Source organism: Vicia villosa, linkage group LG7, assembly GCF_029867415.1.
Source record: "Vicia villosa cultivar HV-30 ecotype Madison, WI linkage group LG7, Vvil1.0, whole genome shotgun sequence".
Lineage (NCBI taxonomy): Eukaryota > Viridiplantae > Streptophyta > Magnoliopsida > Fabales > Fabaceae > Vicia > Vicia villosa.
Genome location: NC_081186.1, coordinates 65846342 through 65918430, shown reverse-complemented (window position 1 = coordinate 65918430; position 72089 = coordinate 65846342). Strand labels below are relative to the sequence as shown.

The 72089-nt window shown below is 37.0% G+C and overlaps 1 protein-coding gene across 1 annotated transcript; it reads right to left on the bottom strand.

The window, feature by feature from the left end:
* Positions 1-47910: 47910 nt before the first annotated feature.
* LOC131619232 (nucleolar protein 58-like) lies at positions 47911-48486 on the bottom strand. The gene has a single exon (XM_058890353.1). It carries the CDS (start codon positions 48484-48486, stop codon positions 47911-47913), a length of 576 nt encoding a protein of 191 aa, XP_058746336.1.
* Positions 48487-72089: the final 23603 nt, after the last annotated feature.

The following is a 72089-nucleotide window of genomic DNA, read 5'->3' as shown; positions in this document are numbered from 1 at the left end:
TCATAAGCATAACATGATTTAACTAACCCTTTCAAGGATCTTAGGGATTTAGGGCGCATAATTTCAGGTGCCCTTATCAAGGACTAAATCCTCATCAAGGGGCAAGAGGATTTATTTTCCTCTGGCCATATGTCTTCCAATTCAGGGACACGATACCTATCAAGGGGCAAGAGGATTTATTTTCCTCTAGCCATGTACCTTCAAATTCAGAAGTATCTCGAATCAGAGGCGATGACCCACTCGATATGGTGAGCTTGGTTCTCAAAGAAAGACGTTCAAAGACAAAATTTAGAAATCTTCAGACAAAGACGCGACCAAACCATTTTCTAATGTTGCTAACTAAATTCCTAAAGATCCCTGAAAATATTGCATTTGCATTCATAACATCGCATAACAGGTTTCTTACAATAGGTCTCTCATCCTCCCTCGATGTTTATTTCAACATCATGGATCTTGAACAATCTGTCAAAAATCTCCAAGCTCAGAACGCTGAATTTCAAACCTTAATCCTAAACTTGTCCAAGGGGCATGAAGAATTGAAGGCACTTTTGATCGAGAAGGAGAAGAATCAACATAAGCATTAAAGTGGTCAAAATAATCCGAGATTCAATCCTAAGCGATCATTTTCTCTGTTACCCATGCCGCTGTCTCAAGTTCTCCAACAACTGCTCGATCAGAACTTGATAACTCTATTACCTCCATATTCGTTTTCTGCTAAACATGTTCCTAGGTACAAGTATCATGCGAGATGTGCCTATCATTCGAATAGTCCTAGTCACGATACAGAGGATTGTGGACCGTTGAAGCATAAGATCCAAGATTTAATCGACGACAAGATCATTGACTTCAACTCACCTAAGGAACCTCATATGGCTAATGTTGTGAACAATCGGAAAGGTCGCAATAAACACAACAAATCTGTGGGGTCAATCCTGATCTCTACACTAGTTCCACAACAAAGACACAAGTCAGATACACCTAAGCGTCAATTCACAAGGATCAATATGTCACTGGCTCAAGCATTACAACACCTACTGAAGTCGGAGTTGATCACTTTAAAGGATCCCCCCAAGAATCCTAGTACTTCTTCTCGTAGCTATAATCCTAATGTGAGGTGTGCATACCACTCTGATAGTCCTGGTCATGATACAAATAGCTGCTGGTCATTGAAGAACAAGATTCAAGACATGATCGATGCTGGAGAAATTGAATTCAACCATCCAAGAACTCCTGTAGTGATCACTACTCACATGCCTAATCACTATAAGACTGATTAATGTCTAAGTGGATGAACTGTTAAATCATTAGCTTTACTTTCATTTGCAATTTCTATTTTGTTTGTTTAAACATTCTACTTATGATAGACATTATATGTTTTAATAATCATCATCACTGCATTGCATATGTTTGTCTTGAATAAATTATTTCGCTATCACTCATTTTAAATTGCGCCTTTACTCTGCATATGTTTTGTGATATTCAACTCCTGCTAAAGCTGTATACCTTTTGATGGAGGATGACGAAAACGATACCGCAACCTCATACAGTATGCTTTTGAGCGGACTATGCTGACGATGTACAGACATTGTTTCAATTCCTAAACAGTGAAGATATAAGGATGTTAATCCCTCGTCGACCCCTTTGAGCCTAAGAAGTAGAAGTTTCTTTCTTATACTAATTAAAACCCTTGATCATAACCTGGGGCAGGGTAGTTCTTAGTTAATTTGGCTGTGCATTCTATTTTAAGAGAATCATTCAGTACACCTTTTAACAAAAGTTTCAATCACAAGCGTTCATCCGCACACATCAAAGAAGTGTTGGAGATGTCAATCAAAAGCCAATGATGGTTCATCAATCATTAAGTAAGGCAGTCAATATCTTCAAAAAAAATGATGAAAAACATACATACAAAGAAAAGCCTGCTAAGTCAAAAAATAAAAAAGAAGACTTAGGCAAAAATCAAGGCATCCCGCTGACTGTAAGCTCAAAATAGACAGTTCAGGCAAAAGTTAGGGATATCAAAAAGATGAAAATAGAGACGTCAATAAATTCCTTAACAACACAATACTGTGACTACCCAAAGGAAGAAGTGACTGCCATCTCAAAAAGTTCTCTTTGTTTGTGAACCATCATCATTATCAAAGGTGTAACTCCAAAAGTCTCTTGGAACCTGAATGCATAAGTTGAATTAACCGAGCTTAGGACTGAAGATCATCACGAAGAGGGGTGGGTACAATCAAATTTTGAGCCTTTATCCTTTGTTTCTTAAACCGTGAACCAAGCCACGTTACAACCCTTGAAAGTACTAATTGAAGCATGGTTAGTTCGAAAGCATACTGTCACAACAAAGGTATCCCGACTCCTTAAGGTTTACCACAAATGCTGAGTTGGTATTTCAAACATCATGTTTTTACAAATATCACGCTTTTACATCTTCTGTTTTAATGTTTTTCAAAAACTCAAGACAAACGTATGCGTTGCATCCCATGAATTCATTATTAAACAAATTCTGCTACATAATTTCAAACGTTAGCAACAGAAAGAATTTGCAAAGGGTACAACTAATGACTGAAAGTTATCCCGACAAACAAGATTACTCCGAGAAGCAATGTCTCCTACGTATACAAGGGGCATGACATGGTTTGCCCAATCAATCTGGGGAAATCAAGTCAAGATTCGAAGAATCTCTCGAATGCCAAACAATCAAAGTCACATCCCAAGTGGGGTTCAAACTATGTCCCGATCAATCAGGGGCAACCAAGTCAAGATTCTGAGAATCTCTCAAAGATGCCAAAAACAATCAGGGACATGCATCCAAGTAAATCTGAATCTATTTCCAATCAACATGGGGCATTGTCCTGGGCCTATGATTACGAGGGGCATGACGCCCATAGTGCACATCTCATAAAGTCCTCGCGAGGTGAATCTTTCCAAAGTCCCTACTAGCAGGGGAAAATCTATGCAAGTCCAATTTGACATCTTGATCAATACTCAATGGTGTGTCCTAATCAAATCCAGGAATGGTAGTTACTATAATACTGGGGGCAAGGTTCAGGGCATCCATGCCTTCCCACAATTCCGACTTCACAAGATCATATCCCCACAGAGCAATTCTCAAGAAGATATCTTCAAACATACTCGTCCCGATAAAAACATGACTCCCCAACAGAGTTTACATCTTCAACAATACCGGCTCTCCAACACTTTGCTCTTCTCCAACATGGTGCATTAATATCTCTAATCCCCAATCAGGGTACATCAAGTTACTGATCTTCCCCAAGCAGAAATCATAAATCCCCAGCTGAGCATCTCTAAGATAAGATTAAACATCAAAATTACAATGACATGGAGATCCACCTTCTCAATCATAGATGTGTCAAATGGCATAAATCATAGTCATACGTCATAAATCATAAACATATTCATACAATTGCATACATGTTCATACATAATACATAATGTATCGCGACAAATGCGTACATAACATGCAAGGTTCTCATTTATTTTGAGAATCCCGTCACATAAACGCATTACATGCATCATGACATGGCATAAAAAAAAACTAACTTTGCCTTTTTCAGGTTACTGTTGCATTCAAATAAACAACTTCAAAACCTTTGGATCTAAGTCGATACCTTAAACGGTTCCTTAATGATCTACCTTCGGATCTAAGTAGATACCTTGGACGGTTCCTTAATGATCTACCTTCGGATCTAAGTCGATACCTTGGACGGTTCCTTAATGATCTACCTTCGGATCTAAGTCGATACCTCAGACGGTTCCTTAAGTGATCCACCTTCAGATTTAATTCGATACCTTTGACGGTTCCTTAATGATCTACCTTTAGATCTAAGTCGATACCTTTGACGGTTCCTTAATGATCTACCTTTCATATCTAAGTCGATACCTTTGACGGTTCCTTAATGATCTACCTTTGGATCTAAGTCGATACCTTTGACGGTTTCTTAATCATCTACCTTTGGATCTAAGTCGATACCTTGGACGGTTCCTTAATGATATACCTTCGGATCTAAGTAGATACCTTGGACGGTTCCTTAATGATCTACCTTTCAGATCTAAGTCGATACCTTGGACGGTTCCTTAATGATCTACCTTCGGATCTAAGTCGATACCTTTAAAGGTTCCTTAATGATCTACCTTTGGATCTAAGTCGATACCTTTGACAGTTCCTTAATGATCTACCTTCGTATCTAAGTGGATACCTTTAACGGTTCCTTAATGATCTACCTTTGGATCTAAGTCGATACCTTTGACGGTTCCTTAATGATCTACCTTTGGATCTAAGTCGATACCTTGGACAGTTCCTTAATGATCTACCTTCGGATCTAAGTCGATACCTTGGACGGTTCCTTAATGATCTACCCTTCATATCTAAGTCGATACCTTGGACGGTTCCTTAATGATCTACCTTCGGATCTAAGTCGATACCTCAGACGGTTCCTTAAGTGATCCACCTTCAGATTTAAGTCGATACCTCAGACGGTTCCATAACAATCAACTTCCAAGATCTAATTCATCTACCACGAACGGTGGTGACACGATCATCTTTCCAAGATCTAATTCAGGTATTACGAACGATACTGACACGATCAACTCTCAGAGATCTAATTCCATCATCACGAACGGTGTGGACACGATCAATTGCTTCTAAAGTCTAATTCGGTTACTACGAACGGTGCTGACACGACAAGAGATCTAATTCTATCATCACGAACGGTATAGACACGATCATCTTTCCGAGATCTAATTCAGGTATTACGAACGGTACTGACACGATCAACCCTCGAAGATCTAAGTCGTCTACTACGAACATTAATGACACGATCAATACTCAAACAACTACTTCTGAAACGCTCCAAACATAATCTAATGCATGATTTACTGGATGACATCTTTAAGCCCATCCCCATCATACACTTGGATGGAATCTTCAAGCCCATCTCCGACAAAGGTCCCTTCATCGTCTGCTAGGGAAAATTCCTAGGTATTCTAGTGTTCAATCCTCTTCCACCTTCAAATTCCGACTGGTATACAAACCATTCTACATCCTCAGGTTTAAGAAAATTGAACAGGGGCATATGTCATACCCCAAAATTTGCCCACCACCTTTTATACTCAAGCTCATTTGAATATCGGAAGCTCGAGACTCGACTGACTGTACACTCTCCTAAACAACATCCCTTAAACTAGGCTTTTAGCTTCTCTTCAAGAAAAATCGGGTTCTGGCAATTCAAGTGGACCTCATAACCTCTTATATGCCTTAAAGGACCCTCATGCCAAGTTTCAATCCCTGGTTCATAAGATTGATCAATCAACTGTTCAAACAATCAACAGTCGACTAGGTTAATCTATAAGTCAACTGTGGTCAAAGTAAAGTCAAAACTCCTGATTTTTTGTCAAGATCCTAATATTGAAGTATAATTCACCATTTGATCAAGAATTGATCATGGTTCATCAAAGAAAGATCAAAAATCAACAAAGCAAAAAGTTTCTAAATTAGGGTTTTGTATAGGAAAAGTCAACTGAACTTTGACCAGCCATAACTTTCACATGGAATATCCAAAATTTTCCATCCAAAGCTCATCTTGAAGGAAATTGGATTCTCTACAATCTTGTTTCTCACATGCCAAGTCTAAAAATGCTCCATTTGAGAGATATGGACCAAAACATTATAGGTCCTTTTCAAAAGTCAACAAAAAGTCACTCTTTTCAAAAGGACACGCAAGGAGCATGGAAAATAATTTTGATATGGGACCAAAGACACTGGTTAGAGTACTCTCTAAGGTTTATAAAAAGTCATAGAACACATCATACCATAAAAATTGAAGGAGTTATGAGGCTCAGAAGTCGGTCAAATTTCAAGAAAATCATAAAACCCTAATAGCATAATTTTGTGTTTTTGAGTTATTAGGCCTAAGATTTGTGATCCAAACGTGTATGTGACATGTTAAAAGCCCTCTAGGCCCATTGGTGCATAAGCATGATTTTTATTCTATTTATCTTTGATTTTATCTTATTTAAATCAAGTTAAATCCAAATAAATCCAAATGAATGAAATAAAAATCAAATCTTGGTAGATGGCGTATGGATTTGTTCCTTCCAATCAGAAAAAATATCAAATATCATCCTTAGGCTTGATTGAACATAATTGGAGCAAATATGGAAAGATTTGATGAAAATCTCAATCAAAGATTCAAAGGGCCAAATCTTGGGTTTCTTGACAAACAAATGCCCTAATTTTCATGCTCTATATATACACTACATGATCAGACGAAAAAGGGAGGAGGAGAGGCCATAGCATTAGGGTTTACGATTCAAAAATTTCCTTCAAAGCTGCACCATTGAGTTTCATCTTGCAGCCTTTATCAAACGAGTTCAAGTACTCTATCATGTTCCTGAGGTAATACTGAGTAAGTACAGACCCATAATCACAGGTACAACACGTTGAATCACTCTATACATGGACTCACTTGTTTCATTCTTTCTATTAATCGGATTTCACCCCTGAGCTTGTTTTGATCGAAGCTAATGTCATTGATGAGTTACTGAGATTTTGTAGAACAGGTATGAAGCATCTTTTGGAGTGTATCGTGGCCAAACAGCGTGATGCCATTGCTAGGGCTCAAGAACTGAAGGGCTTCGAACTCCATGGATCTCGCACTTTCCGAGCCTAAGAACACCACCATCGTGTTCGCCATGATCGATTTAGTCGATCTGGGTTTTTGCGTTCTTTGAATAACGTGTTTTTGCAGGTTTCAGTCTTTAGGCTAGTCGGAGAAGGTGATCGGAGAACGGTCTCCGGCGGTGGCTCCGATCGAGGGCTTCTTTCCAGGCTGGCTCGACAACCTATCGTGATGCTATTGGTCAGTCAAAAGGCTCTCCATCTCTCCTCGCGCGTGTAGCTTCCCTATTGGCCGTCAGCGTTTCCAACTTCTCTCTCTCTCTTCGCTATTGGACGGTCAACACATGTGTGGGCCAGGCTTACAGGTTCTTTTGAACTTCCAATTTTTGTTTAACATATTTTTCTTTTTTTTGTGCGTAATGAAGACAACGACAAAGCATTGGCGAAGTGGTTCAAGAGAGACCTGTTACCCCAACGACCCTGGTTCGTACCCCAAGGATGTGTATTAAATTTTTGCAAGAATTTCCCAGACGATCCAATGCGTGCCATGCGTATGCAATCGCGATGCTCCTCTCAATTTCAACCATCGGATCACTGCACTATAAAATCCAACGCACCAGAGACTGCTGGCCTACCATGGGCATTCTTCTAGCAATCATATGGAATTAAAAGCTGAGTCTTATCCTTTTATTCTTTTTAATTTTGAATTACTTAAATACTTTTATTCTTTTTCTTATTTTTCCCTTTTTTATAATGATTATTGCTTATAGTTTTTTTTTAATAAATTATTTGTATAACAAATTATAATTACTTATTTTTTCGAGAATTCGAATTTTCACGACTTTATTCTTATTTTTTTTTTTATTATTTAAAATCCAACATTTGTTTTCAAATAAACCTTTTATCAATTAAATAATTAGGATTACATCCAATAATTATTTAATTGATATATATTGATTCGAACTCTCGATTTTTCTCCGTAACTTTGATATTACTTCAATTAGTTTATTATTCTATTAATCATGGTTAACTTGTGCCTTGATGAAGGTTTGTGAGGTTTGTCTTTAGTTCATTCGTACACTAAAATCTTTCCCTGCGCAGTTTTTCAGGGTTAATCAATCAAAGTTTCTTCGACTACGCGCCTCATCCGACCAAAAGCTAAGTTCTAATCCTTCTTTTATTTAAATATTATTTTATCTTTTATTTCCTGCCTTTAATTTAATTTAATTATTTTGCCTTTTAATTTTAATTAATTTACTTTGTCTTTCTGATCCATGAACCAGCCATACACTCACCCCTTTGTTGTTTATTTTTCCTTTTCCAACTTTTCAGGGTTAGCCAACCGTCAAAGCTCAATGTTCGGTAACCCTGAAATTCATCTGTTATTTTTTCTTATAATTATTACTTATGTCAAACCCTCTGGCTTCATTCCCCCTTTCCTCCGCTGGATTCTTTTTCCCCTTCTTCGTATTGCTTTAATTATATTTGTTTATTAATTGATGTGGTTAGTAATTTTAGGGAGTGCAACTCTAAACTGAATTAGAATCATTTAATTATAAGATAATATATTTTGAATTGAATCACGTGATTGTTGCACACACGCTCACTTTTGGGGTAACCTCTCTATTGCCTGTTGCCTTGTTGCGTGTTGCCTTGCGAAAAATGGAATCAGAGTCGCCACTAATATATTTATCCCATAAGGGAAAGGAATATCAGAAAACCTAACTCATAACGAGAACAAGGTCTTTCGACCAGAGAATAGGGCACGGGAGTCGGTTACGTAGCGGGAATGTGCTAGCACCCCTCACGCCCATCGTACTCGATGGTATCCACCTATGTTTCTTTCTATCTAAAGGGTGTCTAATGTCTAAAACCTAAATGCGAATGCATGCAAAAGAAATACGGGGAAAAGAATGAATTATTTACAAGTGTGCTCGCTTAGGCCCCGCGACCCAATGCCTACGTATCCCTTAAAAGGAATCAGAGCTACCGTAGTTCGGTTCCATGGTTTCCATTTGTTTTGTGTTTTTTAGTTGAACAGCGGTTAAGGTCACAATCCACGATGCTCGACCTTTGGAGACTTATACGCCTAATTTTGGAAAGGACTTAACTTGTTCTTAGGGAGAATGAACTTGGGTTTGTGTTTTTTATGTAACTACATGATGAACAAAACCCAATACAAGGTTTCGCACCACTTCGCCACTTTGTTTTAGTTTGAGCCTTTATTAGGTGTTTTAAGTGTTTTTGGTTGAGTGTTTTTTAAGGGAATTTACTTTGCGATTTGAATCACATAAAAATATATAATGATCGAGAAGCAAATTAGGGAATGAATCCCACTCACTTCTATCCCATTATATTATTTTCAAGAAACAGATTAGGGAATGAATCCCACTCATTTCTATCCCATTAATTAATGTTCGAGAAACATATTAGGGAATGAATCCCACTCATTTCTCTCCCATTAAGTAGTGACCGAGAAACAGATTAGGGAATGAATCCCACTCATTTCTATGCCACTAAGTGATTGAGAAACAGATTAGGGAATTAATCCCACTCATTTCTCTATCACTTTCTTAATGTGATTCGCCTCTTTATTTATTAATGTTTTAAATTTGAAAAGAAAAAGAATGAACAAGGGGGACTAATCCTATTCTCTAATCTAAGTTATTCTAATTCCTACTTAAGATCTAAAGGGAATTAACTAAGAGGAAGGTTGTTTAAGTTGACTAAAGTAACCTTTAACAACTAGGGGTATTTTTGGTATTTCACAAAATATAAAAATATTCACAAAAAGAAAGAATTAAATCTAAACTAAACAAGAAAATATTCACAAGTATATTGCATTTTTATTCATGTTGAAATTATTTTTGAATTAAAAAACTAAAAAAAACTATGAATTTTATTATTATGTACAAATCAAAATTTAAGAAAAAAATCAACAATTAAAAATCTAAAATAAAATCTATATACTACTAAAAACTTTGATTGGCACAGAAAACAATTTTTAGTATTTTTTTATTCAAACAAAACGAATTAACAAACAAAAGAAGAATAGAAAAAAAAACTATTTTTATATTTTTATTTATTGGTCAACAGGGGGAGTATTAGTAAAACAGAAGTGGACTGAATCTATACTGAAAGCGCGTTTGGGCCTAAACCCTGGGGGTGCAAAGAGCGGTGGCGCTAAGCCCAAATGGTGTAAGAAGGCGTGTGCCTCAGCAAATAAGAGGTGTAGTCTGGGAAACATTCTAGGCCCAGCCATTAATCTCATTCAGGACCCACTATCTTCTTGCTCATGCTTATTTCATTTAGAAATCAGCATGTATATTATCATTTGTTTACCTTTATTAAAAAGTGACATGCTTAATAACTAACATGATATCAATAAGGCATAGAGAGGTTAAGTCAGAAGAAGACAAAAAAAACTCTTGGCCAATCACGTGCTAACAAGTCCTTAACCAATGATGAAAAAGACAAACTGATCAAATTAATGGGAGCATCAGCAGTAGAAATGTGCCACGTGAGCTATCGGTGAAGGAAACAAAAAAAACAATAAAGGCGCCGGAGCAGAGATCCGGTCGTCTTCTTCGGCCATCCTAGCGGCGGAGTTACATGCTTGAGTCCAGAAACGAATAAAACCTACACTGTCCGGCTCGGACTTTCGTGCTGAGCACGAATCCGGTATTAGTGTTTACCAATCCTACCTCTAACATCATAACCGACGATGAATATGAAACCCTAACTATATAGAATTTCACTAAAATTGACATCCTTGATCTTAATTGATTCCTCACATCCTTCTGGTTAATAATATAGCATTAAAACGCATAGGAACAGGATACAAACTCATACATCTGAATCACATCGGAAGAACATAACGAAAGTGAAAATGCAACGTGCATATTGAACACAATACGTATGAGTACTCAAAGAGCTTGAATCACTTACCTCGTGAAGAAATTTGAACTCAGTTCTTCAGAAAAACTTCTTACAACACAGCTTTCTCCTTGAATCTTTGAGTCCTGATGCCAATGATAAAGCAGAGAGAACTTGGAGAGATGAACTCGAATCTATGGGAAATTCAGGCTTGAATCTTGATAGGTGACGATGCTAATGAAGTGATGGAGATATTGGCAAAGGTTTTGTGATGTTGAGCGACGAAGGTAAAGGTTGTTGTGGTTGTTGAAACGGTTTTGGTGGTTAGATGAAATGAAGGTGAAAGTGTAAGTTATGGAGATGGTTGATGATGATTGTTGATGGAGGAAGATGGAGGATCTGTTATGGAGCTTTCAATGGAGTTTGTTACAAGTGTGTAACAAACTTTATCTCGAAAGAGAAGAAAACGAAGAGAGAGAGAGAGAGGAGAATGAGAGAGTGAGGAAATCTGGAAAAAATGGAGTGTCCGTGTGAGTTTGAGAATGAGTTTAGTTTTTATAGAGAATGTAGAGTGTGTTGGTGCATGGAATGTTATGGTGTGGTGTGTTGTATTCCATCCTTTTTTCCCTAAACTTAATGTGCTAGTAGTTGTTTTGGTAGTGAACTCTTCTTCTATTTTCATGTGTAGAGAAAATTGCATGGCTGTATGGGGAAATGATGGTGAGGTTGTACCTGATTATTTCTTTTTTGTAAATTTAATACACAAGTTTATGTATATAGAGCAAAGTCTTCTATTGCTTTATGTGTGCATGGATTTTGTAGTAACCTTCTTTTTTCCATGCATGTGTGCCTTGTGTTACTGTATGGAGTAATATGATGGTGTCGACGTTGCTTTCGTGCGTGCTGCAGTGACTCCCAGCAGATGCTATGCCAAGCTAACGGTTTCGAGGCGTATACTTTGTACTCACATCCTCTCGCCACAAGTCATTGTTTGTCATGGTTTTGGCACCAACGTGAAGAGGAGACAGGGGTGATTAAAATTAATGTTGAAAGATGTTTGAGATAGTGGCTGAGTGTAAGAGAAAAATGATCTCAAATTTGCTTGATGTTGAGTTGCATTACGCGCGCTCACATGGCCAAATTCTGGCCCGGTACTCTTGCCAAAGCACAATTACCTGGGGCATGAATTTGAGAACATATATCTTGGCAATCACATAACCAAAATTCTTGATCTTGATCTCTTTGGATAGAGGACATGGCAAGGAACAGTTGAACACCAATATTGATTCCAATGGACATTTGTAGACCTCTAAAACTAGATTTGAATTCAGCATGCCACGTGTTTGATGAAAGATTCACGCGTGACCTGGATTTGTGCCCAGCCAGATGCATAACCTTGACTAGTATGAACATATGACTTTGAAGCTTTGTAAATCATCCATTACACATCCAATTAACATGATTATTGCCTCATTATGTTGATTGCATGGAGGAGAGTAGATACATACCATGATTGTATTTTATGGACCTTTATATTTCTGTAAAACTAATCTCAAAGTCAGCACACCACATGCTTGATGAAATGTGTCACGCTGCCCAGAAGTTTGCCTTGCAACTTGACTTGTGTTTCAATGAAAATGTTAGACTTCAGACCTCAATAACTTTTGATCCAAGAATCTTTTGAAAATAATTCAAACTACAAACTTGTAGTATGCCATGAGATGAACATTTTCTATGTTGAGCTTGTCTTGAAATTCTTCCATATGCCACGAGTCAATTGATGTTGAAGTGGACTTCTCACCATGCTTTAAAAAGCCAAAATATTTTCTAAGTGTGAAGACTTTCTTATTTGTTTTGGAAATTTTGTCAAACTCTCGATTTTATTTATTTCTTTGATTTTCTTTGACCGATTTTCCATAAAAAGTCCATATTTGATAGTTGACTTTGACCTTGACCAAAAAGTCAACATTTCCTGATTTTCCTGATTCCAGATGAATTTCTCGATTAATTTGTTTCCGATCCGATTCTCAATCAACTTTCAACCAAAGATGCTCCAGTGAATATTTCTTCAAGGCAACTATACTTCATTTCCAAAAGTCACCTCCTGAATAAATTTTAACCAATAAGTCAACAGGGTTGACTTTGATCAAAACCCTAATTTGGGCAATCATGATGGACCTGAAGCTTGTATCTTTTAATCATAGCTTTGCCTTGGAGAGGATGAAACCCGGTTTTTAGGAAGACTTTAATGGGAATGAGGCTCTACAATCGGACTTCAAATCTGATTCTTCTTAACCAAGAATTTCCTCAACCTCAGCCTCTTTTTGTCAATTTTCTTAAGCAGTAACTGTGATATGGATGAATGTATTATTTGAATGACCTACATGAGGTATGCACATGAATGTGATATGAAAGCCAATTGGGCAATAAATAAGTGGGAAAATTTTGGGGTGCAACAGCTGCCCCTATTCAATCTTCTTGGACCTGAATGTACAAACATCTTGTGTTTTGGACATGAGAGGTGTAAGTGGATTGAATACCCAAAAGTACCATCAAAATTTGCATTCTGTGGTAAATCAAATAGTGTTGAATGTTATCAAAGGATACCAACTGAAGGTGGATCTTAAATAGATTGCTAACCTTAGTTAGACTTTGAACAAAAGAGACGTAGCCGTGGGACGACTCTTAAAGGAAGAAACCAGCCGTAGGGGAATCTACCAAAATGCTAACCTTAGTTAGACTTTGAACAAAAGAGACGTAGCCGTGGGACGACTCTTAAAGGATGAAACCGTCCGTAGGGGAATCCGATCCTGATTGCTAACCTTAGTTAGACTTTGAACAAAAGAGACGTAGCCGTGGGACGACTCTTAAAGGATGAAACCGGCCGTAGGGGAATCTTATCCTGATTGCTAACCTTAGTTAGACTTTGAACAAAAGAGACGTAGCCGTGGGACGACTCTACAAGGATGAAACCAGCCGTAGGGGAATCCGATCCTAATTGCTAACCTTGGTTAGACTTGAAAAAGAGACACAGCGTGGGGTGACTCCAAAAGGAAGAAACCAGCCGTAGGGGAATCGACCAAACTGCTAACCTTAGTTAGACTTCAAAAAGAGACACAGCCGTGGGGTGACTCTAGATCTGAAAAGGTATGCCAATAAACATTGGCCTTTATTGAAGAAGACTAGTAACGACTAGACTTTATTGGGGATGTTTATGAACACTGAATTTGAAGGCGATGCCAATAACCATTGGGCTTGATTGAAAGAAAGGCCAGTGACAACTAGAATCAATCAGGGGATGCCAGTAAATACTGGACTTTCAAGAAGATATTAATGCTTGCGAAGCATAAGAATTACATGGATCCCTCACGCCAAAAGGCGGGGTGTACTCTTCAAGGGTGGCAATCATTCGAGTTGCCACACACCAAGTATGGATTTCAAATGATTGAAAAATGAGATGGGTTGAATGCCCATCCTCATTCGCACTCTATTATGCACGCAACATGCGGGAAAATAACCAAAACAAAACTAGTAACGACTAGACTCGACACGCGGATGACAGTAACCACTGAACATTCACGGAGATGTTGATGCTTGCGAAGCATAAAAGTTACATGGGTCCCTCTGGCCAAAAGGCGGGGTGTACTTTTCAAGGGTGGAAATCATTCGAGTTGCCACACACCAAGTATGATTACCCAAATGATTGAAAAACGAGATGGGTTGAATGCCCACCCTCATTCGCACTCTAATCTGCACGCAGCATACGGGAAAATAACCAAGGCAAACTTGCAAGAAGCAAGAGATATCCCTTATGAAAAAGGGGGACTCACAAAAAGTGAACGCAAAGAGAGGACCGGTGACGACCAGACTCTATTAGATGATGCCAGTAAACAATGGACTTTGAAGGAGGTATTGTTATTCACGGAACACAAGAATTACATGGTTCCCTCAGGCCGAGAGGCGGGTGTAATTCTACAAGAGCGACAATCATTCTAATTGCCACACACAAAGTACGGATTATCCAAACGATTGAGCTCAGCAAACGGGAAATAACCATAAATACAATGATCTTGACGAAGGAAGACTTTGTATTCAATCCACACTGGAGGGAGAAAGTGAGAATTCTTTTGGGGATATGTTACTTTGTGCTCTTTGGAGCACACAGAAACTTGGTTTATGTATTGATGCATGTTTGAATTTTTCCATGGCGTAATGCTCCATATTCATGGAAATGCTACGCGTTTTTGTAGATGCAATGTGAATGCAATGATTACTATATGCAGAGATAACGAGGGCCCTTTAGAGAATATTCCGTTGACTTGTTGATCGAGCTTCGTCTCTGACCTCGGGAGAGGTAAACACCAGGGAGAATCCCCTTAGTGTTAAGAACTCTGTGGGGGTGCCAATAGACATTGGACTTTGACTTGCAAGATATACTTATGATTGTTGACTTGAAGAATAATTTCTGACTTCTCACCATGTGCCATTGCTTGGAGAATTTTCAGCTTTGAGGAGATTCCCTCAATTCACCATGGTAGGGATGAGAACCCTAATGAGGAACCTTGGTTGGGAGGAATGGAACAACTCCGAGGAGAAATAAACTCCTATTTGGGGAGAGAAAGAATTATCAGGAGAAATAAACTCCTATGATCGGGGAGAGACTTTTTCTAGGAGAAATAAACTCCTATGCTCGGGGGGGGGGACTTTTTCAGGAGAAATAAACTCCTATGGAATTAACTCTCAGGAGAACTAAACTCCTATGCTTAGGGGGAGAGTAACTTGCTGGGGAAAGTCATTGTGATACTTCTACACTCTATGATGGCCAATCGCACCTTATAGGTGAATGACGATTTCTTCAATACAAACCAAAAGAGTATGCCCCAGGCTGCCTGACTCGTGAAGATATCTGATTTAACGAATACATTTGCCTCGAAAAGATCCTTACACCATCATTACTTGAGAAAATTCTGCCCCAGCATATTCTATTATTTGAAATATCCTTTCTCTTGATCAACAGATCCTTGAAGAGATTTTTCGAATCTCGACGTAATTGCCTCAGATTGACTGAATTTTGAGAGATATGTCTCGACATCACTACTTCAGATTAATTGAAATCAAGAGATAGATTCCTCAACTTGATTAACCCTGATTGGTCGAATTTGAGATGTCAAACCTTGATTTGCTTGCCCCAGATAGGCTGAACTCACGAGAGAGATTCCTCGTCGTGACTGCCCCTGATTATGTACATCTTATCAGAATCCTCGAGTTTTACTTTCCTTAAGATCCCACAAATCGTGGAAGTAACTTTACCACACTCAATAAAGTATTCAAAACCTTCAAGGTAATCAATCAAAGAGAGTATCCACTGCTCATGCTCAATAGAGTATTCATACTTCTCCCCTCAGGGTAACCAATCAAAGAAGGTATAAACTGATTATGCTTAATGGAGTCTTCAGGCAACATGCCCCTTGATATATTAGTCTCTGGAATGATTTCTTTTTACTCTAAGGGGTTCTCAAGTCCTTTTACTTTGACATGATCAAGCTCTTTACGAATTCTCATTATGGAAACTTTCTTGATGTTTAAGCAAATGTTTTGTATGCAAAAGAATGTTAATTCTAAGAATGATAATTCTAATGCAAAGCTTATGCTAGTCTTGAAGTTTAAAACTTTTATGCAATGAGGTGGCCACCTCTTGTGAATGAAATGTAAAACGGGCATACGATACCAACATAGATATGTGTTACGCTTCATTGGGAGTCAGCTAAACACTATCTCATTAGAGTGTGTCTTCGAAATAAACCCTACTTCAATTAGGACTTTTAAGGGTTGTAACTTGGCTGAGTTCATGGTTTTCAGAAACAAAGGATTTTTAGGCTCAAAATTATTTGGTACCCACCCCTTTCATGATGTTCTCCATCCCTAAGTTCAATTAACTCAACATGAGTGTTCATCCCTCACAAGGAATTTTGAAATGATTGAGGAATCAATGAGGTTTTTTCGGACATGGCAGTCGCTCACCTTTTATTCTTCTGATTCGTTATCACACGACTTTGTTCTTGCTTTATTTCACCATCATTTTTTCTTTTTATTGCTATATTCCTTTCTTTCATCACTTTTTTTCATTTTTTTTCATCATATATTTTTTTGCTCTTTTTTTTTTGAACAAGTCGTGTGACCTCGCATTGTCTTTGATTCGTTGGAAGTGATTGCAACTGCCTCATTCCATGAAGGATTATCATTGTGGTATCATCATCTTTTGACCTCTTGGTAGGTGAAGGATAACCATTACGGTTTTGACTTTCCTCAACCTTTTGAAGGATAACCATTGTTGTATCCTCAGATGCATATCATTTGTGAGTTTTGAACACTTGATCAAGTTAAATGAACACTACCCTGCCCCAAGGTTAAAAATGAGGGTTTTTTTAGAAAAGAAACTCCTACTTCAAGGCTCAAAGGGGTTGACGAGGGTCTATCTCCCTTATATCTCTAGTGTTTGGGGATTTAAAACAATGCCTGTACATCATCAGCAGGGTTTTATTCAAAAACACACGATTAAGGATTTTGCATTTTTTTATCATCATTCTCCCTCCGCTCGTTGCCTAAGCAAGATATTAGTAAAGTTGGTATCATAATGCCAAAACATTTTTATGAGTGAAAACGAATGGATTACCTCAAGACAAACATAAACAATGCATTATGATTTTCATTTAGAAATTAATAAATTTTTACATGCTAGCGATGCTTAAACAAACAATGAAATGTTACAAAATGAGAATGCAATAAAGAACTTAAATGAATGCCTTTGTTGAGGAGATTTGACTCCGTATGGACTTATTGCTCTTGAATGCTTTCTGCAGTATTGATACCCCATTGAGACTTCAATTTGTGCATAAAACCTCTTGGAGTGGGTGTGGTTGTTCTAAAATCAACGAGGACTTGAACTTTGCCTCTGAATGATATACAATCTTCAATTGAATTGCCAGGTGCCCCAGCATGGTAGCCACTTAGCATTATCATATGTTCCTTCCACACACTTTAGATTACTTCCCAGAAGAATATTCCAACAAAGGCGTACAAGAGTGGTACATTTTTGCCTTACTTTTAGGGATTCGAGCAATGCAAATGATGCAATACTCAAGATAAGAATACGTCTTGCTTATCCCTCAGTCGGGAGCCTCAAGCAATTCCACATATGTATCAGAGATGATTACCACTTTGACTTGCATGTCCAAACTATCCAGAGAGAGAATAAATGATCTTTTGCCACTCTTGACATCAAGCACTAGGAACAATCCGACAATGTCTAAATCAATGGAGTCATAATCCTTTATGGCTTTCAACCTTGTTTTCAAGAAGTGGAATCTTTTTGTCAATTTCACTAATCGTGAACCTGAAGGCTTCAAATTCTGAATTATTCTCATGATGCAAAGTCTCCTTAACAGGAATTGGAATCTTAACAGTATTTCTGACATTCTGATTCACAAGACCTTCTCTCTTGAGGTGAGATTGACATTTGCATTTGGCCTCTGAGGAACTTGTCTCAATTCTTCTTATAAAAGAGAAAAGGTTTAAATAGCCTCCATTCACTGATTCATGTCAGCCCCCATTTCCGTTCTTATCTTAGTCAAAACCCCACGGAGTTGTTCCATTGTTAACTTTCAAGCACATAGCGGTGAGAAGTTAATTTGTTGTTGAAGTCAGAATTTGAATGGAAAGGGCCCTCATAAGCTTCTGAGAGAACTATGAAATGCATGATAGTATGAATGTATGTTTCATTTCTAAGGGATCCTAAAGTCTTTTCGTTAACTTTTGTTTCTATTTTATTCTTTTTTTTTTTTGCATATAGTATCTTTTTTTTTTTTTTTCCATTTTTTATTTTTTTCTACTTTTCTTCATTTCCTCTTTTTATTTTTTTGGAAATAGACTTTAGAATCCCCCACAAATGTAGTGGATAAAGTAATGATGTTATGTAATGCAAAAGCATGGGATCAAGGTCCATATAATCCGAGTAACCATTATACAATCCTCTGAATAACTGATATAAAGCCTCGGTAGGTCAAATGTCATGAGATCAAAGGTCCGACACCTTTTTGAATACCAGGAGAACCAATAGTCACCAACAGAATAGAATAGTCACCAACGGTACCTGTCATGTATATCCCTCCCCACTCACAGGTAAATCTAGGTCAAGGTAGGTCAAAAGGTCTCCAGCGTTAACAGTTCTCCTGAAACACCATCATTGTTGCAAATACATGCCAACAATGGTATCTCATTCGAACCTCAACTAGTCGTGGGTCTCATGATCGCAATCAACAGAACCTGACATTCTGTTGGCGTCATGACTATCCACTCTATCCTAGGTATCCTATGTGTCAACTCTGGCCTGGGTATTGGGCCTTTTACCTCATAGAACATCCCACCCAACCTGCAAAACAAGACAGAAAAATATGTGGCCCCCACGGGGGCCCATAATATGGTCCAGATGCATGCGGAAAGTAAACATGATATGCAAGCAGGAAACAAAACATGATATGCAAGCATATATACAGGATGTACACATATAAATAAACAAACAAACACCCAATAAACAAAACAAACAAAGGCTAGGATCGACTCGCTAAGAATGGACCAGCACAGGTCTATCAACATCCCCAGCAGAGTCGCCAGCTGTCGCTACCGCGAAAAATGGAATCAGAGTCGCCACTAATATATTTACCCCATAAGGGAAAGGAATATCAGAAAACCTAACTCAGAACAAGAACAAGGTCTTTCGACCAGAGAATAGGGCACGGGAGTCGGTTACGCAAGGGGAAGGTGCTAGCACCCCTCATGCCCATCGTACTCGATGGTATCCACCTATGTTTGTTTCTATCTAAAGGGTGTCTAATGTCTAAAACCTAAATACGAATGCATGCAAAAGAAATACGGGGAAAAGAATGAATCATTTACAAGTGTGCTCGCTTAGGCCCCGCGACCCAATGCCTACATATCCCTTAAAAGGAATCAGAGCGACCGTAGTTCGGTTCCATAGTTTCCATTTGTTTTGTGTTTTTTAGTTGAACAGCGGTTAAGGTCACAATCCACGATGCTCGACCTTTGGATACTTATACGCCTAATTTTGGAAAGGACTTAACTTGTTCTTAGGGAGAATGAACTTGGGTTTGTGTTTTTTATGTAACTACATGATGAACAAAACCCAATACAAGGTTTCGCACCACTTCGCCACTTTGTTTTAGTTTGAGCCTTTATTAGGTGTTTTAAGTGTTTTTGGTTGAGTGTTTTTTAAGGGAATTTACTTTGCGATTTGAATCACATAAAAATATATAATGATCGAGAAGCAGATTAGGGAATGAATCCCACTCACTTCTATCCCATTATATAATGTTCAAGAAACAGATTAGGGAATGAATCCCACTCATTTCTATCCCATTAATTAATGTTCGAGAAATAGATTAGGGAATGGATCCCACTCATTTCTCTCCCATTAAGTAGTGACCGAGAAACAGATTAGGGAATGAATCCCACTCATTTCTATGCCACTAAGTGATTGAGAAACAGATTAGGGAATTAATCCCACTCATTTTTCTATCACTTTCTTAATGTGATTCGCCTCTTTATTTATTAATGTTTTAAATTTGAAAAGAAAAAGAATGAACAAGGGGTACTAATCCTATTCTCTAATCTAAGTTATTCTAATTCCTACTTAAGATCTAAAGGGAATTAACTAAGAGGAAGGTTGTTTAAGTTGACTAAAGTCAACTTTAACAACTAGGGGTATTTTTGGTATTTCACAAAATATGAAAATATTCACAAAAAGAAAGAATTAAATCTAAACTAAACAAGAAAATATTCACAAGTATATTGCATTTTTATTCATGTTGAAATTATTTTTGAATTAAAAAACTAAAAAAACTATGAATTTTATTATTATGTACCAATCAAAATTTAAGAAAAAAATCAACAATTAAAAATCTAAAATAAAATCTATATACTACTAAAAACTTTGATTGGCCCAGAAAACAATTTTTAGTATTTTTTTATTCAAACAAAACGAATTAACAAACAAAAGAAGAATAAAAAAAAAACTATTTTTATATTTTTATTTATTGGTCAATAGGGGGGAGTATTAGAAAAACAGAAGTGGACTGAATCTTTACTGAAAGCGCGTTTGGGCCTAAACCCTGGGGGTGCAAAGAGCGGTGGCGCTAAGCCCAAATGGTGTAAGAAGGCGTGTGCCTCAGCAAATAAGAGGTGTAGTCTGGGAAACATTCTAGGCCCAGCCATTAATCTCATTCAGGACCCACTATCTTCTTGCTCATGTTTATTTCATTTAGAAATCAGCATGTATATTATCATTTGTTTACCTTTATTAAAAAGTGACATGCTTAATAACTAACATGATATCAATAAGGCATAGAGAGCTTAAGTCAGAAGAAGACAAAAAAAACTCTTGGCCAATCGCGTGCTAACAAGTCCTAAACCAATGATGAAAAAGACAAACTGATCAAATTAATGGGAGCATCATCCAGTAGAAATGTGCCACGTGAGCTATCGGTGAAGGAAGCAAATAAAACAACAAAGGCGCCGGAGCAGAGCTCCGGTCGTCTTCTCCGGCCATCCTAGCGGCGGAGTTACATGCTTGAGTCCAGAAACGAATAAAACCTACACTGTCCGGCTCGGATTTTCGTGCTGAGCACAAATCCGGCATTAGTTTTTACCAATCCTACCTCTAACATCATAATCGATGATGAATATGAAACCCTAACTATATAGAATTTCACTAAAATCGACATCCTTGATCTTAATTGATTCCTCACATCCTTCTGGTTAATAATATAGCATTAAAACACATAGGAATAGGATACAACCTCATACATCTGAATCACATCGGAAGAACATAACGAAAGTGAAAATGCAACGTGCATACTGAACACAATACGTATGAGTACTCAAAGAGCTTGAATCACTTACCTCGTGAAGAAATTTGAACTCAGTTCTTCAGAAAAACTTCTTACAACACAGCTTTCTCCTTGAATCTTTGAGTCTTGATGCCAATGATAAAGCAGAGAGAACTTGGAGAGATGAACTCGAATCTATGGGAAATTCAGGCTTGAATCTTGATAGGTGACGATGCTTGTGAAGAGATGGAGATATTGGCAAAGTTTTTGTGATGTTGAGTGATGAAGGTAAAGGTTGTTGTGGTTGTTGAAACGGTTTTGGTGGTTAGATGAAATGAAGGTGAGAGTGTAAGTTATAGAGATGGTTGATGATGATTGTTGATGAAGGGAGATGGAGGATCTGTTATGGAGCTTTCAGTGGAGTTTGTTACAAGTGTGTAACAAACTTTATCTTGAAAGAGAAGAAAACGAAGAGAGAGAGAGAGAGAGAGAGAGAGAGAGAGAGAGAGAGAGAGAGAGAGAGAGAGAGAGAGAGAGAGAGAGAGAGAGAGAGAGAGAGAGAGAGAGAGAGAGAGGAGAATGAGAGAGTGAGGAAATCTGGAAAAAATGGAGTGTCCGTGTGAGTTTGAGAATGAGTTTAGTTTTTATAGAGAATGTAGAGTGTGTTGATGCATGGAATGTTATGGTGTGGTGTGTTGTATTCCATCCTTTTTTTCCCTAAACTTAATGTGCAAGTAGTTGTTTTTGTAGTGAACTCTTCTTCTTTTTTCATGTGTAGAGAAAATTGCATGGCTTTATGGGGAAATGATGGTGAGGCTGTACCTGATTATTTCTTTTTTGTAAATTTAATACACAAGTTTATGTATATAGAGCAAAGTCTTCTATTGCTTTATGTGTGCATGGATTTTGTAGTAACCTTCTTTTTTCCATGCATGTGTGCCTTGTGTTAGTATGGAGTAATATGATGGTGTTGACGTCGCTCTCGTGCGTGCTGCAGTGACTTCCAGCCGATGCTATGCCAAGCTAACGTTTTCGAGGCGTCTACTTTTTACTCACATACCTCTCGCCACAAGTCATTGTTTGTCATGGTTTTGGCACCAACGTGAAGAGGAGACGGGGGTGATTAAAATTGATGTTGAAAGATGTTTGAGATAGTGGCAGAGTGTAAGAGAAAAATGATCTCAAATTTGCTTGATGTTGAGTTGCATCACGCGCGCTCACATGGCCAAATTCTGGCCTGGTACTCTTGCCAAAGCACAATTACCTGGGGCATGACTTTGAGAACATATATCTTGGCAATCACATAACCAAAATACTTGATCTTGATCTCTTTGGATAGAGGACATGGCAAGGAACAATTAAACACCAATATTGATTCCAATGGACATTTGTAGACCTCTAAAACTAGATTTGAATTCAGCATGCCACGTGTTTGATGAAAGGTTCACGCATAACCTGGATTTGTGCCCAGCCAGATGCATAACCTTGACTAGTATGAACATATGACTTTGAAGCTTTGTAAATTATCCATTACACATCCAATTAACATGATTATTGCCTCATTATGTTGATTGCATGGAGGAGAGTAGACACATACCATGATTGTATTTTATGGACCTTTATATTTCTGTAAAACTAATCTCAAAGTCAGCACACCACATGCTTGATAAAATGTGTCACGCTGCCCAGAAGTTTGCCTTGCAACTTGACTTGTGTTTCAATGAAAATGTTAGACTTCAGACCTCAATAACTTTTGATCCAAGAATCTTTTGAAAATAATTCCAACTACAAACTTGTAGTATGCCATGAGATGAACATTTTCTATGTTGAGCTTGTCTTGAAATTCTTCCATATGCCACGTGTCAATTGATGCTGAAGTGGACTTCTCATCATGCTTTAAAAAGCCAAAATATTTTCTAAGTGTGAAGACTTTCTTATTTGTTTTGGAAATTTTGTCAAACTCTCGATTTTATTTATTTCTTTGATTTTCTTTGACCGATTTTCCATCAAAAGTCCATATTTGATAGTTGACTTTGACCTTGACCAAAAAGTCAACATTTCCTGATTTTCCCGATTCCAGATGAATTTCTCGATTAATCTGTTTCCGACCCGATTCTCAATCAACTTTCAACCAAAGAAGCTCCAGTGAATATTTCTTCAAGGCAACTATACTTCATTTCCAAAAGTCACCTCCTGATTAAATTTTAACCAACAAGTCAACAGGGTTGACTTTGATCAAAACCCTAATTTGGGCAATCATGATGGACCTGAAGCTTGTATCTTTTAATCAGAGCTTTGCCTTGGAGAGGATGAAACCCGATTTTTTAGGAAGACTTCAATGGGAATGAGGCTCTGCAATCGGACTTCAAATCTGATTCTTCTTAACCAAGAATTTCCTCAACCTCAGCCTCTTTTTGTCAATTTTCTTAAGCAGTAACTATGATATGGATGAATGTATTATATGAATGACCTACATGAGGTATGCACATGAATGTGATATGAAAGCCCATTGGGCAATAAATAAGTGGGAAAATTTTGGGGTGCAACACTCGTATTGCTTTAATTATATTTGTTTATTAATTGATGTGGTTAGTAATTTTAGGGAGTGCAACTCTGAACTGAATTAGAGTCATTTAATTATAAGATAATATATTTTGAATTGAATCACGTGATTGTTGCACACACGCATACTTTTGGGGTAACCTCTCTGTTTCCTGTTGCCTTGTTGTGTGTTGCCTTGCGTTTTTTTTTGCAGAATAGCCATGTCCCTCGAATACGAGGATACCTCAGTCATGTTGCCTCGATTAAGATCATGGGTCCCTAATGATGCTGCCTTTGATACACTAAACATGATATCGACCCTCGGAAGTCGCCTACGAAAAGGCTGAGGTATCCTCTGGCTGCCTACGAAAAGGCTATTCTGGTTCTTCCCTTAGACTACCTGCCTCCCTATGGCATGGGACAGTCTTATGGCGAACGAACTCTCGATGACCCTTCAACCTCCAAATGAAAGGCTTCCTGCCCTCTCATGTCCAGGATAGACCCTTTCACACTGAAAGGCTAGAAGAACATTTTTCATCTAACCAGGTAATTGCCCTTAATTGCTTTGCCTTGCTCTAAAACTTTTTTCATATTCTTTCTCATAAACCTTCAAAATGGCTACGCTCATTTACGAGCTAAAGTCCACATTCACTTCTTTTACATTTCTTTCAAAAACGAGCAAAGCAATTAAGAGCCCATGGAAAACCATGGATGTAAAGGGTGCCTTACACACTTCTTTTCCTGTTCTTTTAGCCTTTCTGATTAATTTGGATAAAATAAAAGTCGGTGGCGACTCTTGCTTAACCGTGACATTTCAAATAAAGTCAGTTCACCGTATTACAGTACCAGAGCATCATCAGAGCATCTCTACATCCTGAAATGTTATAGAACAAACTAAACGACAAAAGTCAGCATGAATGAATCAGAACATAGAATATGTTTCAGAACATATAATATGTATCAGAGCAAATAATTATGTGTCAGAGCACACAAACATAATGATTCAGAGCATATTTTGTTACTAAAAACATGTTCCAAAACATATAAGGAATAAGAATGAAAGTATATTCTATCATCAGAATATTAGAACATTCTTCCTTCTTGCTTCAATTTCCAAGAGCTTGATTCTTTATAGAATTGCTTTTCCTCATCTCTTTGCTTCTCATGTTGAGCTTTAAAGAGGAACTTCAATTCCTGCAAGACAACACTCAAAAGCATAAAACTTTGCAAGTTCTATTAGAAATGTGGAGCCTTTCTCCCAGCAACTGATAAAATAAATCAGATCATTTATCACATTTTTCTCCCCCTTTTTGTCATAACATCAAAAACATAAAAGATTCAGATGAAAAAACTAGACAAACACATAGAAGAAAAGGATAATTTTCATTTAAGCACACAGAAACAAGAGTTCAGAAGTACAAGAGGAAGGACAAGAGAAGATGGAAAGAAAAACAGATGCAGCAAAGCAAAAAGAAAACAACTAAGACTCAATCTAAGATGACCCTAGCTTCGACATGATCTTGGCCAGCATATCATGAATCCCATTGTTGCTCTCATTTTGTCTTTCCATGAAAGCACGAAACTCAGTGTTGATTGATCTCTACTCATCCTGGTTCTTCTGAATGACTTCCAAAGTCCTTGCAAGACGGGAATGTTCATCAGAAGAAGCTTCACAAATTCTATCCAGAGGAATGGCATTGTGATCCGCAGCTTCCATGGTCAGATCATTTGCAGGATTTTCCTCAACAGGAATTGTTTCAGAAACATGATCTTCAGCATCTGCTTCTTGCATAGAAGCATCTCCATACTCTACAGCAGGAACCTCAGAATCTCCATTCTCAAGTGCCTGAAGAATGGCAGCAAGATTCCTAGGAGCAGAAGGTCCTTCAACTTCTGGTGGGTCAACAACTTCTGGAATGACCAAGCTTGGGTCTTCCTCAGAAGGGTTTTCCCTCAGAAAGTCAAAGAGAGTCCTGAAATCTCCGAGCAGAACAAGATATTGAGGTTTCCAGACCACAATCTCCCTGCAAAGGTTAGCTTCCATTGTAGCAGCAATTCTTGCTTCTTCCAACTCATCCACAAACCTCTTCTCTTCAAAGATATATCTCCCTCGGAGACGAGCAAACCAGAAGTCTTCATAACTTCTCAGAATTCCACAAGGCCGTGGAGCAGCTTCTACACAAGCTTCCTGAAGTTCTACAAAATAAGCATCTACTTTTCTGCGTAAGATTCTCCAGAACTTTCGCATAGCAACATCATTTAGGCCAGAACTTTCAGTGATTCTGATAGTATCGAAGATTCTTCTGAGATTCCTCTTTACCATTTCAAAAATTACACCAATAGGGTATTGTCGGCGGGATTTTATTTTGGTTCTTGGAGAGACAGGGTTAGGGAGAGAATAGAGTTGAGGCTCTCTATCCAACCAATAAGAAGATTCTGCTTCATTGTTAGAGTCTGACACTACCATTTCAGCTTCAGGACGAGGCTTGGGAGTGTAGTTACAATCACGAAGCAATTGCTCATGTGATGCAGAGTCTGGAAGATCAGAAACACATGGGTTGTTTTGAGAGGTGGAAGGAATGGGTTCATAGTTGGCATGGGGAGGAGGTAGAGAAGTGGATATATTTATGTGTGGTGGAAAGAGATTTTGTAGGGGTGTTATATCCAGAACAGGATTATCAAGGACCTGGTCAGAAGCAAGGTTGGTTGAGGGTGGAGGAGAAGGAATGGAAGCATCTGGAATTGGTGAAGGAGGAGGAGTAAGGATTTTGGTTACAGGAGAAGTGGGAGGTGTAAGAACATGAACTTTGATGGGTGATTCTGATGGGGCTTTATCTGGTTCAGGGGTTAGGGCAACAGCTATTGGTGCAACTTCTGAATGTAAAGCAGGAATAGAATCAGGTTCAGAGAGACGTATACCTTTGGATACTTTCTGAACAGCTTCGAACACAGCCTCAAGCTTCTTCTATTTCTTACTCTTCTTCTCTTCAACAATCTTTGCCTTTCCACGAGAGATTTCTCTCCTTCTAGCAGATTCCAGAGCTTCCTTCTCATTAACAACAACATTCTGACCTTCAACTGCTTGAGTTGTTGGTCTTTGCAAGATTTCTTCCTGCTGATTCACAGCTTCTACTTGCTGATTCACAGCTTCTTGAACAGCCTCTTCTTCATCGGAGTCATTTATTATCAGCTTCCTTTTTTTGATTTTCTTCTTCTCAACAACTCTAACATTTTCAGCATTTTTATTCGACTTTTTCTTCTTCTTCTTATCAGCATCCTCCTTCTTATTCTTTTCAAATTCAATTGAAACAGCCTGAACAACTTCAGCAATAACTTCTTCTAGAACAACCTCTTTAACAGTAGCAGCAGCTACGTTCTGAACTACCTTCACCTGATTATCAGAAGGATGATCAAATTTTATTTTGGTCCTTCTTTCCTTCTTTTCAGCAGCTTGAGGAACAACTTCTGAAATATCTTTTGAGGAAGCAGCCCTAGAGGTGGAGGTTTTCTTGCGGCCTACTTTAGCAGGAGCACCTTTTTCTTGATATTTTACTCCTTCATCTTCTTCCAGTGACTTCAAGTACCTGGTTCTGACTCCTGGTACTTCACTTCTGAAGAAGGTTTCAAAGTTGGCAAGAACAGGATCTCTTCTGCTTCTTGTTCCAGGAAGAGGTTGAGGGGTTTTGATGATAGTATCAATAACCTTCATCTTTCTCAAAGTTAGAGCATTCAAGCAACTTCCAGTGGCAAAAACAAGGTCTTTGATAGTACCTTCAGCTTCCAGGTTCTCAACAATCTTGGAGTGAACCAGAAGGTTTGTAATGATTCTTCCAAAAGGAATGATAGTACAATTTTTCACTCAGAAGGCATTTCTGGAATCCCTCACAGCATTCCACAAGTGATTGAAGATTATGTAGATAACATCAACCTTCTTCTTAATGGCAATGCAGTACAGAATGTAGTTGTGCTCATTGTTGACGAAATCAGCAGCATGTGTTCCTTTCCTGTGATAGAAACATCCCAGAAGAATCTTGGTCCAGATTTTGTAGAGGTCTTTCATGTCCTTGACATTCTTTGTCTTATTTACATCTGTGTAGAGATTAGACAACACAACATCCCAATCAGCCCTTTGATCAATTTCAAAAGCACCCTCAGGGTTTCTCAGATCAAACATCATTCTTAGGATGTTCTCAGTAACTACCACAAACTTCCCATGGACGAAAGACAAGATGGATTTAGGAGCAACAACTGCATGCACCCAAAACTCCTTAACAAGATCTGGGTAGACCGGTCCACAGAACTCAGCAAACAATGAAGTCCATCCTTGAAAAATGATATCTTCTTTAAGATGATATTCATGTTCTTCAATGTTATCAAAATCTACCATGAGTTCACAGATAACTTCCAAGTCCTTCTTAGGAATAGAGCAGGCAACAACCGGAGTGATTTGCTGATTTTCTTCTTCTTGAAGATGAAGAGGGACAGATGAGCCAATGTTGTGAGATGATGAAGCGGCCATTGAATCAGAACAGAATTTAGAAGAACAATTTCTGGGTTTGCGCTTAGGGTTTTAGAAGAGACTGAAAAGGTTGCAAAAGTGCATGCAAGAAGAAAGAGAGAATGGGAGCGAAAAAGATAAACGTTATGATTTGAAATGTATTTATAGAGACGTATTTGAAAAAGAATGCAATAAAATTTTGAGAATGAACAGTTACAGAATCAAAAGAAATCAATTGCATTAAATGATGAGTGAAGTTAGGTGAGAGAACGTGGTAAATGAAATGATTTAACACAGTTACCTAGGACGGCGTCCCATAAGATTCTTCACGCTTTTTACTAACCGTACAGACACTTGTTCACCATCAGAAATTACTTGATGACAGCTGTGTCGTTCTGAGTAGACTTTACACATTCTGATTCTGATCACTGCTTCTGATTGTCATTCTTTAGAAATGATCTAGTTCTGATAGGATCATCTTTCTTTCCAAGAATCACATCTTCTGAGTGAGCTGATGAAAGTCTAGATGATCTTCTGACTGTTGGCTCTTCAGAGATTCTGAGATTCTCTAAAGATGCAGCAACTTGATCTTCTGATCCATTGCTTCTGAGACTCTCTACTTCTTGGTTCTACAGCTTCTGATATGCCAATATCTATATCTGCAAAATTCTCAAACTGCTTTAGCTTTTCAAGACCAAGCTTATCATCAAACCTGATATTGATTGATTCTTCTACAACCAATGTTTAAGTATTGTATACTCTGTAGCCTTTAGAGCATTCAGAATATCCAAGAAGAAAACATTTTTGTGCCTTAGAATCAAACTTACCAATATGATCTTTAGTATTCAGAATAAAACACGCACATCCAAAAGGATGAAAATATGAAATGTTGGGCTTTCTGTTCTTCCACAATTCATAAGGAGTCTTATTTAGAATAGGTCTTATAGAGATTCTATTCTGAATATAACATGCAGTGTTTATTGCTTCTGCCCAGAAGTGCTTAGCCATATTGGTCTCATTGATCATGGTTCTGGCCATTTCTTGCAGAGTCCTATTCTTTCGCTTTACAACTCCATTTTGCTGTGGAGTTCTAGGGCAAGAGAAATCACGGGCAATACCATTTTCTTTGAAGAACTCCTCAAAGAATCTGTTCTCAAATTCGCCACCATGATCACTTCTGACCTTTATGATTTTGCACTCCTTCTCAGATTGGATCTGAGTGCAGAATTCAAAAAACACTAAATGAGACTCATCCTTGTGTTTTAAGAACTTTACCCATGTCCAGCGGCTATAATCATCTACGATGACTAATCCATATTTCTTTCCTCTGATAGATGCTGTTTTGACTGGTCCAAACAGATCAATATGCAGAAGTTCAAATGGCCTTGAGGAAGAGACAACATTCTTAGATTTTAATGCAGGTTTGGAGAACTTGCCTTTCTGACATGCTTCACAAAGAGCATCTGATTTATATTTCAGATTTGGAAGTCCTCTGACCAGATTTAGTTTGTTAATCTGAGAAATCTTTCTCAAACTAGCATGTCCTAATCTTCTGTGCCAGACCCATTGCTCTTCAGAAACAGACATAAGGCAAGTCACCTTCTGCTTCTCAAGATCTAAAAGATCAATCTTATAAATGTTGTTCTTTCTCTTGCTTGTAAATAGGATTGAGCCATCCTTCTGACTTACAGCCTTGCAAGACTTTTGATTGAAGATTATATCATAACTATTGTCACTTAATTGACTTATGGACAATAAGTTATGCGTTAATCCTTCTACAAGAAGTACATTAGTTATGGAAGGAGAGTTACCAAAACTTATGGTTCCAGAGCCAATAATCTTGCCCTTCTGATCTCCTCCAAACTTGACTTCACCACCAGGTTTAAGAACCAGGTCTTGGAACGTAGACCTTCTTCCTGTCATGTGTCGCGAGCACTCAGAGTCCAGGTACCATGACATTTTGTACTTTGACCTCTTTGCTGCTAAGGATATATGCAACAGAAATTATCTTCTCCTTAGGTACCCACAATTTCTTGGGTCCTTTCTTGTTAGTCTTCCTCAAGTTCTGATTGAACTTGGGTTTAGCATAATAGTTAACAGGAGGAACAACATGATATTCTTTAGGTTTGACAGCATGATATTTTTTAGGTTGTGTCACATGCTTCTTGGTGTGTACAGTGTTAAAGCTCTGTGCATGTGAAGTGAGCCTAATATCATGTGCATGGCCATATTTGAACTGATCATACAATGGCTTGTATGTGATTTTCAGATCATCAACAGGTTCAAATTTATGTGAGGTATCACCCTCATAGCCAAAGCCAAAGGCTATTTCCAGAAACACCATATATCATAGAAGCAAGATGACTTCTGCCAATAATTCTAGATAGGAACTTTCTGAAACTCGAGTCATATTCTTTCAGAATATGATTTAGACTAGGAATGTATTTTTCCGATTCAGAAGGAGATCCACTATTTTTGGATAATTTTAAAACTTTTTCCTTCAGTTCAGAATTTTCCACTTCCAGCTTCTTAGTTTCAAATTCAAATTGCTTTTTCAGCTTTTTTTATCTGATACTAAGGTGAGCCTTGAGTTCCAGAAGTTCAGTCAAGCTGGAAACTAATTCATCTCTAGATAGTTCAGAAAATACCTCCTCAGAATCTGATTCTGATGTAGATTCTGATCCATCATCCACTGTGGCCATTAGTGCAAAGTTGGCTTGCTCTCCTTCAGAGTCTGATTCTGATTCAGACTCAGAATCATCCCATGTTGCCATAAGACCTTTCTTCTTATGAAACATCTTCTTGGGGTTCTCCTTCTAAAGTTTTGGACATTCACTCTTGAAGTGTCCAGGCTCATTGCACTCGTAGCAGACAACTTTCTTCTTGTCAGATCTTCTGCCACCAGAAGATTCTTCTAGTTCAAATTTCTTTGAACTTCAGAAGCTCTTGAACTTCCTTTGCTTACTCGTCCAAAGTTGGTTTACCCTTCTGAAGATCATGGACAGTTCATCTTCTTCTTCTGATTCTGATTCTTCAGAATCTACTTCTTCAGCCTAAAAAGCGTTAGTGCATTTTTTAAAATTAGATTTTAATGCAATAGACTTACCTTTCTTCTGAGGCTCGTTTGCATCCAGCTCTATCTCATGGCTTCTCAAGGCACTGATTAGCTCTTCCAAAGAGACCTCATTCAGATTCTTTGCAATCTTGAATGCAGTCACCATTGGACCCCATCTTCTGGGCAAGCTTTTGATGATCTTCTTTACATGATCATCCTTGGTGTAACCTTTATCCAGAACTCTCAATCCAGTAGTTAGCGTTTGAAATCTTGAGAACATCTTCTCAATATCTTCATCATCCTCCATCTTGAAGGCTTCATATTTCTGGATTAGAGCAAGAGCTTTATTCTCCTTGACTTGAGCATTTCCCTCATGGGTCATTTTCAATGACTCATATATATCATAGGCAGTTTCCCTGTTAGATATCTTCTCATACTCAGCATGAGAGATAGCATTCAGCAAAACAGTCCTACATTTATGATGGTTCTTGAAAAGCTTCTTTTGATCATCATCCATTTCTTGTCTGGTAAGCCTTACGCCTGTAGCTTTTACTGGATGTTTGTAACCATCCATCAGAAGATCCCATAGTTCACCATCTAGACCAAGGAAATAACTTTCCAGTTTATCTTTCCAGTATTCAAAGTTTTCACCATCAAATACTGGTGGTCTGGTATAACCATTGTTACCATTGTATTGCTCAGCAGAGCCAGATGTAGATGTGTTTGTTGGAATTTCACCAGCCATCTTTTACTGAAGCGTTTTTCTCTTCCTGAATCTTTTCTAAACACGGTTAAGTGCTTGCACCTTAGAACCGGCGCTCTGATGCCAATTGAAGGATAGAAAAACACTTAGAAAGGGGGGGGGGGTTGAATAAGTGTAGCTTTAAAACTTGTAAGATAAAAGCTATTTTCACAATGATTTTTATCCTGGTTCATTGTTAACTAAACTACTCCAGTCCACCCCCTTGGAGTGATTTACTCACCTGAGGATTTAATCCACTAATCACACTTGAATACAATGGTTTTCCACTTAGAAACACTCTAAGTCTTCTAGAGTATCCTGATCACAACTTGATCACTCTAGGAACAAACTGCTTAGACAACTTCTAAGACTTGCTAGAGTATACTGATCAACAACCTGATCACTCTAGGACTTACAACTTAATGTAAAGAAATTCTGTTAAGAGTTACAATGCTTCTTATAAAGCTATTATCACAACTGTGATTTTCTCTTAAGTTTAAGCTTAAATCTCACTATGATATTACAACAGCAATGTAGTGAGCTTGATGATGAAGTTTGAGAGCTTTTGAATTTGACAGCGTTTCTGTATAGTGCGCAAGTGTTGTATTTAGCTTCTCATCAGAACTTCATATTTATAGGCACTTGAGAAGATGACCGTGGGGAGCATTTAATGCTTTGCGTAATCCGTACAGCATTGCATTTAATGTTTCACTCTTTTGTCAACTACCTCGAGCCTTGTTTCCGCTGTGTCTACTGACGTTGCCTTTAATAGCTTCTAACGTTCCTTTTGTCAGTCAGCGTAGCCTGCCAGTCTAGTACTTGCTTCTGATCTGATGTTTGTGTAAACAACATTTGAATATCATCAGATTCAAACAGCTTGGTGCAGAGCATCTTCTTGTCTTCTGACATTGAAGAGCTTCTGAGTGTGATACCATGAGAACTTCAGTGCTTTTGCTTCTGATCTCAAGTTCTTCTGATGCTTCGATAGACCCATGTTCTGATTCTGCTTGACCATCTTTTGATGTCTTGCCAGCCCATGTTCTGATGTTGCATGTTGAACCTTCTGAGTCAGTGTTTCCTGCGTTGATTTCGTGCATACTCTTTATATAATTCTTGAAACGTAAATTGCATCGTATTAGGGTACCATATTATCTCATACAAAATTCATATCCTTGTTATCATCAAAACTAAGAATATTGATCAGAACAAATCTTGTTCTAACAGTTATTACTTTTGAATATCAATTAATTTAAACTATATATTAATTTAGGATTAAATAAGTTTTTGGTCCCTGTAAATATTGCAGTTTTCATTTTTAGTCCTTCCCTGCCTTTAGGCAACGGTTTTTACAAAACACCCGCTGCCAAAACCAGCTAAAACCGTTTCCAAAACTCGCGAGGGACTAAAAATAAAACTGAAATATTTATAGAGACCAAAAACTTATTTAACCCATTTATTTATTATTGGTTGAAATTGCAAGTAAAAGTTAAACACTTTTATTCGTTCCACGCTACAAGAAAAATGCCTCCCAGCGACGTGAAGTTGTGACGTGGGAAACATATGGCATAAAAAGTAAGGTTGCGACCTAGAAAACATGTCACTATAATTTTTTCATATTTAATAATCAAAATTAAAATATCACATGGGGAGTCAGAGAATACTTCGTGAACGGATATAAATTTCACACTGAGACTTGGACCGAAGGAAAAAAAAGCAAAAACAGTGGTGTATTCATAAAAGGAGTTACAGATGGGGGTGAAGATGATTTCTATGGCTTTGTTAAACATATGTACGAGTTGGTATACAATTACTTGAACTCGGAGAATAAAGGTGTCTTATTTTATTGCGAATGGTATTGATCCAACTAGAGGCACAAAAATAGACACGACATATGGTATTGTTAAGATTCAAATGGATCGAAGGTACAGAGAGTACGACTCTTTCATAATGTCACATCTTGTTATGCAAGTTATTATGTTCCTTATCCTTCATTTGTGCCACGTAAGCGAGGGTGGTGTGTTGTAACAAAAACAAAACCATTGGGCCATATGGAAACTGATGATCTAGTGGAAGATCTTGCTTACCAAGTTGATGAAGTTGGACCAATTTGTAATCTCAAGCTTCTCCATAAATAAAATAAAGCTTTTGTTTTGATGAAGTCAACACATATCAAAAAGATGAGCAAAAGAACTATGATGGCATTTGGAGCATTTGCAACTTTTATGAAGATTAACTTTGTGATTGATCTTCAAATATTTGGTAAAAGCTAAAACTGAAACATTGACATTTTAGTGCTCAAAAAATATCTCCTTTATCATACATATGCATTTCCCTATCAAGATATATCATTGCCCTTTTGTTCCAAGTCATTTACATATGTTTTTTACTTTTTAGCTACAGAGTAACCGGTTACCATAAACCAAGTAACCGGTTACCTCAACTCTGCAGTGCCTCTGTTTACATGTTTTTGGCTGTTTCAAGGTGAAGTAACCGGTTACCATAAACCAAGTAACCGGTTACCTGGGAGAAAAATTCAAAATCCAGTAAGTAACGTTACATGGTAACCGGTTACCTCATTTCAAGTAACCGGTTACCACTGAACCAATATGTCTTTCTCAGCATATTTTGAATCCAAACGAAATTATATTTCACATCCATAACCATTGCATTGTTCCATCAAAATGCAACCTTTCTAAAGGGTGTAAAGTCATATATAAATACCATACATATTTATTTTCAAAATTCACCTCTTTCATACAATTTACAAATCTTATTTCAAACAAAGTGTTCATCATTCATAAACTTTCATTGAGAAAAATTTTCTGCATTGCTACATATCATTTCAGAAAAATATTCTCATACAGTCATATACATTGAGCACTAATATATATTTGTGAATTGTTTTACTTGAAAGGGAAGATCAATCAAGTGATTGATTCATTGTATCAAAACTTCTACTCAAATATATTCATTATTATTGACTTGCTATTCAGGATTGTTGAAAGCAAGGGTCTTTGATTAGTGAGAGGATTGTTCTCATAATCAAGATAGTAAATCCAAGAGGATTGTTCTTGGTGGTTGAGATCTTGTTGTCCAGGATTGTTGGAAACAAGTTAGTGAAAAATCCAAGAGGATTGTTCTTGGTGGTTTTGTTAGAAGATTGTAGGAGGAGTCTTGTGTAGGCTTGTACAAAGATCTAACAATAGTAAAATCTCTTTCGTGTTTGAAAGGGGACTGGAGTACTCTCGGATTGTGAGGGGAACCAGTATATATCGTTGTGTTCTTTACTTTTCCGCAATTTACCGCTTTCATCACTATTATCAAGAAAAGAAAAGAACCATTCAAAAACCTTCAAACACTTAACTAGAAAAATAAGTACAAGTATTCTAAAAACCGGATATATCTTTGAAAACCTAATTCACCCCCCCTCTTAGGCGCACTCTTAAACTTACAATTGGTATCAGAGCAAGTTATAGGTAACTTGTTCCTAAAGATCCAGAATGGCTTCCGCAAATCAGAATCCAGTTTTTAGAGATGGTGGTAGTAACAACAAGCCTCCATTATTTTGTGGTGAATACTTTGACTTTTGGAAAATCCAAATGAAGGCTCATTTAGAAGCAAAAGGAGAAGAAGTATGGGAAGCAGTCCAAAATGGTCCCTTTGTTCCTACAACTATCGTCGATGGTGTTGAATCAACAAAGCTTAAAGTTTCATGGAACGATGATGATAGAAGGAAAGTTCTTGCTGACAAAAAGGCGATCAGTCTTCTTCATGGTGCTCTTAGTATGGATGAATTCTTCCGAATATCAACATGTACAACATCAAAGGAAATTTGGGATATTCTTGTAGAAACTCATGAAGGTACCGCTGAAGTTAAAAGATCAAGATTGAATACTTTAAGCCAAGAATACGAATTGTTTAGAATGAAGCCCAGAGAAACTATTCTCGAATTACAAAAACGATTCGTTCATTTGACAAATCACTTGAAGGCACTCGGTAAGACTCTCCCTACCGAAGAACTAAATCTAAAGGTGCTTAGATCTTTAACAAGAGAGTGGCAACCGAAAGTAACGGCGATATCCGAGAAAAAGAATCTATCAAAAATGACTTCTGCAACCTTGTTCGGTAAACTTCAAGAATATGAAACAGAACTCGGAAGACTTGAAACGCATGAAATTCAAATGAAAGATTCAAAAGATATTGCCTTGAAGACAAGAGTCAAGCATCATGATAGCAATCAAGAGGATGAATCCACTAGTGAAGAAGATAATGAGTTTATCAAAAAGTTTGAAAAATTTCTAAGAAAAGAAAAGAAAAAGGAGATCATTAAAGAGGAAGCATCAACAAGGAAGATTAAATGCTTCGAATGTGGAGAAAGAGGACATGTCAAAAGTGAATGCCCTAAACTTGTAAAGAAGGACAAATACTTCAAGAAAAATAAAGATAAAAAATCAAAGAAAGCATATGTAGCATGGGATGACAATGAAATAAGTTCATCTTCAGATGAAGAACATGTGAATCTTGCATTGGTAGCAACACACCATTCTGATGATGAAGACAATGAGGTTAGTAATGAATTTTCTCTTTTTGATAATGATGTTCAAGATGCTATAAATGAATTGTTAAATGAGTGCAAAATTCTCTATAAAACTATCTCATCTCAAAAGAAAATAATATCATCTTTAGAAGAGAAGGTTAAGATAATAGAAGAAAAAGATGACAAAGAAAAAATGATTAGTGTTCAAGAAGATAGTGTTGTATGCAAGAATTGTGAATCATTTTCTTTTGAAATTGTTCAATTAAAGAGAGTCCTTGAAAGGTATGAAAAAGGACAAATTGGGTTGGAAGGTGTCCTTAGGCAACAAAGATTCCCTAATGATAAAAGTGGTCTTGGATATGCAAAGTCTAAACCAAGTACTAGTAAAACTATCTTTGTGAAGGCAGGTGAACAATTCAACAAATTGAGTAAAGCACAAAAGGTTTATCATCATCCTAAAAGGTTTCCTAAAAAGAAACCATATGTTCCTAGATATAAAAGCAATTTTGTTCCTACTTGTTTTTATTGTGGTATTATTGGTCATACACCTAATGCTTGCTATGTTAGAAATTTTAGTGTGGCAAGTGGTCATTATGTGTGGGTTAAGAAAGGAACTAACTATGATGGACCCAAAGCACATTGGGTACCAAATCAAACTTAATTTGTTTTGTAGGTTTGCTTGAGGACCACTTAAAATCTATGGTGTTTTTATCAAGTGGTGGTTCTAAGCATTTGATGGGAGACACAAATCAGTTTTCAGATCTAAAGTTAAAGGCCAAGGGTTTTGTCACTTATGGAGACAACAATAAGGGAAGAATTCTTGGCAAAAGCAAAGTTGGTACACCACCTTTCACATCCATTGAAGATGTTCTTTATGTTGAAAGACTAAAAGCAAATTCTTCTAAATATTAAAGTCAACCTTATGACAAAAACTTCAAAGTTCATCAAAGATGAATGCTTAATAGAAGACGAAGTCACACATGGGATTAAAAACTTAAAGATTCAAAGAGAACTCAACATTTTTTGGATAAGCCTGATGTATGAATTTTCAAATCTTCTAACATGTGAAGTTATCATATAAGGTACATATCACTAACTTTTATCTTTTAAATAATTTCACAATTACATTTGTGAAATCATGTTAGAATATGTCTTTATAAAAAAATATATGGTCAAAAAGTGCATAAACATGCTATTTTTTTTATGTTATATATGATTATATAAAATATTATGTGGTTTTCATCTAGACTCATTGCTACTGTCATTATATTTTTTGCCTTTTTGACTCAGGTAACCGGTTACCATAAGTGAAGTAACCGGTTACCACATCTGTTTTCTCAATTTCTTCGCTGCTGGAAGTGTGATTCAAAATGAAGTAACCGGTTACATGATCCAGAGTAACCGGTTACCCTGTAGCGTAAATGTCTTCCTCGCCAAAATTAATTGCTGAGTCAATGTTTTATTAAATTTCTTTTATTATTGGTTGTCTATTATATTTATTATTGTCAAAATACCATCTCTTCCAACTCAAACTTTATTACCCATTCACTCTTCTCCATCTACCAACATTATCTCCTTTAAAACCCACTTAATCAAAATGATATAAAACCTTATTTTCTCTATCACTCTCAAAATAAGTCATTCCCAAAAGCACTTATTTGAAACCCTAACCCTCAAATCCGAAAATCCATCCTTCTTCCACAAATTCTCAAGCTCTCTTCCATGGCTTCTTCAAAGAGATCAAAGGGGAAAGGAAAAGCTGATGAAGGAACCTCCAACCCAGCTCCTGACACTGATGTTGAGTTTGTTGATCCTCCTCTCAAGACAAGAAGGTTGTTGTTTGCTTTCAGAAATCGCCCTCTCACACCTGCAAAATATGGTAACCTTGCTTCCTTTCCAACCTTAAGCTTTGATTTTCATAGGTTGTTGAACTTTCAAGGAATTAGTAACTTTATAGAAGAATATGGATATGTGTACCCTGATATTGTGAAAGACTTTTATGGAAAGCTGAATGTTACTAGTGATGGTACTGTGTCCACTCTTGTAAAAAATACTGAAATTCTGCTAACACAAGAGGAATTTGGGGCTTGTTTGGGTATTCCATCAACCGGTGTTAGGCTTCGTCAAGGTTTTACTTGTGTTGATCCGGAATTTAGTGAGTATGAGAAATGGGGTTTCTACTATAGCATTAGCCGTGTTTCGGAAGAAGAAATTTTGAGCAAGCAATCGGGTTCCTCTAGGATTCATCTCTACTCCGCTACTCTATCGGTGAGTGATAGGATGTTACATTATCTAATTGCTTACATTCTATTGCCAAAACACTCAAACCACTCACAAATTAGTGATCTTGACTTGCAACTCATTTATGCTATTAAGAAGAAAATCAAGGTAAATTGGGCATATTTGATTATGTTTAACATGTTACGTCAAAAGAACCTTAATGGTGGACTTCCTTATGCTAGACCAATTTCAAGGATCTTTGAACATTGTGAGTTTCCGTTGAGAAGGGAACCTAAAATTGAAATGACCGCAAGAAAGAATGAAATCACAGTTAACGCGGCCAACAAAAATATGGGAATTTTTCAAGATAAAGATGGTATATTCAAGCATTTGGCTCAAGGTTCATCATCTTCACAAGCAGCCCCGGTTCCAAATCCCGTTCCGGATCCACCTTCTGCTCCAGTACCGGAAGAAGGATTTACAAATGAGTTCCTTTATAATCATTTGCTTGGCATGGAAACTCGCTTAAACCAACACATCAACACCCGTTTTGACAACCTTCGCTCTGAATTCCTTACCGCCCTTGCCAACCAAAACCAAGATGATGATGATGAAGAGATGGATGAAGATGACAATTAATAGATTGTTTTATGTCTTGTGTCTTTGCTTAATGTTGTTGCTTAATGTTGTTTTCTTTTAACTTATTCTATTGCTTTAATGTCTTTTATCTCAAGTATTGTGTGTTGTTTAAAAAAAAACTAAGTTATGTTATGTTGAAACTTTATGTGCTCTAATTTGATATGGTAACAAATTGTGTTTTATGACTTATATTCTGTTAGCCTATTATATTGCTCTTAGCATGTGTTAGCTTTTACTTCTTTTCCCCATCCTTTTTGATAATAACAAAGGGGGAGAAGAGGCATGTTTGTTGTCCAAATTTTGCAGCCATACATTAAAAATCATTAATCAAGGGGAGTTAACAAGATAGGGGGAGCATGCTTATTATGGACAAACAAAAGCTCATGCACTACAAAATTTTCAATGGTTGTCATCATCAAAAAGGGGGAGAATGTAATCTCAAGCTTCTCCATAAATAAAATAAAGCTTTTGTTTTGATGAAGTCAACACATATCAAAAAGATGAGCAAAAGAACTATGATGGCATTTGGAGCATTTGCAACTTTTATGAAGATTAACTTTGTGATTGATCTTCAAATATTTGGTAAAAGCTAAAACTGAAACATTGACATTTTAGTGCTCAAAAAATATCTCCTTTATCATACATATGCATTTCCCTATCAAGATATATCATTGCCCTTTTGTTCCAAGTCATTTACATATGTTTTTTACTTTTTAGCTACAGAGTAACCGGTTACCATAAACCAAGTAACCGGTTACCTCAACTCTGCAGTGCCTCTGTTTACATGTTTTTGGCTGTTTCAAGGTGAAGTAACCGGTTACCATAAACCAAGTAACCGGTTACCTGGGAGAAAAATTCAAAATCCAGTAAGTAACGTTACATGGTAACCGGTTACCTCATTTCAAGTAACCGGTTACCACTGAACCAATATGTCTTTCTCAGCATATTTTGAATCCAAACGAAATTATATTTCACATCCATAACCATTGCATTGTTCCATCAAAATGCAACCTTTCTAAAGGGTGTAAAGTCATATATAAATACCATACATATTTATTTTCAAAATTCACCTCTTTCATACAATTTACAAATCTTATTTCAAACAAAGTGTTCATCATTCATAAACTTTCATTGAGAAAAATTTTCTGCATTGCTACATATCATTTCAGAAAAATATTCTCATACAGTCATATACATTGAGCACTAATATATATTTGTGAATTGTTTTACTTGAAAGGGAAGATCAATCAAGTGATTGATTCATTGTATCAAAACTTCTACTCAAATATATTCATTATTATTGACTTGCTATTCAGGATTGTTGAAAGCAAGGGTCTTTGATTAGTGAGAGGATTGTTCTCATAATCAAGATAGTAAATCCAAGAGGATTGTTCTTGGTGGTTGAGATCTTGTTGTCCAGGATTGTTGGAAACAAGTTAGTGAAAAATCCAAGAGGATTGTTCTTGGTGGTTTTGTTAGAAGATTGTAGGAGGAGTCTTGTGTAGGCTTGTACAAAGATCTAACAATAGTAAAATCTCTTTCGTGTTTGAAAGGGGACTGGAGTACTCTCGGATTGTGAGGGGAACCAGTATATATCGTTGTGTTCTTTACTTTTCCGCAATTTACCGCTTTCATCACTATTATCAAGAAAAGAAAAGAACCATTCAAAAACCTTCAAACACTTAACTAGAAAAATAAGTACAAGTATTCTAAAAACCGGATATATCTTTGAAAACCTAATTCACCCCCCCTCTTAGGCGCACTCTTAAACTTACACAATTAATAATGTCATTGCAGTTGAGTAAATTACAAGTTTGTCTGACGCAACAATTGAAAGGTATGAAGTTGATGCTTCTATATTATTAGTTGTAAAATGCTGAATGGTCCATGTATCCTAAACACATTAAATGCAAATTATCATTTCCAATTCAATTGAGTGCTTCACCTTTTCTCACAGAATTAGTTCTCTCTTTTAATTTTTTTGCTAGTCATCATCACTCATTAAGTTTTAGTTCTTACAAAAGGTAGTAGTTTTTTTCTTTTATAACAAACTTACAAAGAGTTTTTTATATTGTTAGATATATACAAAACTATATATTAAAATAAACTATTAATTCATTTATTATATTTGAAAATTAATTAATAAATTCAGATGATAAATTAAATATGAACAAAAATCTTTAACAAAATATATATTGAAATGAATGATAGTTAATTTAAATTTAAATTTAAAATTATCCTTTACAAATTTAACGGGTTAAATTTTTTATTAAAAAAAACACAAAGAAATAGATTAAAAATTTCAATATATTCTTAAAAAAAATTAATGTATTATTTAATTTTACAAAAGTCATTACCGCATTAAAAAGGAAATATATTATGTTGTCAAAAACAGAGAATATGTAATAAATTATTAATCTAAATATTATATTTAAAAACAAACTAATATTATTTAATTAATTATATTTTAGAATTATGTTATCTTTTAATTTATTATTTCTTTTTTCTAAAAATCAAATTAAATTAAAAGTAAATTTAAGATTCCAACAAATTAGAATTTTAAGTTAACTAAAGATCTTAAGTTAGTTTTATATTCATACTTATTCAAAGAATTAATTAAGTTAAATTGAGAGTCACATGAGACTCTAGTATTTTTTAAATAAATAAACAAAAAAATAGTATTAATAACATTGAAACTTATTCAAAGATTTAATTAAGTAAAATTGAGAGTCAAGATAAAACTCTAGTATTTTTTTAAGTAAATAAATAAATTGTTAGAACATGAAATGTTCTGATCATATTTTCTAATTTTGATGATAATTTTAGATATGAATTTTGTATAAGACAATGTGGTACTCTAGTAAATTGCGTTTTCCATTTCAAGAGAAGTACAAAAGAGTATGCATTACATTATCCTTCAGATGCTCTGAACCAGATGTTCTTGATGGCCACATCTGAACATGATCTTGAAGACACCAGAAGATAGTCTTTAAGTTGCCAGATCATGACAAGTAGAAGCAAGTTCTGAAGCTCTAAAGGTATCACGCTCTGAAGAACTTCCAAAGGCTGAAGCGCTGAAGTTCTGATCTGCACCAAACGCTGATCAAAAGCAATACATAAAGTCTGAGTCCAGAAGAAAGCAAATGATGAACAGACTAACTAGACTAGTCTGTGTGTCGGACAAAAGGAACGTTGGAAGTATGGCTACAAAAAGCAAAGTCAGAAGTAGAAGTTATTGCAAGGCTCGAGGTAGTTGACAAAAGAGTGAAACATTAAATGCAACGTTGTACTGTACACGCAAAGCATTAATTGCAGTACTATTCAATGGTCATATTCTCATGCCTATAAAAGGAAGAAGTCAGCAAGGAGAAACGTAAGAAAGCTTACGTCCATTCTTCATATTCTCATCATCTGACTCTGAACCTTTCTCACGCAAACAACTCAAGAACAAAGAAGAAATATTCATCTTCAAGCTCACATACTTTTGTATACTTAGTGAGAATTAGAACTTAAGCTTAAGAGAAAAATCACTTGGTGATTACAAATTTATTAGAAGCAACTTTAATCTCTTGTATTTGATTATATCTTTGTAAACCAAAATTCCTTGAGTGATCAAGTTGTGATCTGTAGACTCAATAAGACTTAGAGGTTGATCTAAGTGGAGAACCATTGTAATCATTTTTTATTAGTGGATTAAATCCTCAGTGGAGGTAAATCACCTGTGAGGGTGGACTGGAGGTAGTTTGAGTTCAAACGAACCAGGGTAAAAATAATTGTGTTCATTATTTTTATCTTCCAAATAGAAACATCCCTTATTCAATCCCCCCTTTCTAAGTGTTTTCACTCCTTCAATTGGCATCAGAGCACCTTGTTTTTAGGTGCAAGCACTTAAAAGTGTTAGACAAAAGATTCAGGAGAAAAACACGCAAATGGCAGCTGCAGTACCACCTCCTAATGAACAGAACAACAATGGTAGTAATGGTTTCAATGGATACAACAGACCACAAGTCTTTGATTGTGAAAATTTTTAATATTGGAAAGATAGGCTAGAGAGATACTTTATATGTCAAGATGGTGACTTATGGGACTTGGTGTTGGATGGTTACAAACACCCAGAAACTGCTAGAGTAAAGATCAGTAGACAAACTATGACTGATGCTCAAAAGAAAGAGTTCAAAAATCATCATAAAGCAAGAACCATATTGATAAATGTTATATCTCATGCTGAGTATGAGAAGATAACTAACAGGGAAACAGCCCATGATATTTTTGAATCCTTGAAAATGACTCATGAAGGGAATGCTCAAGTCAAGGAGACAAAAGCTCTGGCTATCATCCAGAAGTATGAAGCTTTCAAGATGGAAGATGATGAAAACATTGAAGCAATGTTTTCTAGATTATAGACTCTGACAACTGGACTGAGAGTTCTAAACAAAGGATACATTAAAGTTGATCATGTCAAGAAGATAATCAGAAGTTTACCCAGAAGATAGGGACCAATGGTTACAGCTTTCAAGATATCCAAGAATCTGAATGAAGTATCCCTTGAAGAGCTCATAAGTGCTTTAAGAAGTCATGAAATTGAACTTGATGCAAATGAACCTCAAAAGAAAGGTATGTCTATTGCTTTAAAGTCTAATAATAATAAAGAATGTACTCACGCTTTTCATGCTAGAGAAGAAAGATCTGATGACTCAGAATCTGAAGAAGACGATGAGTTATCTCTTATTTCTAGAAGAGTGACTCAACTCTGGAAAAATAAGCAAAGAAGATTTAAAAGCTTCAAGAAACCTGAAAAAGGAGAATCTTCTGGACCCAGAAGATATGGAAAGAAAAACATAGTTTGTTATGAATGCAAAGAACCAGGACACTTCAAGAATGAATGTCCTAGGCTTCAGAGAGAAAAGCCCAAGAAAAGATTTGAGAAGAAGAAAGGAATGATGGCCACTTGGGATGACTGAGATTCCTCTGATCAAGAGTGTGACTCTGAAGATGAGCAAGCGAACATAACATTCATGGAAACTGTGCATGATGAAGTAGAATATGCATCTGACTCAGACTCTGAAGAGGTATTTGAAGGAGTGAAAAACACTTAGAAAGGGGGATTGAATAAGTGTAACTTCTCAAAAATGGTAGATAAAAATAAATAACACAATTATTTTTATCCTGGTTCGTTGTTAACTAAACTACTCCAGTCCACCCCTGACAAGGTGATTTACCTCAACTAAGGATTTAATCCACTAATCAAACTGATTACAATGGTTCTCCACTTAGACACCCACTAAGTCTTCTAGAGTATCCTGATCACAACTTGATCACTCTAGGAAATCCGTTTACAATCAATGTAAAATAAATGATACAAGAGTTTAATTTGCTTCTAAGAAAGTTGTAATCACAAAGCGATATTTCTCTTAAGTTCTAATTCTAAACACTCACTAAAATATTACAAAGTTGTGAGGTTGAAGATGAAGTTCTTCTTAGCTTTTCAGTTTAACAGCGTTTCAATGTATTTGCGCAAGAGTGTTGTTGCTGCTTCTGAATCAGAACTTCTATTTATAGGCGCTGAGAGGAAATGACCGTTGGGAGCATTTAATGCTTTGCGTGAATAGCACAACGCTGCATTTAATGTTTCACACTTTTGTCAACTACCTCGAGCCATGCTTTTGCTGCTTTTATTGACTTTACCTTTTGTAGCTTCTAACGTTCCTTTTGTCAGTCAGAGATTTGACGTTATAGCCTTTTCATCTTGTACTTTCTTCTGGCCTCAATTTTTTTTAGATAACAATGTTTGAATATCAGAGTCTTCAGCTTTGGTGCAGATGCAACTTCTGTCTTTAGACTTTGAAGTGCTTTGAGCGTGATACCATCAGAGCTTCAGAGCTTTTACTTATGACTGCCATCTTCTGATGCTTTCCAGATCATGTTCTAATTCTAAAGGACCATCTTCTGATGTCTTGCCAGACCATGTTCTGATGAAGCCATCCAGAACTTCTGGGTCAATGCTTCTGAACACTGATTTGTGCATACTCTTTTATACTTTTCCTGAAATGGAAAACGTAAAAGATTAGAGTACCATAATGTCTTATGCAAAATTCATACTTAATGTTATCATCAAAACTAAGAATATTGATCAGAATATTTCTTGTTCTAACAATCTCCCCCTTTTTGATGATGACAAAAACATACAAAATTGATATGACTTTGTATCCAAAATATCAGATGAACAAGGACAATACATAGATATAGCATTAAGCATATTTATCAGAGTGTGTGAATATGTCTCCCCTGAGATTAACAATCTCCCCCTGAAATTAATACTAGAAGAATTTATAAATAAAAGACTTCCCTGAGTATTTTTCCATTTCAGTTGAGACTTTCACGTTGAACTTTGAACTTTAGATCATTCAGAGCTTCACTTCAGAGCTTTGAATTTCCCTTTGAGATCACTTGTAATAGAGCTCTATCTTCAGTATTCTATCAGAGCATTAAGAAAGCTTGCTTGTATCAGAGCTTTGTGGCTTCTTGTATTAGAGCATGGCTTCTTTCTGATCTTGCAGCTTCTTGTATGGGAGCAATCAGAGCAAAGTTTGTATCAGAGCACTGACAATTGCTTGTATCAAAGCTTGAAATGTATCAGAGCTGACAATTGAGCCTTAAGCACAACAACTGATATTATAAATCAATTCAATTAGCACGCTTCTCCCCCTTTTGTCATAACATCAAAAATTATAAAAGATTCAGATGAAAGACATAAACAAAATGAAGAGAGAAAAGGTTTCATTGATTAGTCAGAAGGAAGAGTACAAGGCAGATGCAAAAAATAAAGAAAACCAACTAAGACACAAGACACATACTACGAATGGCTAAACTTAGAAGCTAAGGCGTCCAGAAGGTTCTTAATCTCAGAGGTGGCTTCAGCTTGCTTCTTGGAGGTTTCTTCTTGTCTTTGCATCCAAGTTCTTATTTCAGCATTGGTGTCATCTTTCTTGTCTAGACGACTAGCCAAGGTAGCCTGATTCTGTTGGAGTTCCTTCAGATTGTTCATCAGAATAAAAGATGAAGGACCAACACAAGAAGCAAACGAGTTATCTTCTAGGACAGGATGAGCAGCATCAGCTTCGACCATTTAAGCATCTTCCTGATTTTCCTCAACAGGAATGTCTTCAGCATGATACTCTTGAAAAACAGGAATCTCTACTTCTGGATGCTCCATATCAGGATTCTCTTCCAGAGGGTTCTCTCTGAACCAGTTGAACAGCAGCTGAAAATCTCCAGTCAGAACTTTGTATGGATATGGCTTCCAAACAACCAGAGCCAAGGAATTATCAACTTCCATTTCTTTAATGAAAGGCTTCTCTTCTAGAGGCCTCCAGTCAGTGATAGGATGATAATACCTTCCACTGCCAAAATCCAGCAACAGTCCAGCAGGAACAGGAGCGTCAGCAAGACAGTCCTTCGGGAGGTCCAGAAACTCAGCTTGCACTTCCTCGGCAAAAGCTTTCCAGCAGTTACATGATCCAGCTTGGAATCATGAGCAACCTTCAGAACTTCTAACCCTGTCCTGACCTTGTGATTTAATGAATTAAAATGTGCATCAACAGAAGGTTTTGGAGGGTTTATTCTGGGAGGTGAGATTGGAGATTTTGGATTGAGGATGGAAATTGGTTTTTCTGGGTTAAAGAAAGCATAAGGTTGAGGTTCTCTATTAAGCATAAAATACGTGTTTGAAAAGGATGGTTAAAGAGAGGATTCAGCTTCATTGTTAGAGTCTAAGACTATGACAACGGGGTCAGATCATGGATTATTTTGAGGTTTGTATGAGTTCATGAGGCGAATAAAGGAATCAGAAAATGATGATTCTGGTGAGGGGAGGTTGAAGAACACAGCAGTGTCAACAACAGGTTCATAGTTAGAATGTGGGGGAGGTTGAGAGGTGGAGATAATGGCATGAGGAGGAATGACGGTGTTTAAAGGTGTTGGTTCTAGAATTGGTTCAGAAACAGGAGGTTCAGAATCAAGAATAGGCTGTTTGCCTTTAGACTTGGGGAAACAGAAGATGGAGGGTTAGAAATTTTGGTGGTTGGAGGAAGATTTTCTGGGGCTTTTTCTGGTGAATTTTCTGGCGGAGCTTCTGTTGATACATTTTGTGAAATTAAAACAGGAGTAGAAACAGGCTCAGAAATAACAATACCTGAAGATTTTTACTTCTTCTGAGGCTTGGAAGATCCATCACCAATAGTCTTCCTCTTTTTCTCCTTCTATTCTTCCTTCTTTTCTTCCTTCTTCTCTTTTCCTTTTTCTTGATTCTCTTCTTGAACTTTTGGCAGTTCTTTATTCTCTTTCTTTTTCTTCATTTCTTTCCTTCCTTCTGGGTGTTCTTTCTTTCTTTTCTTCTTCTTTTTCTGTTCCTCTGTTTCTGGTATTAGATCAACTATAGTGAAAAGCTGTCGGTTGCTTATCCACACAGGATCATACGCAGAACCTTGTTCTTTACAGAGTTTCAGATAGCTGACAACAATGTTTGGATGCTCATTTTTTAAAAACAATTCAAAATCAGCCAGAGCAGGAGACTTTTTGGTCAAGATTGCATGATCCACGCTGGGAGTAGAAGCAATTGTCTCAATCAGATCCATCTTTGTCAAAGTGTGGGCATTCAAGGAACTTCCACACATTGCAAAAGGATCTTTAATAAATCCAGCCTTTTCCAGATCACCAACTAATCTAGTATGGACCAGAAGATCTGTGATTATCCTTCCAAAAGGAATGATGTTCCTTTTGTACTTGGTAGACTTCATTTTGGCTTCCTCCCTAGAGTCTTTCACATGATTCCACATGTGGTTGAAAATGATGTAAGGAAGATCCACTTTCTCTTGTTTACCAATACAATACAAAATGTATTATTGGTCCTTGTTCACATAGTTAGAAGAAACAGTTGCCTTTCTATGGTAGATGCAACCCAGAAGGATCTTCGCTCAAACTCTGTAGGAATCCTTCAATTCCTTGATGATTGTAGACTCTTTTCCAGCTTTGAAGATTTCTGTATAAACAGCATCCTAGTCCGTTCTTCCAATGATTGCTCCAGAAACACCTTCAACATTTTCCAGACCAAACAATCTTCTGAGAAGATTTTCTGTGATGGATATTTCATCGCCATGAACAAACGACAGAATTGCTTTTGGCATGATTGTAGCATGAACCCAAAACACTTTAACTAAATCTAGGTAGACTGGTCCACACAAACGATAGAAGAATGCTTCCCAACCTTGAAATTTCATGTCTTCCGTCAGATGAATGTCATGTTTTTCCAGATTATCAAAATCGACCATCAATTCAGCGATAACTTCTAATTCGTTCAAAGGAATCAGACAGGTTTTCTGAGGAATATTTTGTTGTTGCTGATGATCTTGTTCTTGTTGTTGAGAAGACGAACCAACTTGTTTCTTGTTTGAAGAATCCATTGAAGACTGCTTGAGATTAAGTGGTTTCTTAACTTTAGGGTTTTTGAAAAGAGATAAGAAGAGACATAAATGCATAAACGAAGATGATGTATGTGTGAAAAAAGTGTAAAATGAATATGATTTATGTTTAAATAGACACAGACGTGAAAACAAAATGCAATGAAATTCTGAATGAGAGCAGTTACAGAATGCAGAGAATCAGTCACATTTAATGTTTGAGAGATGTTAGTGGAGATAACATGAGATTTGAAAAGATTTGCACAGTTACCTAGGGCGGTGTCTCATCAACTGCACGCATGCTTGTCCCTTCAGAATGAACACGTGGTCATCATCTGGAATAGCTAGTGACAACTGTTTTGCTTTAACAGAAGTTCTGTATCATTCTTAGATATATGAAACGTTAGAAATAACACAATCAGAGTATCTAAATGATCATACATAACCAGAACCTCTAATAAGAAAATAAATAAGCATTTCAAACTAACCCATATATCAGATCTTCTCATTATCTTCATTCTGGGCATAAGTCCATACTGATGTTCTTCAGAATGAACTTAAACCTATCTTCAGCAAGGGGTTTTGTAAAGATATCAGCCCACTGATGTTCTGTATCAACAAAGTTTAAAGAAAGAACACCCTTTTGAACATAGTCCCTAATAAAGTGATGTTTAATCTCTATATGTTTAGCCTTAGAATGTAAAATAGGATTCTTAGATAAACAGATAGCAAAAGTATTATCACAAAATATAGGAATGTTACTCTCATATATCTGATAGTCTTCTAGCTGACTTTTCCATCCAGAGCATCTGTGTACTACATCCAGCAGCAGCTACGTATTCTACTTTTGTGGTTGATAATGCTATTGTGGCTTGCTTCTTGCTGTACCAGGAGATCAGATTACTTCCCAGAAACTGACAGCTTCCAGAAGTACTTTTCCTTTCAATTCTATCTCCTGCGTAATCAGCATCACAATATCCTACTAAGTTGTATTCTTTAGATCTTCTGTAGACTAAACCAACATTAGTAGTACCTTTCAAATACCTAAGAATTCTCTTAACAGTAGTTAAGTGAGATTCTCTAGGATCTTATTGGAATCTAGCATACAAGAATACATTGAATAAAATATCAGGCCTGGAAGCAGTTAGATATAGAAGAGATCCTATCATACCCCTATAGATCTTCTAATCTACCTTCTTGCTTACCTCATCCTTACCTAATACACACGATGGATGCATTGGAGTCTTTGCTTCTTTGCTTTCAGGCAAATTAAACTTTTTCAGAAGTTTGTTGACATACTTAGTCTGATGAATATAAGTTCCTGAAGAAGTTTGATTGATCTGAATGCCTAGTAAGTACTTGAGTTCTCCCATCATGCTCATCTCAAATTCTGCCTGCATAGACTTAGAAAACTCCTTTCCAAGTGTAGCATTAGATGTTCCAAATATAATATCATCAACATAAATTTGACAAATTAAAATATCCTTTTTAAAGGTTTTACAAAAGAGAGTTGTGTCCACTTTTCCTCTTGTGAAACCATTATCCAGAAGGAAAGAACTTAATCTTTCATACCAAGCTCTAGGAGCTTGCTTCAATCCGTATAATGATTTCTTTAACTTAAAAACATGTTCTAGAGACTTAGAGTCTTCAAAACAAGGAGGTTGATGGACATAAACTTCTTCATCTATATAACCATTTAAGAAGGCACTCTTAACATCTATCTAATACAGAGTGATGTTATTCTGAGTGGCAAATGAGATTAATAAACGAATAGATTCTAACATGGCCACTGGTGCAAAGGTTTCTGTATAGTCAATACCTTCTTGCTGACTATAGCCCTGAGCAGCCAGTCTGGCTTTGTTTCTGATGACTTCACCTTTCTCATTCAGCTTGTTTCTAAAGACCCATTTTGTTCCAATGATGTTAAAAACTTTAGGTCTTGGAACCAGATCCAAAAATTCATTCCTTGTAAACTGATTTAACTCTTCTTGCATGGAAATTATCCAGTCAGCATCTTCCAGAGCTTGATCAATAGAAGCTGGCTCAATCAAAGATACTAAACCAAATTGACATTCTGCATTGTTCTTCAGAAATGCTCTTGTTCTGATGGGATCATCTTTCTTTCCAATGATAACATCTTCTGGATGAGCAGAGTTGAGTCTAGAAGATCTTCTACGTGTTGGCTCTTAAGATATTCTGAGATTCTCTAAATACGCTGCAACTTGATCTTCGGATACATCCTTACTTTTGGGTTCTTCATGATCTGAGTTAGAGATATTTATATCTGCAAAATTCTCAAACTGCTTTGGCTTTTCATTGCCAAGCTTATCATCAAATCTGATATTGATTGATTCTTTAACTACCAGAGTTTCAGTATTGTGTACTCTGTAGCCTTTTGAGCGTTCAGAATATCCAAGTAGAAAACACTTCTGAGCTTTAGAATCAAACTTGTTCAAATGGTCTTTAGTATTCAGAATATAGCATACTGTAGCAACCTGCCTAAAAAATTAACTTAGAGAGTCGCCACCTATTCTGAAGGGCGAATAGGAAACCCTATGCAGTTTAGAGATCGGGGTAAGATACTATATTCGGGTCGAGGGAAGGTGTTAGGCACCCTCAACCCTTTCCTATTGGCTTTGAATCTAAGGCAAAGGTTTGATGGCTAAGAGTATTAAGGTAAGGTTTATGCTAAAGAATTGAATAAGGGGAAAATTGAGATTTTAGGGTGGGGGACTCGCCTTGTTGCCAAGTGCCTACGTATCTCCTTATGGAGAATCAGAGTCAACGTAGTTCGGGGGACGGGTTGTACGCCCTCAAGGTTTGATTTGAATGGTTTGAAGGTTTTTTGAATGGCCTATCGTAGTTTTGAATAAGGATGAAAATCCGTAGTTTGTTTTGACGTGTTTTGATTATTTTAGATTTGGGCGTACAACCCTGATTTGACACAATTAACCGCCATGATCAATGGGTTTGATCACCATAGTCAAGAGATTAGGGATTTTGTACCATTACCAATTCAAATCGATTGATTCGATTATCACTAATAACGGGTTATTGTATTTTATTATTTTTTATGCATTTATTTTGTATTGTTACTCCTCATAATCGATTAATACGATTACAAATAATAACAAATTGATAAGGTATGCTAATCATCATAACCAATAAGATGGTTAAAACCATTTAGCAAAATAATGAGTATTTTAATTTATAGGATTTGATTAATTAAATTAATTGATTATTAACCATCGCGACCAACGGATTTAGTCGGAACGAATAATAAATTGAATCCTAGTATTTTGGCCACTGGCCAATGGGATTGGGTGAACCCTAATATGTGGGTAACTTTTATAGGGTTTGTTGTGATTAAAATTAATTAAATTAATTAAATCAAATAATCGAAACACTCGGGAAAAATCCTAATTCTTAATAATGGCCCTAATCCTAATTTGCATCCTAATCCTAATTTAGTCTCTAATCCAAATTAAATAAATAATTTAATAATAATTTAAACATAATTTATATTTGTCCTAAACACTAAAAATAGAAAAAAGAAAAAAAGAAATATATGAAAAACCTGGTTTGAATCCTGTGTTGATTAGCCTTGAAGGTGCATGATAAACCTCCAGCCTTGCATGCGTTAGATGTGGATTATTGGAGATCCAGGGCTATAAGCCGAGGGTGCACCGGAGAGATTCCTTGACATCCCATACCAGATTTCTGATCCAACACAAAGTGAAAATAGTTGAAAAATAAATTTGTCACCAGCAAGGGTCGAACCCACGCTGTGACCTGCCATTTGCGTGTGTTTCCACTAGGCTGAAATGCTGCATTTGTTTAATAATTAACTTCAAAACAACAAAAAGGAAATAAAGAAACACATAGGGAATTCAACTCAAACAGTCAACGTGGACCAGGGGTGCCATCGCACGCAGCCAATCAGAGCAAGGGGAGATCCTTTGAAACATTAACTAGCCCACAAGGGCCTGCCACGCGCGCCAGGAGAGAGAACCCCCATCGGTTGCCCAATCAAAACCGAGCACCTGCGGTCCACCATTCATAATTACTGTTCATCTTCTCCTTCATCCTTTCCTGCGGAATCTGTCGCAGAAATTGCTACGCATTTTCTTGCGATTTTTCCCATGCATCCATCTTCTTCATACCTGCAATTCCAAACCCACCATTATCAACATCAACCAGTCTTACCTCATGCCCAGATCCACTAACCATGATGTTTTGAATTCGATGGTGGTGGTCTTGAGGTCTGAAACCTTGGCAAGCGTGAGGACGAAAGCTTCATCTCTATTTGCCCTAATAATGGTGATTGATCACCCCTGCGCCAAAACTCATAACCTAACGTTCTAAAACGATCTAAACATTAGTATGAATGAATATATGTGCATCACATTCGTTTAGTTTGCGAGAAGTAGAAGTTTGAGATCACAGAACGTTTTACCAACTTGGTGCGTTTGAAGGGGTGAGTTTTGAGACGCCCTGGGAACATGTGAGGCCTGGGACTGATTGTTAGGAGTCTCCTGGACAGATTATAACGTGAGGAGTGCTTTCATACTTGCAGAGAAGGGCTGCCACGGTTTCACCTTAATTCTTACATATTTTTATTGAAACCCTAGCCTCCTCCACCCTTTTTTCGTCCCCCTTTGTATGCTGAGTATTTTTTGAATATATATGAGTGTCTTTAGGGTTTAATATGGGCTTGGTCCTCTTCTTTCGAATCCCTTGGAATTTTGCATGAGTATTCATGACATTTTTCTTCTAATTTTGGCTAAAACACCTCCCCCCATGCATGAACGAAATTTGGCCTTTCTTAAGGTATTGTTTGGGCCCTTAGGTGATTAAAACAAGATTCACATAAATTAATCCATTCATTTTGATATTTTTTATAAGTTTATTTGATATTTAAATGAACAAAAAATTCAAATAAATAGTAAATAAAATTATAAAAGGATGGATATGGATTTAGAGGTCTCCTATAAAGTCATGACCATGTTTGAAGTGGAAATCTTAGGCCCATTACTCAAGAAATTCAAAATTCTTCACTTAGGGTTTTATGCACATCTTAAAAATCGCCCAACTTCTAAACCATGTATCTCTTTTGTTATTTACCCTATGACCATGTCCAAATACTTTTTTTTTGGAAAGTTCAAAGAGTCCTTTGAAACCTCCTTTTGGTTCCACCTCAATTGGATCTTCCATGCTCAAGTTATGAGCTTTGACCTAAAAGGTATTTCTTGTTGACCTTTTTTTTTGGAGGACCTCTAATCTCTTGTACCTTTCAGATGAAATGAGATGGGCAAATTTCGGGGTATGACAGCTGCCCCTGTTCAATCTTCTTAAACCTGAAGAATCAGATAGACACGTCTGCCTATCGTGATCTAAAGGTAGAAGATGATTGGACACTAAAATGCCCTGAAATTTGCGTCTGTTGGAAAAAATTCCATGGGAGATGGGCTTAAAGATGCCACCCAAGGTAAATACCCCTCTCTTTTGAAGAATGTGAAGCAGATGATTTCAAAAGGAACCACTTGCTTTGACTGTAGCATGGCCTGAAAAGGCACTTTTTATGCAATGTGATGATGCATGTAATGGACGATGCAGTGAGCCTCTCAAAATAAATGAGAGTGATGTATGCATATGCATTATGTATGAATGAAGTATGTTAGTTGAATGATGCCTGATTGTCAGTTACGTTAATCGAAGTATGTTAGTAATTCTGAAAAGAAAGATAGCACCTTTGATTGTTTGTTGAAGTTTTGGAGAATATCACTGCCGAGGGACTAACGCGATAAACCCAGTTGAGGAATCGTTTGAAAAATCTTGTATGCCTGGAAAAGCTCCTAGAAAGGATGGAATACGTCTTGAAGAAGACTTCCTGGAAAGGTTCCTGAAAAGGAATAGCGAGGACCTTCTGTTGGTTGTGTAATTGGCTTGCTATGGTCAGCAAGCTTCCGCAGTTTGTGAACCCCCACTTACTATAGTTCTAGTAAGTTTCCGTAGTTTGTGAACCCCCACTTACTATAGTTCTAGTAAGTTTCCGTAGTTTGTGGACCCCAATAGGATTGCTTGCTATAGTTCTAGCAAGTTCACCTGCACCAACAGGGTTATCTGCGAATATTATCGCAGAATTTACCTGTGTCACCAACAGGGTTATTCGCGAGTGTTATCGCGAAATTTACCTATGTCACCAGGGTTATCTGCGAGTGTTATCGCAGATTTTACCTGTACCACCAATAGGGTTATCCGCGAGTGTTATCGCGGAATTTACCTATGTCACCAGGGTTATCTGCGAGTGTTATCGCAGAATTTACCTGTACCACCAATAGGGTTATTCGCGAGTGTTATCGCGAAATTTACCTATGTCACCAGGGTTATCTGCGAGTGTTATCGCAGAATTTACCTGTACCACCAGTAGGGTTATTCGCGAGTGTTGTCGCGAAATTTACCTATGTCACCAGGGTTATCTGCGAGTGTTATCGCAGAATTTACCTGTACCACCAATAGGGTTATCCGCGAGTGTTATCGCGAAATTTACCTATGTAGAATTTTGTTTTGTAAATGCGTATGCATCATGCTTATGTGTTATGCACATGCCCCTGCTGTTTGTATAATGCGTATGTGTGAATGCTTACACATGCATATGTTGTATGTATACTGATGAATGTATGCAATGATGATGCAATCCCATGATTTTATCTCCTCAAACCCATTGAACTTGTTTATTCCATGCTTGCACTTATACCCTGACTATGCTTATGCTGGCTTTGTAATGTTTATGTATGCTTATGCTTATGCGTATGTTTGGTTGACATAATGAGTGGAACGAAGTAATGTCTTCTGTAAGATTACCTGAAAAGGTCTTTTTGGAATGGAAGTGAATGTTTGTCTTAAAGAAGACTATCTGAAATGATTTATCGAAATGGTAGCAATTTTTCTTAGAGAAAACCACCTGTAAAGGCTCTTAGAGTAGATAGAAATTTGTCTTAAAGAAGATCGCCTGAAAAAGTTCTTAGCAAGGAATGAAGAATGTCTTTAAAGACGACTACCTGAAAAGGAACTTAGAAAAGGGATGCCTTTGAAGAAGACTGCCTGAAAAGGTACTCAGAAAATGAATGTCTTAAAGAAGACCACCTGAAGAGGTTCCTGAAAAGAATGACAAATTGTCTTAAAGAAGACTACCTAAAAAGGTACTTAGGAAAAGAATGTCCTGAAGAAGACTACCCAAAAAGGTTCTTTGGGAATGACGATGATTGTCTTAAAGAAGACTGCCTAGAAAGGTTTTTAGAAAAGAATGTCTTGAAAAAGACTACCTAAGGAGGTTCTTGGAAATGGTGATCATTCGTCTTGAATAAGACTGTTTGAGGAAACTCCTAGAAAGGATCGTGAGATTTGTCTTAAAGAAGACTACATAAAAAGTTACGGTGTAATGTATCAACCAATGTATGTAATGCATGACTTGTATGTATTCGTATGATGCTCCAATGGTAGGTTACTAATAACCAAAGCGTATATAGTTCGCTGGAGTTGTAAGTTTGTTTGATAAGGTGAGATGTGATGCTAGTGCAATTTCCCAATACCCGCTTTGTTTGAACTTTGAAAATCGTAGTTAGGAGAAATATTTGATCGAGGTTGTAAAGTGCGAGAACGCCTTTATCTTATGATGTGCATCTTATCGATTTGATATCCATTGCCCCAATATTTTTGTGGAAAAAGACGCTTGTGAGGGAAGTGCCTCAGGAAATAGCCTTGTCATATGCTTCGACGTTTAGATTGAAGGGTGTGCCCCTGATCTCCAGGTTATGGAAGGTTATCCATGGTGTTCTATCCTTTGAATTTGAATTCTTCCCATATTTGACATGCCCCTGTTTGAGATTGTTTCGAGATGTGACCTAGTCGATTGAACCTTAGGAAGAATGCCCCTAGTAAATAGGATCTTTGATTGTATGCCCCTGCGATCCTTAAAAGTTTGCCCCTGTTTAGGAGAACCCCCTAGATGTGGTTCCCCCGACTCCAGGGTCTTTATTAGAAATGATCACCTTTGATTAACCCATTTCGAGATTTCCTCGATGCTAAGTGTATACTCGTAGATGGTGTTGTACCTTTTGAGAAGTAGCTCCAATGGAATGCGTATGCAAGTTTTGAAATCGAAGTCCGTTATGAATTAGGACTGGATGGTTTTGGAAAGAATGCTTGAAGAAGCACATTGGTTAGAGATAGTTTTAACAAACATAGGAGTCAGTATAACAAATCCTGCTTAACATGCTTTCATGGTTAACCTTGCCTCAATTAGGACTTTTAAATGTTGTAACTTGGCCTGGTTCATGTTTTAAGAAACAATGGATATAAGGCTCAAAATTTATTTAACCCAACCCTTTCTCCTTGATGTTCTCCAGATCCTAAAATTCGCCTAATTCAATGAATGCGCTTTGTTTGTAGGAGAATCGTTTTTTTTTTTGATGTTTAAGCAAAAGCCTTAGTAGAGATCCAAGCATTGATGATTTAGCAGTCACAAGTTTATCCTTTGTATTTCACCTTTGTTTTTTATCCCTTATTTTTGCATGAACCAACTCTTTTGAGTTTGGTCCATCGGGATGCCCTCATTTTTGCCTAAGTCATTTTTGTTTTCTTTCATGGAATTTTTGTTTTGACTTAGCGGGCATTTTTCTTTTGAAAGCTCCTTTTGAGATATTGATTTTTTGGATATTGAATACTGTGACTGCCATGTCGATTTTGATTTGTAAGCTTCGCCTTTGATACTTCCTCGATCTTGAATGATGTAATGAGGAAGAAGATTGTTGTGAATGTTATCTCCATTACTTCCTCAATCTTTGATGAATGCGAGGAAGAAAATATGCTTGAACCTTTGCTTTGCTTGATCCTTTGCTTGGATTGAGTGATTCTCTTGACAACCAAAATACACCATTGAATTAATTGAAATCTACCCTGCCCCTGGTTGAAATCAAGGTTTATTTAAAAAGTAGAAGAAAACTCCAACTCCTGGCTCGAGGGGGTGACGAGGGATTAACATCCTTATATCTCCACTGTTTGGGAGTGGAAACAATGCCTGTACATCCTCGGCTCGGTCTTACCTTGAAAGCATATATTTAGCTGGACTTAGTTTTTGTATTCGTCATTCTCCCTCAAGTTTGTTAATAACCCTAAAAATAGAAGTGTGTGACTGGAAAGTCATGGTAGTGAGTGAATGAATTGACTCCAAAACCTGCATGGTTGTCCCATTGGAATTACTAATCCGAAGGTACAACTTTTATCTTGAGTAACACTTAGCGGTCGTAAGGGTTGAAATTGTGAGCACGGTAAACACCTATTGATCCTAGGGATAATCTCCTTTGTAGATCCACTGACCTTATTTCACTCCTTAGATTCTTAAACTTGTAGAAGTGAGGGCAACCTCGAATTTTCTTTGGACATGTCAAACCTGGCGGGAATAAATCGTTAGCGTTGGGTTTTCGTCGTATCGGAACTTCATGAGTTTCCTTTGACTGAACCTCTTTTGCTTTTCCTAAGGATAGTATCACCTATGACCCCTTTTTCTTGGTGTGGGGCTGACATATGTCGCATTCCCTCCATTGTAGTCATGCACCTTTGCTCAGGGTATTGCCCCAATTGGACTGACCCTTACCCCAGGTTATCGTAGAGCGTCCGTGTAAGTTTGTTATGTTCGTAGATGAACCCCTTATGATTAGATACATCTTGAGTGTGTCTATGAGGGAACTCTTTGTTGAACTAATCCTTGCTCGATGACAACCTTTATTGTATTTATAATTCTGTTATGACAATGCATGGACATGCGGCTAGCATGGTGAAAGACATCCTATTTTCTTTAGCAAGACTAAGATCTTTTATTCTCCTTGCTCCATAGTCTACGATCCTTTGATTTTTTTTTGAAGTTTCGGGAAACCGGCTAGCATGGTAAGTGTGGATGCGGACGAAGATGCAAATGTACATGCATGAATGCATGAAAATGCAAATGTACGCGTATGCGAGAGACTCCTTATATTGTAACTCCGTGTATGCAATGCAGACGAGTAACATATGATCCTAGGGATAGCCTTAGAGGCGACATTAGATCCTCTTGGAATCTTTGCAGGATAAATGTTATGACACGCCAATGGAAATCCTTTGGATTCGAGAGTATGCAGAAGATAGCGGCTAGTGACCGTTCAAGACAGTCACTAAATCTCATGGCCATCGAGAAGCCAATTGACGTGTACCAATGAATTTGTCCCTCGTGGGAAGGTTCTCTATGCGGAACACAACCTATCTAAGGACGATATGGACGAAGAGAAATCCCTACAGGCTAGGGATGTGATGTGTAAATGGAGATCCAAACCCTAAAAGTTAGAGGGTGCGCGGGAATAAGCATGGAGTGACCGTTCAGGACAGTCACTAGATTTCATAGCCATCGAGAGGCCAATCGAACGCATGCTAGTGAAGTTGTCCTTCGGGGAAGGACGCGTCATTGTGGAAACACGTGGATGTAACAGAAAATCCCTGTATGCTAGGGAGTACGTAGTAGCAAGCACGGGGTGACCGTTCACGACAATCACCGAATCGCATGACCATCGAGAGGCCAATTGACGTGCGTTAATGGAAATGTCCTTCGTGGGAAGGACGCGTAGTTGTAAGAATACAAGGATATAAAAATAAAATCCCTACAGGCTAGGGGATGCATAGATGGTGATGTCCTTCGTGGGAAAGACATGGTCTTTAGAAATTAGAGTCCCTACAGGCTAGGGACCACGTACGGATACTTGCAAAAACGAAGCGCATGGATATCCAAAGCAAATAAATTGCAAACATATAATAAGCACATGAGCACGAAAGTCCTAGGTTCATAGGTTCGACGTAGGGGGCTCTAGGGAGCCAACCTTTTTATGGGAGTGTTCTAGAAGGTCTCATGGGGTCGTTCGTAGCCTCCGAGACTTTTTGTCTCTTCGGATTTTAGAACAACTCATTTTATCCATGAGGTTCGAATTTTTGGGGTAGGTTCTCGGAGAGATCAGCCAAGTATCCAGTCCTGCCCTCAACAAAGTCAAGCCTCGTTTTGGACATTTCCGAATACTCAACCCACTCCGAGTGGAGTTATCAATGAGACTCGTAGGAGATTCATACTCCCCTATTGATCTCAAAGTTAACTCCCACACTTAGGTTTAACAACAATTTATATTATCCAGAAGATGCAATAAGAATAGCAAATATTCACATAAAAAGAAATATTTAACTAAATTGCTATAAATAAATGAACCTTAAAATAAGTAAATATATAAATAAATAAATTTAAATATTTAAACTAACCTTGAAATCCAGCCGCTTATAATTTCAAAAAATATAGCGAAACAGCAATTAAATAAATATTTAAATTACTGTAAAAACGTTGCGGTAATTTAAGGCTGTGAATAAATAAATAAAATTAAAATTAAATATAAAAAACTAACCTCACAATTCGGCTGCTTATAGTTTAGAGAATGCATTAAAGCAGCAATTATTTAAATAAATATATATTTATTTAACTAACGTAAATAGTTGGAAAAAATAAATAAAAATTTAAATATTTACAAAAATAAATAAACCCTAAAATGGCTAATTAGCCAAACCCTAAAAAGAATTCGCCAAAAACCTAAATAGTTCGCCACAAACCTAAACCCTACCAAAACCTATAGGAGTATAGTAATTCACCATTAAGTGTTTCCCCAGCAGAGTCGCCAGCTGTAGCAACCTGCCTAAAAAATTAACTTAGAGAGTCGCCACCTATTCTGAAGGGCGAATACGAAACTCTACGCAGTTTAGAGATCGGGGTAAGATACTATATTCGGGTCGAGGGAAGGTGTTAGGCACCCTCAACCCTTTCCTATTGGCTTTGAATCTAAGGCAAAGGTTTGATGGCTAAGAGTATTAAGGTAAGGTTTATGCTAAAGAATTGAATAAGGGGAAAATTGAGATTTTAGGGTGGGGGACTCGCCTTGTTGCCAAGTGCCTACGTATCTCCTTATGGAGAATCAGAGTCAACGTAGTTCGGGGGACGGATTGTACGCCCTCAAGGTTTGATTTGAATGGTTTGAAGGCTTTTTGAATGGCCTATCGTAGTTTTGAATAAGGATGAAAATCCGTAGTTTGTTTTGACGTGTTTTGAATATTTTAGATTTGGGCGTACAACCCTGATTTGGCACAATTAACCGCAATGATCAATGGGTTTGATCACCATAGTCAAAAGATTAGGGGTTTTGTACCATTACCAATTCAAATCGATTGATTCGATTATCACTAATAACAGGTTATTGTATTTTATTATTTTTTTATGCATTTATTTTGTATTGTTACTCCTCATAATCGATTAATACGATTACAAATAATAACAAATTGATAAGGTATGCTAATCATCATAACCAATAAGATGGTTAAAACCATTTAGCAAAATAATGAGTATTTTAATTTATAGGATTTGATTAATTAAATTAATCGATTATTAACCATCGCGACCAATGGATTTAGTCGGAACGAATAATAAATTGAATCCTAGTATTTTGGCCACTGGCCAATGGGATTGGGTGAACCCTAATATGTGGGTAACTTTTATAGGGTTTGTTGTGATTAAAATTAATTAAATTAATTAAATCAAATAATCGAAACACTCGGGAAAAATCCTAATTCTTAATTATGGCCCTAATCCTAATTTGCATCCTAATCCTAATTTAGTCTCTAATCCAAATTAAATAAATAATTTAATAATAATTTAAACATAATTTATATTTGTCCTAAACACTAAAAATAGAAAAAAGAAAAAAAGAAATATATGAAAAACCTGGTTTGAATCCTGTGTTGACTAGCCTTGAAGGTGCATGATAAACCTCCAGCCTTGCATGCGTTAGATGTGGATTATTGGAGATCCAGGGCTATAAGCTGAGGGAGCACCGGAGAGATTCCTTGACATCCCATACCAGATTTCTGATCCAACACAAAGTGAAAATAGTTGAAAAATAAATTTGTCACCAGCAAGGGTCGAACCCACGCTGTGACCCGCCATTTGCGTGTGTTTCCACTAGGCTGAAATGCTGCATTTGTTTAATAATTAACTTCAAAACAACAAATAGGAAATAAAGAAACACATAGGGAATTCAACTCAAACAGTCAACGTGGGCCAGGGGTGCCTTCGCACGCAGCCAATCAGAGCAAGGGGAGATCCTTTGAAACTTTGACTAGCCCACAAGGGCCTGCCACGCGCGCCAGGAGAGAGAACCCCCGTCGGCTGCCCAATCAAAACCGAGCACCTGCGGTCCACCATTCATAATTACTGTTCATCTTCTCCTTCATCCTTTCCTGCGGAATCTGTCGCAGAAATTGCTACGCATTTTCTTGCGATTTTTCCCATGCATCCATCTTCTTCATACCTGCGATTCCAAACCCACCATTATCAATGTCAACCAGTCTTATCTCATGCCCAGATCCACTAACCATGATGTTTTGAATTCGATGGTGGTGGTCTTGAGGTCTGAAACCTTGGCAAGCGTGAGGACGAAAGCTTCATCTCTATTTGCCCTAATAATGGTGATTGATCACCCCTGCGCCAAAACTCATAACCTAACGTTCTAAAACGATCTAAACATTAGTATGAATGAATATATGTGCATCACATTCGTTTAGTTTGCGAGAAGTAGAAGTTTGAGATCACAGAACGTTTTACCAACTTGGTGCGTTTGAAGGGGTGCGTTTTGAGACGCCCTGGGAACATGTGAGGCCTGGGACTGATTGTTGGGAGTCTCCTGGACAGATTATAACGTGAGGAGTGCTTTCATACTTGCAGAGAAGGGCTGCCACGGTTTCACCTTATTTCTTACATATTTTTATTGAAACCCTAGCCTCCTCCACCCCTTTTTCGTCCCCCTTTGTATGCTGAGTATTTTTTGAATATATATGAGTGTCTTTAGGGTTTAATATGGGCTTGGTCCTCTTCTTTCGAATCCCTTGGAATTTTGCATGAGTATTCATGACATTTTTCTTCTAATTTTGGCTAAAACACCTCCCCCCATGCATGAACGAAATTTGGCCTTTCTTAAGGTATTGTTTGGGCCCTTAGGTGATTAAAACAAGATTCACATAAATTAATCCATTCATTTTGATATTTTTTATAAGTTTATTTGATATTTAAATGAACAAAAAATTCAAATAAATAGTAAATAAAATTATAAAAGGATGGATATGGATTTAGAGGTCTCCTATAAAGTCATGACCATGTTTGAAGTGGAAATCTTAGGCCCATTACTCAAGAAATTCAAAATTCTTCACTTAGGGTTTTATGCACATATTAAAAATCGCCCAACTTCTAAACCATGTATCTCTTTTGTTATTTGCCCTATGACCATGTCCAAAGACTTTTTTTTTGGAAAGTTCAAAGAGTCCTTTGAAACCTCCTTTTGGTTCCACCTCGATTGGATCTTCCATGCTCAAGGTATGAGCTTTGACCTAAAAGGTATTTCTTGTTGACCTTTTTTTTTGGAGGACCTCTAATCTCTTGTACCTTTCAGATGAAATGAGATGGGCAAATTTCGGGGTATGACACATACACATCCAAATGGATGGAAATATGAAATGTTGGGCTTTTTGTTCTTCCACAATTCATAAGGAATCTTATTTAGAATAGGTCTTATGGAGATTCTATTCTGAATATAACACGCTGGGTTAATTGCTTCTGCCCAGAAATGCTTAGCCATATATGTCTCATTGATCATGGTTCTGGCCATTTCTTGTAGAGTTCTATTCTTTCGTTCTACAACTCCATTTTGCTGTGGAGTTCTAGGAAAATAGAAATCATGGGCAATACCATTTTCTTTGAAATAAATCTCAAAGAATCGGTTCTCAAATTCACCACCATGATCACTTCTGACTTTTATGTTTTTGCATTCCTTTTCATATTGAATCTGAGTGCAGAAGTCAAAGAACACAGAATGTGACTCATCCTTGTGTTTTAAGAACTTTACCCATGTCCATCTTCTATAGTCGTCTACGATGACTAATCCATATTTCTTCCCTCTAATTGATGCTGTTTTGATTGGGCCAAAAAGATCAATGTGCAGAAGTTCTAGCGGCCTAGAGGAAGAGGCAACATTTTTAGACTTGAACGCAGGTTTTGAAAACTTCCCTTTCTGACATGCTTCGCAAAGAGCATCTGATTTACATTTCAGATTAGGGAGACCTCTGACCAGACTGAGTTTGTTAATATGAGATATCTTTATCAAACTAGCATGACCCAATCTTCTGTGCCAGACCCATTGCTCTTCGCTAACAGACATAAGGCAAGTAACCTTTTGATTCTTAAGATCTGAAAGATCAATCTTATAAATGTTGTTCTTTCTCTTGCCTGTAAATAGGATTGATCCATCCTTCTGACTAATAGCTTTACAAGACTTTTGATTAAAGATTATGTAATAACCATTGTCACTTGATTGACTTATGGACAATAAGTTTTGAGCTAATCCATCTACTAAAAGAACATTAGTTATAGAGGGAAAGTTACCAATACATATGGTTCTTGAGCCAATGATTTTGCCCTTCTGGTTCCCTCTAAACTTTACTTCTCCAGCAGATTTAAGTTATAGATCTTGGAACATAGACCTTCTTCCCGCCATGTGTCGTGAGCACCCAGAGTCCAGGTACCATGACATATTTGTCTTATGAGCTTTGAAGGAGATCTGCAACAGGAATTATCTTATCCTTAGGTACCCAGATTCTTTTGGGTCCTTTGGGGTTAGTCCTTCTCAAGTTCTGATTGATATGAGATTTAGCATATGATTTATCCTAAGATTTTCTAGATTGTGCAACAACATATTTCTTTGTGTGTGTTATGTGGAAACTCTTAGAGTTTGATGTATGCTTGATATCATGAGAATGGCCATACTTGAGTTGTTCATACAAAGGTTTGTATTTGATAATCATCTCATCAACAGGTTCAAGTTTTTATGCCTCAAAGCATATTCCTATTCTCTTGTTTCCACTTACACCATATATCATAGAGGCTAGCTGACTTCTACCTATACCTCTAGATAAGAACTTTCTGAAGCTCAAGTCATATTCTTTCAGCATATTGTTAGTGCTTGGAATAGACTTTTCTGAACTTGAAGATGATTCAACATCTTTAGTTAATTTTAAAACCTTTTCTTTCAGTTCATAATTTTTTATTTCAAGTCTCTTAGTTTCATATTCAAAGAGCTTTTTCAGCTTTTTGTATTTGATACTAAGATGACTTTTGACTTCCAAAAGTTTTGATAAGCTGGAAACTTGATCATCTCTAATAAGTTCAGAAAATACCTCATCAGAATCTGATTCAAAAGTAGTCTCTTCACCTGCGTCAACTGTTGCCATGAGTTCTATGTTGGCTTGCTCATCTTCAGAGTCTGACTCTTGATCTAATGAATCTGAGTCATCCTATGTAGCCATCATGGCTTTCTTCTATTCAAATCTTTTCTTGGGCTTTTCCCTCTAAAGCTTTGGACATTCATTCTTGTAGTGTCCAGGTTCCTTGCATTCATAGCACGTCACTTTCTTCTTGCCAGATCTTCTATGTTTAGAAGATTCGTCCTTTTCAGGCCTCTTGAAGTTCTTGAAGTTCTTGAAGTTCTTGAATCTTCTCTGCTTGCTCTTCCAGAGTTGATTTACTCTTCTGGATAAGAGAGATAATTCATCTTCTTTTTCATCTGACTCTGACTCGTCAAATTCTTCTTCTTCTGCCTGAAAAGCGTTAGTGCATTTTTTATTATTAGATTTTAATGCAATAGACTTACCTTTCTTTTGAGGCTCATTTGCATCCAGCTCAATCTCGTGACTTCTCAAGGCACTAATCAGCTCCTCAAGAGACACTTCATTCATATTTTTGGCAATCTTGAAGGCAGTCACCATGGGTTCCCATCTTCTGGGTAAGCTTCTGATGATCTTCTTTACATGATCAGCTTTGGTGTAGCCTTTATCAAGCACTCTCAATCCAGCAGTCAGAGTCTGGAACCTTGAAAACATTGATTCAATGTTCTCATTTTCCTCCATCTTGAATGATTCATATTTCTGGATTAGAGCTAAAGCCCTTGTCTCCTTTACTTGAGCATTTCCCTCATGAGTCATCTTTAGAGATTCAAAGATATCATGAGCTGTTTCTTAAAATTCTGGTATGACAGACTTGGATGTCAATCCCGATGTTAAGACATCTGATCTGTTGTACATGTAGCACAAGCAGAATATAAGGATCCCCCATTATTTAATTACTCTTAGGAAAGAGTCAATGAGATCTGGGATCACACATGTTCAGCATACATAACCAGATTATAACTTTTACGTGGTTCTATATAGGAACTGCTAACATTTCTGAACCTGATGTTATAGACAAAGTCATAAAATTCATAACTGAACAAATAATGCAGAAGATAAATAACATAGTTAATTGTTAACCCAGTTCGGTCTAAATACCTACTCTGGGGGCTACCAAGCCAGGAAGAAGATTCTACTATCAGTAGTACTATTTTATATAAAGAACCTCTGGTTTACAGATAAACAACCTCTGGTTTACCTAGTCACTACCCAATCCAACCTTTATCTCCGAACTCCATCCAAGATAAGAAAACCTCTGCTCACTCCCTGGTGATACCTAACTGTTACAATCCTGCAACAACTATTTACACAATTAACAATGAACACATACTTGATCTTGCTTCATAGCTTCAATCAAGATTACAATACTCAACTCTTACCTACAGGTTTTGAGTAAGGATAATCACTTCTCTAACCTACAGGTTTCGTGAAGGACAAGGCAGCCATCCCACAACCTGGGTGGTCTACCTATAGAAACCCTAATGACTACATTGTTAAAACCATGTTTTCTATCTCAAACTAGGTTACAAAAGTTTTATATTTATAACCTGATCCCAGTTGGATTTGGGCTTACAAATCGCAGCACTTTGCTGTTACAAATATGCAGAAAATATTCTGCTACAAATAAGGTCTTTTAATCATGAGTTTCCTAAATTAGAAACTGCTGAATCTTCAATCTTCTGATCTGATTCTTCCTGAATCTTCAATCTTCTTAATTGACTCTTCAATTATTCTTTTGACATTTAAATATGCGCCACATAGGATTACATAATATTCACATAAAATATTTTGTACCTGTTAAGTACAAACTGAATCTTCCTTCCAGTTCTGTAGGCGCGATGTCATGAGTTGATGTCATGATATTCCTTCTAACATCATGCTTAAACCTGTTTTGTTCTTTATAAACTTGCAAGATTCACATTTTGACCATTTGCTGCTATTATAAGTTTTAGCCAAACATTAGACAATAATACAGGACAGACAAAGCATTAACAATCTCCCCTTTTGGCTTATTTTGGCTAAAACTATTCTTGTAACAATCAGCAACAACTTCGACTTTCTAGACAACAAGGACTTGGTCATGTTTGCTTTCAGTAGCAAAATCAGCATATGTATCTCTCCCCCTTTTTAGCCTTAATATGACAAGGACAGACAATATGTCATATATTGCAATTGGATATAACGATTAATCCTGGGAGATACTTGTTGTCTGTGTCAAGAAATCCACTCCTGGCTCGAGTTCTCAAGAGAACCAAGACTGGATTCTTTTCGTTATTCCTTGTAACTTAGAACACAAATCACAATTTGTGTTCATAATACAGATCACAAATCACAACGAAATTGATTCCTATACTGAAGGTTGTATATAGTGGAACATTTTTGTTGTTATTGCAGAAAAACCCATGGTAGAGACCATCAACATCCCCAACCCGTGTTTTTCTTTTTCTGAGATGGTTTTAGTATAGCAACCCATCACAATACCAAACCCAGACTCGACTCACAAGAACACACACGAACGACATTTTGAGAGAGTTTGATTTCTGCAATTCATGGAGATGCTATTATATAGAAAATGGAGATTATAGGAAATAATGGTGATCTTTGGTCTTGTTCAATGGTCAAACGGTTAATTAGGAAACAGTTCCAAAAGAGATTACTCTTTCCAAAGCAGTTTTTGACTGTTTTTCTAATAGGAGTTATCTTGAATTACCAGTGCATGCATAGTCATTGAATGAACTTTACACCGACCGCTGATGTGTAGATAAACTTCGATTCAGATTTCCTTGTTTGACTTTGAAGATTCAATGTCTTTAAACATGTCATGACATTATGTCAGACATTGTCACTTTTCTTTCCTTCAGGCACATAGCCCAAGATTCCGTAAAAGATTAAGACAGAGCATCATTTGGACCAATTAACAGACTCCCTACTTACTCACTAGTCATAGACATAGACTTCTGTTGTTTTGGGCACCTTGAGACTGTTAGCACATAGCTACCTCATTAGTGTAGAGAAGGAATAGTGGTTACCATTTGCACATGGTTAACTTGAACCATTCAAATAACTGACAAAAGTATCACATTTTCTTCATGATGTAAAGGTATTTTTAACCAAGAAATTTTCTTGGCAAAAGAAGTCACTCCCCCTATTCGAGATAGTCTGAGCTTCCCCAACGGAATAAGCTTGAAATGATGAATGGAAAATATAAGACTTATCTTCATATCTTCAAGAGCCGCACCCTCTATTCAACAATCCTGCTGAACACACTCATTATAGCAAATTTGTTCCTCACACTAAATACTTACACCAGAAGTAGAATGTCGTAACATTGTGTCTGACATTTGTACTACCAGTATTCTTCACAAATTTCATCCCTTTTTCAACAGACCCTTGCTTAAGAACTTATCTCCTTCAGAAACGATCAACAGATGACCTCTTGATACTAGAATCACACACAGAGAGGTTGCCACAATCTCAACAAACAGAACTGCCACTCCTTGAATTTTGTTGAGCATAACCCTACCATGTTTGAATCCGATCATGGTCTGCTTAAGACACTTTGAAATCCTTCTTGATAAGGTGTTTTTCAATCTCACACATTGATTAACATACTCCTTGAACAGAAGAGATTCTCCTTTATCCTTAGCTGTGTTGATTTGATCATAGAACTTTTGTCTTCATAGTCATCTTCACTAAGTGAAGTCTTCATCATGAAAGTAATTATGTATGGCCAGAACACATTACTTACATCTAGATCAGAACCTGCCCATTCTAATTCACATTATGCCCAAACTGCCACTCTAGACAATAATGTTGCTTATTCAAACTTCTGTATGTTCCCAGTCCTTCTACCAGGAAATATGTACTTTGTGATGTTGATACCTAAGAAACAAGTTCATCTGAACTCAAAAAAACTCTGACTATACATAGAGATAACACTTCTCTATAGAGAACTTGGAACACAAGAAATGAATTGTGTTCACGACTTGAAACAAGACTCTTTATTCTTTACCAAACAGTTGTAAAGAATTACCTCAGACTTAACAATGCCTGAACACTACCCTTAAACCCTATGATTGACTCAATTAGACAATCATAACCTAGACTCTAGACACTTCTCATATCCTAAAGAAGAACATGAGGGACTCAAACAAGACTCAAACAAAACAAAAAGACTCTATAATCCCGAGCAATTTAAACAACATACCTGGACTTTACCCAAAGTCTTAATCAAGAAATGTTATTTGAGAACAAACTGCACCAGGTGGACTTGTGCATAGGATGGATCATGCACTTAGATCAGAACAAGAGATGCACACCATCAATTCATATCGTCAGATGATAATGCAAAGAATATTCTTTGCTGGTCTTTGAGAATAAACATGACTTGAGTTATGTTCTGAGGTTTATGTGTGACTTTGTTCTTCTTTCTTCAAGATTAGTCTTTGAGAGACTTTTCAAATGGATAGAAGTAGAAAAAAATTGTCTTTGCTGATCTTCATACTCTTTTACTCCCCTTGAGATATACAACTTTAGGACATCTTCGATGTTCGTCCTTGAAGTTCCCTTCATTTGGAATTTTCCACAGATTCCAAGTATAGAAACCTCAGTTTGCTTGCTACACAAGATCCATATTGCCATATTCTGTAACTTGAAATAGAAGAAACTATGATTGCATAATCATAAATTTATCTTCAATATACACGTCTGAGTTGTTTTATATAGACCTTGTAAATATCCAGCTCCCATCAAGATATTTAACAGAGTCAGTATCCCACATCAGAGACTCTTGCCTTCTTCTTTGATGTGTGAAGATAATTGAGAACTCGTGGTTAGAAGTACTTATTCTCAGCAACCAGGTTCTAAACCTAATAAGTACTAAGTCTCCCGTCAAAGTACTTGCCAGCTTTTCAGTTAGAATTTGCTACTCACACTAGGTCATTCTGACTGATCACCTCTTCACATCTCTATTTTCTGTTCTTGGCAAATAAATAAAATAACTGAAGATCTTGAGGTGTTGTAACATCAGATGTGACATCATCCTTCATGATTCTTGGTTAACATCTTTAATGTCAAGTTGACAACACTCAGGTTAGTAGCAGAAAAATACAATAATCAGCAATATCCAGACACATCAAGGGATAAAATAGCCAGCATCTCAATAACCTTTTCTTCAGACTTTGATTCTGATTTTGAGATGAAAGATGCCATGGTCTGTACCTATAGAGGATATTCCCTCAGCTAGGTTTCTGGAACAAACTTAGTCATAGAATGACACTGAATTAGTCAGATGCATCTGACTTCCTTGATTTCATCTCATACTACCCTTTCTGGATAACAACTAGGGCAATACACATTCTTAACCACATTTCACTGTGATTGAGACACAATATTCATCTCCAACAACTTCTCTATGGTTATGAATTGTAACACGGTGAACTGACTTTTATAATCGAAAAATGTCGCGGTTAAGCAAGAGTCGCCACCGACTTTTATTTTATCCAATAAGAAAGGCTAAAAGAACAGAAAAAGACCTTTTTAAAGATTTTGAGTTCGGGGGGTAAGTTATACAAAGGGAAGGTGTAAGGCACCCTTTGCATCCATGGTTTTCCAGGGGCTCTTAATTGCTTAGCTCGCTTTGTTTGTTTTGAAATGTTTGAAAAGTAGGGTGTGAATAAAAATTCGAATAAGAACTTTAGCTTGTATATAAGCGTAGTCCTTTTGAAAAGTATTTGAAAATTAGTGGAAAAAAGAGTTTGAATTTGATTTTGAATTTGAAATAGAGCAAGCAATTAATAGCAACTACCCTAAGTTTAAAAATGTTCTTTTAGCTTTTCAGGTGAAAGGATCTATCCATATCATGAGAGGGTAGGAAGTCTTTCAATTGGATGTTCGGGTCATCGAAAAAAGTATCTTTCGCCATAAGACTGTCCCTTGCCTTAAAGAGGGCAGGTAGTCTAAGGGAAGGATATAATAGTCAATTAAGGCATCATGCGAGGATACCTTAGCAATAGGGACAAATTATTTATCGAGGCAACATCGAGGGAGTTTCGATAACTTTGAAGGCAACAGGCAACATTGCTTTAGGTATCCTCGGAATCGAGGGACTTGACTATTTAGTACACTTAGAGGCAACAAGGCAACAATTGAATAAGGCAACAGGCAACAAAAGAGGTTACCCTAAAGGTGCGTGGGTGCAACAATCATGTGGTTGTATTCAGATAATATTTATCTTATAGTTAGTTATCTACTTCTGTTAAAGGCTTGCACTCCCTAAGATTACTAACCACGCAGTTTAAAATTGCAGAAAATAAAAATCCTACGCTATTACAATAAACACCTGCGGGGATGAGGATTTAAAAGCCAAAAGAAAACCCTTATAGGGTAACAGAAAAATAAAAGGCAAAAATTAATCTCCACATCTTCTTTGTCTTGATCTTCTCTGAATCTCTGATCATCTTTTGATTGGCATGGCGTAGTCGGAGGATTTTGATCAACCCTGAAAATTGGGCACAAAGAAGAAAAATGTTAGTGCATTATAGTCCCCAACAATTATAAGGATACTAAGTTAATGGACAACATCTACCTAACATTGACTA

Coding starts and splice junctions, on each gene's coding strand:
- LOC131619232 (XM_058890353.1), bottom strand. CDS start 48,486: ATGTGGAATCATGTGAAAGACTCTAGGGAGGAAGCCAAAATGAAGTCT.